The sequence below is a fragment of the Magallana gigas genome, chromosome 2 (assembly GCF_963853765.1).
Source record: "Magallana gigas chromosome 2, xbMagGiga1.1, whole genome shotgun sequence".
In the NCBI taxonomy this organism is placed as follows: Eukaryota; Metazoa; Mollusca; class Bivalvia; order Ostreida; family Ostreidae; genus Magallana; species Magallana gigas.
In genome coordinates, this window is record NC_088854.1 from 59475213 (window position 1) to 59547301 (window position 72089).

The window sequence follows — 72089 nt, forward strand, 5'->3', positions numbered from 1 at the left end:
AATGGCATTTAGATTGATCGATTGGAATATATCATGATGATCAAAATGTAACTAGGAGGGTCGATTTAAAAAAAATGCGGAAATAAAAAGTTTTCTTTTATTGCCGTTTTTGTTCAACAATAATCTGAGATAAATTCTAGACATGAAAGAATACTAGTATCATTCAAAAGCCCACTGTGCACGTGAATGTCTGCATTCGTCCCTCCAAAAGTAAAACAAACTTTAACACTAAGTGAGGGGTGGCAGTTCACTAGCCTTCGATGCTTAAATTCTCACTCAACCCGGTCTATTTTTTCATAACTCGGTCAAGTACTCACTGTAAGTGTCTCTTTTTTGTAATGGCGTTCTTTGTTGTTTTTCTTGTATCATTGTTGCAGCTAACATATGTCAGGAATCAGTCCACAGACCAGGGTAAGTCAAATTCAACACGGATGCACGTGGATATCACCCTATCGATCAGTCTTACTCTGTACTGGTCATTAGTAGAAGCAGGGAAGCTGGGGTGCGGGGGGGGGGGCGGATGCACCGTCGCACTGTCAAATAAAGAACCATTTTAACAAGAGCTTGGACTTTGGGTAGTTGGTGTCAAACACAAATGTGACATAGGCATGTTTATTTCATTGTATGCCACTTAGCCATTGATCTAGATTTGTCTGGCTTTTGAGCTAAGACTATGCAATCTATGTATATTTCGCTAGAAACCTGTGCCATTTTTAACTTGTTTTGACGCAAGAAATAGAGAGTTAGGTCCTGCAGAAAGTCCATAGCCTTGTTAAAATGGCTCTATATCATTGCCATCATGAGCTTTATTATTTTAACATCACTATCACGCAGTCTAATTTAAACTTGTGATTAGATTAATTTGTCCATGCATTTTAAGTACAATGCAATGCAATACAATATTGATTTATTTGATTTTTCTATGTCCACAGAGACGCTGGCGTGCCCCACCCCCGGGCCTGTCCGTCATGGGTCAGTACTGACCTGGGGCGGGAACCTGCTGGTGGAGTTTGTGTGTGACGAGGGGTTCTTCCCGATGGGTGACATTTTTGGAGCGTGTATCGAGGAGGAGGGGACGTGGACCATCGATACACCAATCTGTGTAGGTCAGTGTAATCGATACACCAATCTGTGTAGGTCAGTGTAATCGATACACCAATCTGTGTAGGTCAGTGTCATCAACACACCAATCTGTGTAGGTCAGCGTCATAGTCACTATATAGACACGCCCATTGGTGTAAGTCATAGTTACCGTAACTATATGACACGCCCATCTGTGTCAACCAGTGTCATCGTCATTATATAGACACGCCCATTGGTGTAGACAAGTGTCACCGTAACTATATGACACGCCCATCTGTGTATGTCAGTGTCATCGTTACTATATGACACACCCATCTGTGTAGGTCAGTGTCATTATTACTATATAGACACACCCATCTGTGTATGTCAGTGTCACCGTGACAATATGACACGCTAACCTGCCAGTTTATGTCAGTGTCATTGTCACTATATACATGTAGACACGCCCATCTGTGTAGGTCAGTATATACTATAAATTACACGCGTTCCTGAGGGGTTTCCCTACAGATGAGATCGACCAATGAAACACTTATATTTACAGTTTTTTGTCGTTCTTATTTTGCGAAATGGAACGTAATTTGAGCTGCATCTGTTTAGATTATACGAAGAATTTAAACATTTTGTCAACAGATGAAAAATATGGGTAAAATCTATAGAGTTGAAAAAAAATCTGACATTTATACAGCCACCTATACTTCCCTCACGTCTTCATCCCCTTCAAAATGAATGATCGGGAATTATAGATTATCTAGGTAATTAGAGTACATGTACATACAGGACAAATTGGACAAAGTATATGCAAAAGTGAACAAAAATATGGTTCAACATATTAAGCATTTTATGATAATAATGTGTAAAGTGTTAATTCCCTCGCTTGCGCGGGGTATCATCTAGTAACATATATTTTTTACATTTTGTACAGCAAGAGGGTGCCCTCTACCCCCCGCCCCGGCCTACGGCTACGTCAGCATGGATGACGAGGGACAGGTAGCAGAGTTCATGTGTGGGCGGAGCCACTACCTGGTGGGGGCCTCCACAGTCTTCTGTGAGGGAGAGGGACGGTGGAATAACTCATCCCCGAAATGTATAGGTAAATGTGTCTGTCTCCCTCTCTCTGTTTGAATCTAATATCACAAATGTATTAATTACAGTGTATTATATAATACGTCTACATACAATTGTTCATGTATATGGAATACAAATATATATTTGGGGCTGTATATAATGTGTCTGTATCAATACTCACGTATTGCTTTGAGGGATTGTGTATTAATAGCTGTTTATTTCTGCAATTGCAAATAAATGTTTACCCTTAAATAATTAAAATTATGTGTATGACAACTTGGTATATCAGATGTACCTCCTATTGTAACCTACTATGCTTACTTGATAGTACAATATTTATGTATTTCATACCTTATTTGTTATAATTATGTTGTTCTATTGTTTTAATGTATATGCCCCCCGAGGGCCCTTGATTGGTAAATAAACATAATTATCACATTCCTATTTTCTACAACCATCAGGACCTGGTAGTGAAAATACGAGCATAGAAAAGTTGAGGGTAAGAAACGATACAAAAGAGGTGGCTGTAGCGCAGACCTCGACCTTGAACTTTACCCTGGAAATTCGGGAGGCAGATGGCACGTGCATCCACCAGCGTTACCGCACTCCTCCCATCATCGCTCACGCCACGGTGGACACCCCGTACCACTACAACCTGTACAAGAGAGCCTGGGTCATCTACGCCAATTACACGTGCGAGGAAGGGTACCACCTCCAGAACAACCAGTCCCGTTACATGTTTTGTCAGAGCTACAAGTGGACATCTCCAGACAGCCCTGTGTGTGTCAAAGGTATATTTCCTAATTCACAAGTTGTATACAAGACATGTATAATAAACATTATACAACCTAATGATTGTTGTCGGTATGATTTGTATATATTCTGATTTTCATATTTTTCAATCATGTAGATATATATTTTCACCATATACATCGAATTTTTTTTCGATGCACTATTTCAATCTCGGTCGGTGTGTGTCTGTCGCGGGCCATTTTGTTGTTTCATAAGCAGTGACCAAACACGGGCTTGAAGTGTGTTACGATAAAGACAATAAGGGGATCGAAAGTGACGAGAAGCTTGCGTTTGTTGCGTTATGTGTGATCCACATATATTATAATCAGTGAAATAAAGCAAAGAATAACTCTAACCTACACTACAACAATGTTTTAAATTCAATTTACTACAATAAACATCTTCCCAAGTCAAGGGTTTCTGATCCACACTCTCCTTTGTGGGGAACAGAGTTGACCGAAAACGCTTGGCTAGCAAAGATGACAATAAAGGGTTTACAGATTTGTTATACCCCCAGTAAAGGCACCTTAGAAGGCCCACGCGCATCGTTTTCGGGAATTTACTCAAAGGTGGTTTACTTCAAAATAAATTATGTTTGAAGCTATAATAAGGTTTTCTTTTTAATTGCCAGTATGTCCAACAAGTTTTTAAAAAATTCAAATTTTATGTACAATTGTTCTACTATGTACTATATAACGTTAAAATGCTTAACCTCTCTATTACAGAATTTGACAAATCTCTGACTCGATACTAACAGCTAAATTCTTATAGAATGGAAAATTAAATACATGTATATAAGGAGTTTTTGATAATCGAGATTCTGTGGTTTTTATAGATGTTATTCACCCGTGCGTCCTGGACAACGGTAACTGTAGTCAGCTGTGTGTCCCGGGGGAGGGGCTGAACTACTTCTGTGACTGTTACCGGGGGTACGGGCTGGTGAACGATGGGAAAACGTGCGCAGGTAAGTTCCGGTCATTGAAAGAATAATGATGTGAAACTTTGGAAACAATTCGTTATTTGGTACCGTATTAAAAAGATGAAAGTACAATGTATACATGTACTTTATTTTCCATGCACCAACTGCAGACCAATACCAAGAAAAACCGGGGGGTGTAGATTTTTTTCTTACAAATATATTTTTAAAATTCAGCTTATTGCGACCCCTCCCTAGTTTTTGAGGCGGTATGAAATAAATGTAACTAAACAATACAACATAGGATGTATCACAGAAATATTTTTTTTGGAATAATCATTATGTGAAATAAGCTTAAAATTCAATCTGAGTGGTCGAGGATTGTCGTACAATCTTTGTTTAGCACAAGATCTCAATATCTGACGTTTAATGAGGGAAGAGGATAGGGGGTGACAAAATAAAGGATTGACCGAGATAGAGCTTTAAAAGTGAAAAAAAAAATTAAAAGGAGAAAGGTTTATGAAAAGAAAAAAGGAACGGAATTCCTCCTTTTTGAGTTCAGATGCCAAAATGTATACGTGTTTTTTTTAAATTTTTTTTTCCGTCTTAATATCGTTACTGTGATCTGCTAATTGTAAAGTTTATTTTCCAATCATGATCCTATCCCAGTCGTACAAAACAAAAATGCAAGCATGATGTGTAAACAATTACATAACAATATTTCAATGCATGTATGCATATGTTTTTTTCAGACAGGAACGAGTGCGTGATAGACAACGGAGGGTGTGAGCAGACTTGTCAGAACACCGTGGGTTCGCGCTACTGTCTCTGTACCCAGGACTACGTCGCCGTCGGCAACGTCTGTTTTGGTAAGTGCATGATCCGCCCCCTCTTCTCTTTCTGTTCCTGTATAATTATTCCCAAATATCGAATGAACTGGGAAGCTGTGTATCAGGATAATTAATTTATATAGCCTACATGTATCAGTTGTATATACAGACATATTTCCGATGTCATCAGTATCATTAAACGTTATGAATCGATTTTTAAATTATTTTTTATCAGTGATTGGTGTGGTACGTATAGCAATTCAAACGCTATATAAAAAAAAAGATGATATTTTGCTTTTAAATCACTTACCCATGAACAACATTTTGAGCATGGGAGTACAAACGTATAATTGTGACCTACTAGAGCTAAGTACGATAATAGTACCCTTGCTTAATAAACGTTCGAATATAAATTAGGCCCAATTATGCCAATTGAATTTTAGATAATAACATTCAATGACACTTTTCTGTTAGCCATTTACAAGCAAATGATCGAGACATAATTAATCTTGAAAAACATTTATGAAACTTTCCGTGAATTTTGAGACCAGTTATGAATCACATTTAAATTCTCTTATCATAGCATAGTGATTGTAATATAACGTTATACAACAATATTAATGACAGTGTATTTTATATAGATGCCATACAGTATATATTATAGCATTGAATCATGATTTTTTGAAGTATACACTCTCATAACTGCCGCGGTGTGTGCATACAAATTGAGTAACGCGCGTTAGCGCGTTATGAAAATTTGTATGCACACACCGCGGCAGTTATGAGAGTGTATACTTCAAAAAATCATGATTTAATGCTTATATTTACATTTTTTTAACTTCTTGCCTTGTTTGCAAATGTGATTCATACCTTAAAATTCCTATCTTATTCTAAGGGTAAGTTAATATTAATGGAAGAGCCACAGTAACAGCCACAAGCGTGAACTTTGATTTTCGCTTGTGACGTTGCAGTTTGCAGCGTTCAACGTTTGTGACGTCATAATAAAACTCGTCAATTTGACCTTTGACTACTTGTTGCATTTAGAGGCATTTGAAGATCACAGAATTTAATGGAAAATCACAGCAGAATGTAAATATATGTAAATATTACTTGTTTTGAAATGACAGCGGGAAGGTAGAGGAAGTGACGATGTAGTATCGGTTGTACCTATGGTTATATAATGTTTTAAACTTCTGTAATATATCCCGTGATAGCTCAGTTGGTAGAGCGGAGGACTGTAGAGTGAAAATTACTAGCTATCCTTAGGTCGGTGGTTCAAATCCGCCTCGCGGGATGATTATTTTTTCCATGGAAATCCCTTTAGTTTTGAATGATTGAAACCCAGAGAAAAAATAGAATTGGTCGAATTATATGAGGAACATGCCTGCATGACAATGGACTGTCCAGTCAAATATCCTGTACTATTTATTTGATGGACCCTTGTATCTAAAAATGATGAAGTCGGATAGCTTCATTACTAGACATGATTAATTACAAGTAGCTTACATTTATGTACTTAATTTGCCTGCAGAGAATTTCCTGGTCGTGATTAATAAGCAGCAATTCGGGAACATGAGCGGGCGGTTGGGCAAGCACATGTTCTCCTGTTGCACGGATAAATTAGATTATATTTCGTGCTCTCTCGGCACTCTCCGCTTCCAAATGGCTTTATCCAGAAGAAAGGAAATACCACGCTGTCAGTCATCCAAGGTTACTCGGGAATCGCCGTGTTCAACAGCGTGGCAGTCGCGCTTTAAAAGTTTCCAAAGTTTCCCACGAACGTTCACGCGGATCCTATAAGTGTTGGAACGGGAGGAATAAAGGACACGTATTGATATTAATCGCTTCGGAAGGTAAGTGCCGAGACATTTTACACTTTGTGGTGTATAAATAGGTACATATGTGTTGTAGCATTCCAGTCGGATCAGATAACCTCGGCAAACGAGCTTATCCGACGTGGGGCCCGGCGAAGGGGCACCTGCGGGAACTGGTCTGCCGTGAAGCCAACTCCTGAGCGATTTACAACTACACGGATAAACCGTAATCCTGATCTAAATCCGGGGAACTTCACGAGCAGAGCTCAGTTCTCGCTGCAGTAAAAATCTGTGGTGAATTTGGAGGGAAATTTATCAGCTGTGTCGCTCGGTCAGGACGGGGGAAGTGTGACGAGCTCTCCCGTGGGACAACCCGCATGTGGTTTTTGTCCCAATTATACAGACAGCACGTCAAGTCAGATTTATAATAGAGCGCCGGATATCAAGGTGCAACATTCGCTGGTCCTGTTACCGGAGTGTAGATTTTTCAGCCTATGAGAAAACTCCAGGAAAACTTTGTGAACATTCAGGAGAGAGGGTAAATGTTTTATCTGATTGGCGGATCTGGTCCAACAGTTGTCTAATTCAGCAGACGGCCTGTTTCACTCGCTGTGAAGACATTCCAGTAGGAATACATTACCTTTGTTGAAGGTCTCGGAGAGAGGTAGAAATTTCTGGGAGTGGATCTTTGGGAGTGGGGTTGTGTGTAGTAAACAAAAGGCATTTTAAAAAGATTGTTACCTGGAAATTAATGTGTAGGTAATACTGTGTAAAATTAGTCACTGGAAACAAATCTCAGACTGTACAGTGTTTTAATATTAAGAATGACTCCTTTGGTTTTTTTTAACTGTTGGGAGGGTGGGAGTGTTTAGGTGTGGTCAGACCCATCCATTTCAGTAGGTGTTATTAATGAAATCAAATTACTAAAAAAAAATCTTTGATTTAGATATTAGAATTATTGTTCATCTTGGATTTCTTTTATAAGAGTAAATAATGATTTTAAATATTGATATTATGAATATGCAAATAAACTTAACAAAATTAAGTTAAGACTTGTGATAAACTTTTGATTTATAGATTTAAAAATCAAATTAAAAATTAACACTTAACAAATTCTTTTTTCACATCAGTAACACAAGTGTTTAAATGTAACGTATAATTATGAACGTCGGCGGTGTCGATTATCTGGAACGTCACTTCTCTAGGTGTAGATTACATTGTAGGAAGTACGGAGGCCGAGACATGGAAAATCCAGACTTTATCCGCAATTGTCAGACTTGATAATATCCTGTTGTCGTGGGGTCATCAAAGGGACATGCTGGTAAAGATATGAAATCTCCCACAAATAGATTTTTAAAAGTCTTAGGTCACTGCAATTATGTGCAATAAATTAAATTATTACCCAATGCATCAAATCCACCCATTGGCAACAGAATGGGGGGAAATTACTCAAAAGTTTGCTGTGTAAAATTAATTTACAGGGAAATTTTGCCAGAATTCCCAGTGTGACAAAAAAAAAAAAGGCTAAATTTAAAGAACCCTTTTTTCTGCACTAAGCATGTATAGGAAACCCAAACACTTGAGCAGTGATGAGACATGCACATATATATCCATGTTCAATCTTTAAGAACTGATATTAAATTTCTCCTATTAGGGAGACTAAATTGAGGTTAAGAGAGAAATAAAAATTGAAAAAAATTGTGACACAATTTTACAGTCCAAGAAAGTAAACAAGTTATACATAAGCATCCCTCTGATGCTTGGTGTAGGGGTAATTAAAATTGATTGAGGACGAAGTTCATGGATTTAATGGAATTACAGAGGATGAATACTTGAGAATGAAGGAAGTTTGTTTTGGAATTCACACACGATTGTCGATGGGAAGAAGTCGATTCAATGAGTCTGAAAGCGCAGGGTTGGAAATGGCACTTTGACACAGGAAATTTTTAATCAGCTCCTGTACTTGACAAAAAAGCAGAGACCAAGTCAGGTTTCTTTCCAAATGAGGTTCTTGTTCGATTGCATTGCTTCCTTTAGAAAGAAAAAGCCCAGTTGTTAATTGTTGAGTCAGAGTTTGTCCAGTGAGGGTCGGTCCCAAGGAGTGGGATCTGTGACACATCAGAACTAGAACTGTCAACTGGTAGGAGTTTTACCTAGATATTTAGACAAAGTTGTTGTTTTTTTTATCCCTAAACCTTGTGATATTTGTTTTTGTGAGGTAACTGCTTCTAGAAAAGTGTATGGACTAGCTAGGGAGATGTTGGCCATTAACTGGTAATATTGTGTGCCTTGGTTTTACTTCAGAAATTGACAGACTAAAAATAGTTGTTTCTGTGATGTAAAATGGGAAATGTTATCTAAATGACGATGTATTTTTAAAACTTGAGTGAAATTAGATTTTATAATTTTAACTTGACTATTTTTAATATTTGAGAAATTCTAGTGACAAGGCTGATTTAAAAAAAAATGTTTAATGTAGTACTATGACTAATCTTTCATCCCCAATCTGGTCATTTTATTTTTCAGTAATTTAAATTTTTTTTTAATTGCAAGAATTAAGATTGTCAGCTGTGAAATTTTAAACTTCAAAAAATTAAATTGTTTTTATTGCGGTAAATACTTATTTTAAACTCTCTCTGACAGTAAAAAAAACCCCCAAATAATGATTACACGTATTTTAGTACAAATTTCATGATGATTTTGTGTAAGATAAGATTATATAAGATCTTGAAAAACATTGGTCAGAGACCATTAGAATCATTTTAACAAAAGCTTGGACTTTGTGCAGTAGGTGTCAGACAAACTCCGATTTGATGAACGCTGATGAAGGCGGTGTCTACTCATTGTTAACTGTCCAGTCATTGGCTGATAGTTATGAATACCCGGTACATTGATTGATTGAAAGACACTCGTCCACCTACATCCACGGATGTGTAGGGGTATAAAAGACGTAGAAGATTTCAATGATGTCCTGGGAGAGAATTTCAATATAGCTCTAAGTAAATTCAGGATGTATATTTCATTGCAAATGTGTCAATTTCACATAACAGCAGAGCTTGGCTAACAACTTTCTGGCTTTGACTTTGGTCTATGAATACTAATGAGCTTTTCTTAGCAAATTAGAAAAGAGAAGGTCAATATTAGAAAGCTTGTTTTGATGAGCAAACTAGACAGTAATATCCTACTGAAAGGCCAACATTAGGATGTCCAAGCTCTTGTTAAACAGTTCTAAACAAAAAATTTTCTATGCTGTCCCAACTGTACTTTTATTTTAGATGAAAGTACTGTAGTTGACACCTTGAAAGAATAAGATAGATTGCTTTTGATGAAAATAAGAAAGACTCTTTACATTAAATATTGTACTAGTTTTCTGTTTTACTCTCAGAAGTCAACACCTTTAAAGATTAATAGTAATACAATACCTTTGATAGAAATAAGAAAAAAGCCCATTTACTGTATAATACTGAATATTGTAACATTACTTGGTTTACTTTTAGCATTGGTGGACTGTGGAGGATGTGAGGATGCCTTCTGTGGAGCAGTCCCTCGTAGAACGGCTGCTGAAGCAGTCCATACTAACCGTCTGTAAGGAGGCGGTGGCCTACAGCCAGCGACTGGAGATCGATGGAATCATCTGTATCTCCCCCGAAAACCAGGACAAACAAATCGTGGTCAAAGTTCACGAACTCTTCAAGAAGACTTTTGATGGGTTGGAAAGGAGTCGACTAGATGAACATGACGGTGATCAGAGTAGTGAAAACTTTGTGTCGTCACTGCATGGCAAGCCTCTCAATGGAGACAGGGGTAGGAAAGACTTTGTAGAGGATTCCAATGATGTCCTGGGAGAGAATTCCAATAAAGCTCTCAGTAAATTCAGTGACTTGAATAGTGATAGGAACAGTGTGTACGATGGCAACGAAGACTCGGACAGCTCGCACAACGAGATGGAGATCGGGACAGAGATTGATGAAGACTCCTCCACCTCCAACCGAGTCATCAAAAAGCAGATGATGAGTAAAATAATGGCTCCCAAATTATCAAATCATAAAAAATCGCCACGCCTTAAGCAACAAGCAAATTCCAAATCAAGCGGCTCAGTAAAGGGTGATGATCAAGACGTCCCTGGATACATTTATAACAGTGAAGCCCCGAAAGCCGACATCAAACCAGTCAAAGATGTTGAATGTAAACGCTGCTTCCAGGTCCTTCCCGACGGCCCTTCTTTCGAGACCCACAACCTGAACCAGCACAACGTCTACACCTGCTTGGTGTGTTACAACACCTTTACCTGTCGCAACAACATGAAGCGCCACATGAGGCTGCACACGGGTTACAAACCGTACCAATGTACGCTGTGCTCGGAGAGCTTCACTCGCAAAGACGACATCAAGCGGCATCTCATCAAACACAACTACAACAAGCCATTCCGATGCAACCTGTGTAACAAAGGCTACATGGATCGAAAAACAATCAAAAACCACATGAAGAAAGAACACGGCACCAAACTGCTGCACTGCTGCCCAACCTGTGGCGAAAGCTTCAATGATGTCTTGAAATTCCAGAAACACAAGAAAAGCCACCCAGAGCTGATGGTGTACCAGTGTTCCATTTGTAACTTCTCGGGATCCAACCCTCTGATGTACAACAAACACATGCTGGTACATAGCCAAGAAAAAACCTTCACCTGTGTTCCCTGTGGGTCAGAGTTCACTGACCCTTTCAAATACACCGGCCACCTTAAGAAACATCGATCCGATGGAAACTTTGATTCTTACCAGTGTTGCTTCTGCTCCCATGTTCTTCCAACCTACGACCAATTCATCAAGCATGAGCATACTCATGTCCAGAGTAAGCGCCATACCTGTACTGTGTGCATGAAACAGTTCCGATATCCCTCTAATCTCCGCGAGCATATGCTGATCCATTCAGACATGAGCCACAAAATTAAAGTACACATAAAGAAGGAGATTATCCCCTCCAACATCAAGAATGAGGTTGATGGAGATGAAGATATGTTGACTTCAGACAACAAAGCAGAGCCGGTCACCATAAAAACGGAACCAGAAATGACCGAAACCGAGAAGGAACAGATTTGTAGCCAGTACTGGTGCACCGAGTGCCAGACGGGCTTCGAGTCGGAGAATGATCTCACAGACCATATCTCGTTTGCACATGATGAGTCTGTCATGAAACCAGATGCCTGCAGTGGACTTGATAACTCGAATGATGATGGAACGTTGAAGTATGAAGATTCCCTTAATGATGTCGAAGAGGATGATGATGATTCCAGCAGTGACAACGAGGACGAAAACTTTAAGGTTCCAAAGAAGGTCAACAACAAGGGCCTGAATAAAGACCCTGACAATGCCTACAGTCTGCTGCCATCTCATTTAAATCACCTAGCAGAGACATCAAACAGCAGAATGAACTCGGAGGATGAAGAAGTAGGGTCGGAATGCTCCAACCAGTCAGAACACAATAGTATGGGGAACCCTAAGAGTGTTTCTCCCAGTTTCTCAGACACTACGAGCCCTGCTCCTAATATGCCAGTCTTCCCGATGAACGAACAAGATAACCACACCAGAATGTCTTCTTCCTCTCCGTCACCGGTCACCAACTCCACCTCTCCCAATAACTTCAGCACCGTTACACGATCTCCAGGATTTGAGCGGGTCATCACACCAGAAGTGCTCTTCAGAACAAAGGAGCCTTTTAAGTGCGATATCTGTCGTGGAACATTTGATGATTTTGAGTCTTTTGATAAACATTGCAATTCCATACATCGAAGGTATATTTGTGATTTTTGTGGAAAGCAATTCACTTCGAAACCAAATCGAGATCGTCATGTCCGCTATCACACTGGAGAAAAGCCATACAAATGTGAACTTTGCGGCCAGTCATTTTTCCGTGGTGATGATCTTAAATATCACAGAACCACTCGACACTCCGATTTTTTCACTTTTAACTGCAACAAATGTAGAATGACATTTGCATGGGCAAAAGATTTAGAAAAACACTTGTTGAAATGCCATCGTTAGACCTTATCATAATTGTGTATTCTGCTATTTTCATTTATACCAGACATTATGAGTTTTAAGCGACCCATGGTTATTAAGGAATGAAAGTCTTGTGTATCTGCGGTGGATATATCAGAAACTAAACTTCTCTAAAGCAAATATTGAACTCTCTTTTAGATGACTGAAGTTTTATCTCAATCTAGAGACTCTATCAAAACTATAGTTTTAAACAAGAAAAGCTTTTGGTAGAAGAAAAACTTCCATAGAGGCCATTTTTGATTTGTAGAGCTGTATTTGTACTGGCTGGGGGGTGTTCACTAGTATGTATACTATAAACCACTTGTATTATATTTACTTTGTATACATTGGAAGTTTAATGCACTCTGTTATAAATGTATCTTCTTTTTTGTGTATATATGTAGATAAGGAAGTTCAGGTACATGCCTCGTGTGTCTATTTTCATATTTGTGCGTGCATGTTGCTGAGAGTATACCCTGGACATTTTTTAAACAGACTCAGCTGTAGCACTTACCACAATTCGTGGAATTTATGCAAAATAAAAAAAGTATGCATGAATGTCAGCCTGTTCAGATGTATGGTGGTTATGTAAGGAGTTTTTAAAATGTCGAATCGTTAGTTAACAGTATCATACAGAACTGTCGGTGATTACAATGTCAAGGTTGTTATTTTTTTTTTTTAATATTTGTACAGCATATGTCTATGAGCAAGCCGAATTTTTGATGTAAATCTTGTGGAAAAGGGAAATAGATTTATTGTTTGGAGTTTTTTTTACCAAAATTTGAGACTGTGGTGGAAATGCAGGGAATTACTCCTTGGGAAATACAGTGTTAGTTTCAGATCCTATGTCCTGACCTGGTATTATTTTTAATGTTTCTTTTGTGTTGAAAAGTCACACCAGAATAATCTGCAGTGTTGCATGGGATTTAAATCTTTTTTCCTTCCACTTTGGGGCATACCCACTCTTCAGCGATATCTGGGATTTCCCAGCTTTTTTATTTTGTGGACAAGATAATGAACCACCACCTTCCTTGATATTTAGGACGAATGATGACTATGCATAACATACTGGACTTGAATGAAATACAATGTACACGTCAGTATCAGAACAGGTGTAAAAGGGTCTTACACTGTGTTTGCATTAACTTTATATACTGTGCCTTATTGACATATTTTCAGAAGCACCATTACAACTGGTTTTATACAACGAGTCGCGATCCAATAGGATTTTAGTTATGTGCTACCCTTTCCCTGTGTGCCTTCATAAAGATGGATGTTATGCCTTCTGTACAGAAATAAATTTATTATACCTTTTTGCTTGTCTCTTCATTCACACTTTAGATTTCAATGCCTTAAATTTGTTTGCATTTAAAAGGACCTGTTATGAAATTTGCACAGTAAACCAGTTTGCATAATATTTTTCTTGAATTTATATTATAGAAAACACTTGTTCAAAGCTTGCCTATATTATACTCGGTAAAAATTTATTTTGAATTTTATTCTGCAAAAAGATCACCACAAATTATTTTTCTACAAGAAACTGGTTAAATGTGATCTTAAAAAGGTCTTGAACCACTTAAAAGACTGGAAATGGATTCAATCCAGAAATACTTTTTACAATCGTTGCACAGAAAAGTTTTCTCCTTCAGTGTAGAGAGTTTGGAAATTAAGAGTACAAGGGAGACGACATAAGGGTTCTTGCCAATGGCTGTACAGTAACCTGGCAGTACAGAGACGATGGTTATAATAATCTCTAGTACTACTTTGTATATTTAATACTAGAGTCACCAAGACCATGGACTCTGGGTATAGTTTGTGTCCAACAACTATTTGATGTACTAGGCTGATCAATATATGTTGTTTTTGGCCATTAAATCATTGCCTCTTGGAAATCAACAAAACTTGTGAAGTTCTTAGCAATGCTTCCATAATCAGTGCATTTTCATTTGATCCCATTTAAATTTCTTTAGGTGTCACTGTGTGAACTAAAATGTAACATTATATAAATATTGAAGTCCAAGGTCTTGTTAAACTGGCTCTGAAATATATAAAATTAGTCGATCCTGCAAGAATTTATATTAATTAGTGTTTTAAAGTCATGCTGTTTAAATGTTAGGTAAATGTATCTTTTACACTGTATTGTCCAACCAATATCTTACATTTTTAAATCAAACTTCATGAATTGGATGATCACACTGCAGTGGCTGACCCTTGATATTTTGGTTAAAGTGCCCAGAAGTCTTTTCCCAGCCAAGCTTCAGTGCTTTGACCATCTTAGATATTATCATCCAACAGATGCCTGCCTGACTGGGAAAATTACTAAATAAAACTGAATAATTTGATAACATTTTTGTGCAAAAAAAACTTCCTCTGCAATGCAGTCATAAAAGAAGTTTAATTTAATGTAAGTTTAATTTCATTGTCAAATCGCAGCTTTTGAGTTTGGGCGTCAACTTGGGGAACAATAAGAAGTAGAGGTCATTTTAGTGGGTGGTGCCCCGAGTAAGTCTCAAGGACACTGTCTAGCATAATGTAAAAAAAATCTCAATAGATGACTGGTAGGATTTTTATTTAATGTGTTATGGGTAAAATTGTTTGAATGTAATATCAGAGATATATGTCACAATGCTTCTTTGATAAAAATTAACATACAAATGCATATAAAGGAGGGACTCTGGTAATTTAAAGTATTGCCACATACATGTGAACAGTTGTTTTTATTATTGCATGGTTTACATTTGTTACAGATATTGATGAATGTCAAGATTATAGGAAAAATTTATGTCCGAATGAATGCATCAACACACCTGGTTCCTTTACCTGCAACTGTAGCATACCTGGCTACCTGGATAGTTCATCAGACAAGTTCTGTCAAGGTAAACAAATTATCTGTACTGTGGGTTTCAAGGCCACCTGAATATGGCATTAATAGTAGTTCATCAAAAAAGTTTTGTCAAGGAGGACACCTACATGTCCTGTAGTATCCCAGGCTACCTGTGTAGTTTATGGACACATTCTGTCAAGGTGAGATAACAGTCTGATCAGTATAATCCCAGGTACCTGTACTAGTGCTATAGACAAGTTCGTCAGGGTAAGATACTAGTCTGAAGGTAACTGTAATATATAACCAGCTACCTAACAAGTCTACAGGCTAAGATAATCACTCATGCTGGAGAATTCTAAGCTGTTTTTGACACTTCAACAGATAAATTCATTAAAGGTAAGAGAGATATGTGTACAAGAAGCCAGCATATACAATTATCAAACATGCTGTTTTACTGTGAAGCAATGACTTTCTTTTACAGATAAAAATGAATGTCTGGAGAACAAAGGGAATTGTCAAGAGATCTGTGTCAACACTGTGGGATCCTATCATTGCGAGTGTAGCAAGGGGATGAAGTTACTGAATGACAGCCACAACTGCACAGGTAAGTCTACCTAGCTTAAAAATAGTCTCACCTTTACAGGTAACAATAAAATTGAAGGTACATGTAGTTACAACTGTACATGTATTAGCACTGTATATACTGGTATATATCTAACTTAATGGTAGTCATACCTATGAAGGTTACAATACCTAACTTAATGGTAGTTACACCTTTTTAGGTAACTTTATACCTAATTTCTCAAGAACAAGATGTCATACCTGTACAGATAACAATACCTAACTTAATGGTAGTCACGCCTTTTTAGGTAACATTACCCAACTCAATGACAGTAACACATGTACATTTTCAGGTAACACTACCTTACCCAATGGTAACTACAGGTAAAACTATCTAACTAAAAAAGTATCACCTGTACAGGTAATGCTACTTAGCTCAATAATAGTTGCACCTCTAAAGGTAACACTACCCAAGGTAACACTACCCAAGGTAACACTACCCAACTCATTCTCTACAGTAACACTAACTCAATAATTGTTACTTCTGTAGATGTAAATCTTCCTAACTCCTGTACAGGTAAAACTACCTAACCTAAAGGTAACTACCTCTCTACAGGTTACCTATAACTAACTGGTAGTTCCATTCTAGAGGTGTTACCTTAACCTAACAAACTTATTCAATGATACCATTACCTCTTCAGGCATCTTTTAATTAAACCAAATAGTAGGGAGAATTATTTTTATGTTTTTTCACTAAGACTAAAACAACCATACACCCTTGAACTACTAGAATGCATTTCATTGTTTAATTATAAAATTTCAATTTAAACTCTCCAATTTTTCAAAATTGTATAAATCAAGGAATTCTATATAATACATGTAATTCATAATTTATATAGGGATTATACTATAAATCTGTGTACATTTATATAGTTTGTTATTTTCTGTAACATTAAGTAAGACTGGGAAAGTTTTGTTAATTGTTTTGATACTGGTACATCATAATTAATGAGGCAAATTAGAAAAACAAATATCCTTATGCAAAAGGAACAAAGAACATAATTGTAGGAAAGGTAGTTTCCTTTGTTTGTCTTCGCATCACATACTTCATCACCATGAGGAAACATCAGTTTGCTTAGCTCTGGGAAGACTAAAAATTACAATGGTCCCTGTGAACTGTTCACAGTGAATGGTGGTGGATTTACGCTTAGTCTGGGGGTCACTTCCCTAACAATGGCAGAGCTATGTTGCAAGTTTCCCAAACCAATTTTCCTGGTCTGGAGACCAAACACCAGGAAAATGGAAAATTCTTTGTGGAATCCAGACTTTGTTTCCTGGAAATGATTGCTGATTAGGGTTACTATTAAATCTTCCTGGAGGTGTGTTAGATATAACTGAACTAATTAACCGAGAACTAGTTTTTAGCTTATATTATGTTCTGTTCAGATATTTTGAACTGTACTGAATTATTAAACTATATTAATATATTATTTGTTATTTTTATTATTTTAATAGTATATTTCTTATTAGCTGGTTTCTCCATATATTATATTAACATGAAATGAATTGATTTGTTTTGCCATGCTGATTATTCATCCTCCTCATGCATTTAGAATTATGTTTCCATAAAAAGGAGACTTAATACTGTAGATTCTTATGCAAATAATGAATTCCGCTATATTCAGCTGTGTGCATCAAATTCCGAGAATATAAATTTGCAAATCCAAATTTTTTGTCATATTTTTAATTAGTTGACATCTGTCCGACAAAATAAAAGTGAGATTTTAAAATCTGTATGATACATGTATGCTTCCCCCAATTCTATGCTGATATTGGTTCCAATTCTACAGAGGTCATTTATGTACACATGAACTACATTAAAAAAGCAGTTCTTGTCTTTGTCCGGTAGATGTGGATGAGTGTGTGGAAGTTGGCCCCAGGATTTGTAAAAACGGTGACTGCATCAACACAATTGGGGGGTACCAATGTCTTTGTCACCATGGTTACCAACAGCACAAGGACGGAATCCACTGTACAGGTCAGGGCAAGGTTATGGAAGAAGAGAAAAGAGGAGATTACTAGCATTTGTCTATACTGAATTATAAACTGGATTAATTAATATTAAAAGGGCAGAGTGGTCATTTTTAGGCTATATAAATTTCCTGAAAATGAGGAGCATTGCATGACTGTATAAAAAGAAAAATATTCATATTTCAGAGCTAATATATTCTTCACAAAATGACCGTTTATGACTTAAAAATATCATTTACAAAATTCTGAGGATCTGATGTATATTTTGTTGACCACCCACCCTCCTTAAAAGCGACTTGATTTGCATATTTAATGACAGGCAACAGGGTATCCACCTTAAATATAAATACTGTATAATATCCATTTTTTTCGTGTATCACAAAATTTGCAAAAATGGTGAAAATGTGTGGCATGTTTTATTTGCATGTCATTTTTTGTATAGAAATTAATACAGGATACTATTTCTGCGATTCAAAATTGTGCAATTTAAAAGAGATCGCGAAAAAAGCAAAAAAAAGACCATCGCAAAAATTACAGGATACTAGTATACGGTATGGGCTCCTGTGAGTTTTAATGATATAATACCTGCACGCAACTGTTTGTAGCCGTCTTTTAACTTTTTACATTCTTTAAAACATCTTTTTTAGAACTTTTGCTTCAATTTTAACAAAACTTTCAAAAATATGTAGGTAAAGGAGAATCATGAATAATTCAACTGAAGGGCCACCCTAATACTGTAAATCAACATTTATTTGTGATGACTTTATTTTGTGATTAACAAGTGTAAACTGGTTGATGGCAAGGAATTTTTACGATGAAGATGAAAATAATTGACATGTGTAAAATCCGAGACATCGGAGGACTTACGGGTTCATGGTGAGAAATGTTCATGTCAAAGAATATCTCGCAAACCTCGGAAAAATTTCTTGCACCTGATTAAAAGTTGGTTTACAGTAGATAAAACCTTTTCATTTTCGATGTAACTGCATGCATAATTATGTTCCATGCAATATCTAGATCTGAACGAGTGTAAGGATGGGAACAATGGCGGCTGTCAGGACCTCTGTGTGAACACTGTTGGTTCCTTTCATTGTGCGTGTTCTTGGTCCGGGTACCAGCTACATCCCAACATGGTGGACTGTGTTGGTAAGTCATTGACCTACTTTTTAAACATGTATATGCATATGTTGTTCCAGACAGAAATAAACCGTACCGTTTGCCAGTCCATCCAATATCGCATGTCCATACCATATTTTATTTTACCTTTATCTGGCTCATGATTCACTAAAGAGTATCATTTGGAAAAAAAGTGAGCAGTGATTTTGAACCATATTTCTCAGATTTTGGTCAAGGTCATATCAAATCCTTTTGTAATATCCTTATTATTTACCTTTGTCCCAATCTGTTTTATTCTTTTTCAACAGAAAACCTTTAATTGAGTGAAAGTGTGCAGTGACCTTGAACCATAGGTTTTAGGTGAAAGATAAAGGTCATAGCAAACCTTTGTATAAAATCCTTGTTCAAAACACATTTCTCTCCCTTTGGCACAATCTGGCTCATAATTTACTCAAAGAAAGCTTCCAAGGGTGTGCAGTGACCTTAAACCAAGTTTCTAGGTCAAAGGTGAAGGTCATAGCAGATATCTGTGAAATTTAGATAATTTCTTTCCTCTTGGCACAATCTAGCTAAGACTTTATCAAAAGAGTGCCTGTAGGTGTGTTGGCCTCACAGGTTTTGATCACATGACCAACCAAATTCATATCCCAGTAAACTTTTTAAATTGCTGTTTATTTCTTAAGAAAACATTACACTGGGACATTGTAACCTTTACACTGATTCTACGTAAACTATACGCTGTATGTCATTGTAAACTTATACACTTTTAGTAATTGTAAACTTTGGCTCTATGTAGACAATACACTGTGTGTCATTGTAACCTTACCACTGGAGTCTATGTAAATATTACACTATGGGTCTGTGCAAAACAGCGCATTTGAGGGCTTTGTCAACATTACACTATACAGTGTTTTTCTATATTTACAGCACACTATAGGTTTATGTTTACAGCACTCCATAGGTCTATGTTTACAGCACACTATAGGTCGAAATTTACATCACACTCTAGGTCTATGTTTATAGCTTACTATAGGTCTATGTTTTTACCTTACTATAGGTCTATGTTTTAGCTTACTATAGGCCTATGTTTACAGCACAGTATATAGGTATATGTTTATAGCTTGCTATAGGTCTATGTTTATAGCTTACTATAGGTCTATGTTTTTAGCTTACTATATAGGTCTACAACACACAATTGTTTTTAAAAAAACCTTTAGAATAGGTTTGTGAAATGTAGCACACTTGTTGAACACTTTACTACAGGTTTGTGTAACACAGCATACTATGGGTCTGTATTTAACAGCAATCTGACTTAAAGTTCACCTTGGTGTGTCAAGCAGAAATAACATTGGCCAGGAAAGTTGTCATAATCAGTCACTAGCCTGTCATAATTAATGGGGGACCAACGACCCATTGTGTTAATGAGTATGTGTCACATGTTATTAACCTTTCACCTCAGACGTGGATGAGTGTGCTGACAATAACGGTGGATGTGAGGATGTGTGTATAAACACGTTTGGAGCGTTCTATTGCTACTGTGAAAATGAGGGCTACGTGGTTCATGACAACAGGAAAAACTGTACTGGTAAGAAATATTGATACAAATCAGCAATGCATAGACAATAATTTTATATAAAAAATGAATAAATTCTTGGTTTAATCTTAATTTCTTCATGTCCTAGTCTGCACTAGTATGTTAATTTACAATGGCTGATGCCAGTACACAACTTTACACTTTGTGTTAATTGACAATATTTTTGTTAGATATGAATATTATCTAATCTTGGAATAAATTTATCAGCATTTTTAGGGTAACAGAACATTGCCTAACATTAGTATTAAAGTAAAGTCATTTTTAAAAATGCATCTGATCGAGTTATTTTGCAAAGTAAGTAAATGCCAATGATTGCTTTTTCAGTTTGTAGAGAACATCAGTACATTGATGAGGGGAGAAAACTATGCATCAACTGTCCTGAGAATTCCATAGCAACACAGAACTATACAGCAACCTCTGTAAGGGACTGTTACTGTGACAACGGTTACCAAGGAGATCCAGGGAATGGCTCAATATGTCAGGGTAATGTAGAAGATTCAGTTAAATCTGAATTTGCATGATTACAAGAATTCATAGGAAATTTTAGGAGTGTTGATTATGGAGATCTTTTTTATTCGTGTAGATATTAATGAGTGTAATAACAACACCTTACACTGTTCCGAAGGCTGCCGGAATTTGCCAGGAAGTGCTGTTTGCACATGCCCCAAAGGGTTCTTCTTGGAAAACGACAATAAAAGCTGCTCTGGTTTGTGTTGAAATTTTTTTTCACTGCAGCGATTTTAATTTTTTTTATCGAAAGTGACCGTTGTTTTAAGACTCCATTGACTAGAGATTTTTTAATAGAATGAACCATTCATTCATAATTATAACAAGTCAGAAGGAATGAATTAAAAATTTACAAAAATTCTGTACTAATTAATATTTGATTATGATATACTTCTGTTAGAGGAAGCAAGAGCTATTCTTAATTGAAATGCCAGTAGCCTATATTGTGTAGGTCACATCATAAGGTCAATTTTACCTGAGTAAACTCTATGTGTTGAAATAAATGGTCTGTCTGACATTTAGACATAGATGAATGTTGGGAACAGAATGGGGGCTGTGAGGGGAGCTGTGAGAACACTGTGGGGTCATACCACTGTCTGTGCCCCCTGGGGTACCAGCTGAACTATGACAACCACACCTGTCTGGATGTTGACGAGTGCTGGCCCGACAAGTTCAACTGTTCTCATGAATGTGTCAACATGGAGGGCAGTGCTAGGTGCTCCTGCCTCCATGGTTACAACCTGCAGGATGATGGGAAATCCTGTCAAGGTGAGGAAGGAGCAGCCAGTGACTATCTTGAGTGTCACACAGAAACACCATTATATCACAATCCATATGATGTTATCCAAAATAGTATAACCTGGCTCGAGGCTTTAATCAGATGACTGATTTTTGTGGGTATTTTGACAGACGTGGATGAGTGTACAGAGTACGGCGTACAGCTGTGTGAAGATCGCTGCATCAATACCGAGGGATCCTACCAGTGTCTCTGTACTGACCTTGGCTATAAACTCTCCTGGGATGACTCCTCATGCTCAGGTGCATAGATCTCTACCTCTGTCTCTCTAAATTATTATTTAGCCTCTACCTATATACCCCCCTCTCTCTTTCAGATATACCAGTGATAAATATCCTTCCCTTCCCTCTCCATCTGTCTCCCCCTCATTTGATAAAGACTATATATATTTTGTTTTGTGGAATTTGTTAAACAATTCAAATTATGTTCAAAGTGATGTATAAAGGCAGGTTCAGCTGTGTATGTATAAAGGGGAATAACTCTTATTATTTTAATTGTTGAATTTTACTTCACAGACATAAATGAGTGTATGGAAGGGGAGAATGCATGTGAGGACCAGTGTATTAACGTCCTTGGCTCTTACCGCTGTGAGTGTACGAAGGAAGGCTACACGGTCGGCTCGGACGGACGTACCTGTGACGGTAAATTAAATTGATGAGGAGTACTGAACACATAGTTATATCACACCGATTTTGTCTCACTTGCTTACACATTGCATAAAGTTTACAGAGAGAACATTAGATCTTGTATTGTACTAGACTTATTTACTTTAGGTCATTCATATTAAATTTGCAAAAAAGGCGAACGGTTTAAAGAGAAGTATGTAATACATTGGGCTATAAAGACCCATGTATAAATTCCATTCCAGTCACAAAGATTTGTTCCTATTGAAATTAATAATAATAAATAAACTTATTTTGCAGACATTGATGAATGTCAGATGCCAAATGTAAACAAGTGTAAACACCGCTGTCAAAATTTACCAGGCAGCTTTATTTGTCGCTGTCACCCTGGATACACGAGTACCGGTTACTATGACTGCCTGCGTAAGTACTAGTCTTGCCGGTTTTTGTTTGTTTTTGTTTTCCGGAGTCATAAAACTTACATGTACATAAGCTTACTAGTGATCTCACGCTCACTTTTACAAAAATTGATATAGAGTGGGAATCTGAAACTGAGATAAAAATTTAGCTTTTATGAGTTTTACAGCCCTATGGCCAGGTGCAATTCAAATAATGTCCACTGACTTAATCTAGATGAGATTCGGCATTACAAGGAATATATATTTCACTGAAGACTTAAGTCCAATAATCTTGATAAATCTCACTGAAATGGTCTCTGAATTTCTAAATAAAATCTTGACAAGATGTAAAACAACATATTACAGTGGAGCCTCAGTTATCCGGACGCTTTCGTTCCCAAGTCCAATCGTCCGGATAGGTGAAGTGTACGGATATTTGAAATGTGTCTATTGTTGTCATGAATGATATTGTATTTGTATACAATGGCTCCCAGTGTTGATACTCCGTTTTTTTGTCTTTCATACCAAATAGCAACACATAATAATAGAATTGTCCGTTGATATGAACATTTTTAAATTTAAATAAAAACCCGCTTAATTCTATCATTTTGTCATGAAATATTAACCGGACTATAATGATAACTGAATCTACCTAAATTCTTTGTGTAAGTGTGATAGGTGCCCTGGCATTTACCATGTTTACATGTAAACTATCTATTTCTAGAAATGCCAATTTCCACAATAATTAATTTATTATAATTTAAAATTCATTTTCTACTTTTAAAATAAAGTCAATTTTATTGATAAAATTAACGTTTACTAGTTAGATCCACCAATGCACTTCCGATGAGTTAAAATGCTTTCATTTTGTTTTCTTCCTGTACTTCTGGTTTTGACTTAATCTAACAGGCGTTCATGGGACAATTCGTTTTAAAAAGAATGTTTTAATAGGTAGATAAAACACATCGCTTTGTAAAAAGTTCCAGTTTTTTTTATTAAAAAGCATATTTTTTATTTGAAATACAGGGATGTTTAAAAAAGCGATGTCACTTGACAGGTGCACAAGTTAAGATATCTAACCCACGTGCTGTGAGGCGTGACTAATCCTGTCTGGCCAGCACTGTCGGGTTTTTTAAAAGTGATTTGGGACGCCAGTGTTTATACAAGCCACTCATGAGGGTCTAGCACGTGAAAAGGTGTGAAACTTAATTGACAGGGGTAATCTTTTGTACATACTGGGGTATCATCAAATTTTACCGTCCGGTTAAATGAATCAAGATTAGTTAAAAATCAGTGTTTTGTGGTAAAAACAGACCGTCCGGATCCGCAACGCGGAATTCCGGATAAATGAGACAAAATAACGTATAAAAAATCTGTTCCCAAATAAAATCGTCCGTAAACTGAAGCGTCCGGTTATCTGGCGTCCGGATATCTGAGGCCCCACTGTATATACAAAAAATCAAATCTATGAATATTATGATGGTCCCTACCTACAGTCGTTTGATTTTTTCGTAATATAAACTAATCGTTGGAGATGATATTGTTATGAATTTAAAACATCTATTTCAGCATGTTCCATTGGTTACTATAGCAACATCAGTGACTTTGACTGTGTGCCATGTCCCCCTCTCTCCACCACAAAACAGATTGGCAGTGTCTCCATTGACGACTGTGTGTGTATAAAGGGTTACCATGGAAACTTAACTTTGGGAGAGAATTGCACAGGTCCACAGCATTTGTGTTTTAAATTTATTTACACAGTATTGCAAAGGCAAATGTAAAGGAATAATATTATCATGATAACTTAGCAAACTATATTGTATTAAACAAATATTGACTGGGGTTGAGGGCAACATTAATTATAATAGCTGCTAAGGGACAAAATATATTGCCAGACCTGAAGTGGAGGGCAATATATTTGTCCCAAACACAGGCAACATTTGTTTTGTTACATGAAGAAACAAACTAAAAATCAAAAGAGGATTTGAAAACAGATTGTCGTAATTTTTTTATAGCTTAACATGGAATTCACAAGTTCACTTTTGCGTGAGTCAATTTCCAAAATGTTCTCAGCGTCAAACGGCCACTGCTAATATTCTGCCACCTGTAGGAATTATACTTCATATGTTCTTAATGTTTTTACTTCTCAAAAATTGGAAAATCTTTGTTTCCATTATGAAAGCAAACCACCCCACTGTGCGTCGATCCTTCACTTGCCTTGACTGATTGCCCACTATGATGTCACCTTGTTTTGGAGTCCCAAAGTAACCATCTACAAATTAATTTAGCGTTGAATCATGATTTTTTGAAGTATACATATCTCATAACTGCAGCAGTGTGCGTACAAATTGAGTAACGCGTGTTAGCGCGTTATGAAAATTCATATTAATGAAAGAGCCACATTAAAAGCCACAAGTGTGAACTAAATTTTATTTTCGCTTGTTAAGTTGCAATTTACAGCGTTCAACATTTGTAACATCATAATAAAACTCGTCAATTTAACCTTTGAGTACCCTGTGTGCATTACAATGTTATAACTGCCGTAGCTTTCAACACACTTTACAAGCAAAAAATATTGTGGAATGTAAATAAAAGCAATTGATTGAAATGGTGGGAATGCTCTCTAAATATTATTCCCAGCCAGTCAGGACACATAATAAAAAAATATTGACCAGTCAATATTTTTCAGACGAGATAATATTTTAATCACGGTATTGACCATTCGTCTACATAGAGTTATATAAGTAGATCCAGTGTTCTGTGATGTCATACTTTATTGTAAAACTTTGAATTCTTTAAAATTTGTGCAAGATATTCTTATTTATTTTATGTGAATATAATCACATGGATGTAATTAGAATTACTGTTAAGTTCAAGATATTTTTGCAGCTTAGTCTTATCCTTAATTTCCAATTTTTTTATGCATTTTATCTTTGCTAAGGGGAAATAACTCCTTTTCTGACTTTTCTCTCAGTTGTATGTCTAAATGCTATAATTTTTCTAATCCCAACAACCAATTTTACAATGTTTTACTTTTTTAACACAGTTGGCAATAAAATTAAAAAAGAAAAACAAGTTTCTGCCTACAAAGATTTTACTTATAACAAAAAAAGTACTGTTTTCTGACGCTAAAATATGCTCGAGTTCATGTTTATCTGACATCTCAAAAAGTGTGATGACATGTATATTTTTTCAAATAATTGATGAAATTTAAGTCTATTAAGTTGAATGCAGTTCTGTTTTTCAACTTTCATCAGAGAATTTTTACGAGTATGGAGTTACCTTACGTGAGAAAATACTTCTGTACATAACAAAATATTATATTGTTATAATCTTACTTGGATTTTAATTTTAGATCTTAACGAGTGTGAAGTGGACAACTTTGGGTGTGAGCACAAATGTTTCAACACTTGGGGCTCAGCCATGTGTGGCTGTCATGAGGGGTACCAGCTAAGTGAAGATGGCAAGAATTGTACAGGTAAGTCTGGCTAACAGGAGGGGTACCAGCTTAATGAGAGAGAAATATATGATATTTGGACAGGTGAGTCTGGTAGAAGTGAGAGGTAGCAGCTAAGTAAATAGGTTGTGGATTTTATTATAATTTTACACAGGATGAGTAGATATTTTACAGAATCAAGGAGGAACCTGATATTAACAATGATATCATACCACTTAAATAGGCACTGGGAAGTTCGAACAGTTCTGATGTATAGACTTGTATTGCATGGTCCTTTCTAATGTGTACTTCCATGTTTTCCAGACATAGATGAGTGCACCTTTTACAGCCACTACTGTATTGACAAATGCATCAATGTTCCTGGCACCTTCAAGTGTGGATGTAGAGAAGGGTTCGTGATTGGGTACGACGGCCGTTACTGCAATGGTAAATAATGCTTATATAATGCTGATAGACAAAGAAGGCAGTACTGGTAAATGTAAAGCAAAATCATCTTCGTATAACTTGTTGGTTATCATGCAATGCAAAGAATTGAGTCAATGAGAGCCCAAAAGTGAAGTAATGCAGCAGCTAGTATGTGTAACAATGAAGTAATACCTGTGTAACACCTGTGTATTGTTGTTGTCATACCTGTGTAACACCTGTGTATTGTTGTTGTAATACCTGAGTAACACCTGTGTATTGTTGTTGTAATACCTGAGTAACACCTGTGTATTGTTCTTACAGATGTAGACGAGTGTGTGGAGGGCCACCAGTGTGAGGACTGGTGCGAGAACACCTGGGGCTCGTACGTCTGTCTGTGCAGGAAACTTGGCACAGTTCTGGCCCCGGATGGAGTCTCCTGCATGCGTAAGCGTTTATCATGTTCCTGAACTTCTTACTTATGTAACCAGATATAAAATTAAGGAAACTGGGATTTGCAAACTATTAGTAATTCATTCAAGTTAACTTTGAATCAAACAGTCCATTCTATTGATAAATCTCTAGTCAATGGAATCTTTTCATTCTCAACAACTTTCATTCTCAAAGCATTGCAGATCGATCTTAGTTCAAATTGTCCTCAATTTATTTTTCTGGATGATCTGACTCAAGACATGTTTTACAGTAATACAATGTATAACAGAGGAAGAGTAATAAAGCAGACTGACTTTTCTCTCATAGTCTCCCTTGATGAAAAGCTACCCTGTCCCGAGGACATATTTGTGGAGATCCATCAGTCCCAGAGCGAGGCTGAGGTGACCCTGCCTGACCTAGTGACTTATGATGATGTGGAGGTAACCCCTGAGTGGGCGAGGAGTAAGGAGGGATTCCCCGTGGGGTCTACCACTGTGACCATCCAGACCCGGCCGGGATCCCTCTACAATGACTCGTGCAGCTTCTCAGTGCACGTACTTGGTAAGTGACGGTCACCTGCAGAGCTAATGGTATATAGAATTGTAGCTCTGTTCTAGATTTTAGGTTGCCAGAACATAGGACAACAATTCTGTACATACAAAAAAAAATCTTTTATAATCAGTCTTGACCTGTTGTGACTTTTTCTTGCATTATACTTTTACTGTGTTTAGAATATGGATAATGTTGATTTTTTTTAAATCAACTTTCAAGGCCATCATGAAGGCCAGGTCATTGTGAGGGAGTGAGTGTTTGTACAATTGATCTAATATTTCATCCCCTTGTAGAAATATGTGGACTTGGACGATACAAAGCCCAAAACAGCACAAAGTATGTCACCGCCTGCCTGGATTGTGAACTAGGGACTTACCAGAATGACCGTGGAAAATCCTCCTGTAAATCCTGCTTCCAGGGAATGTACCAGGATGAAACCGGCCAGTCGGACTGCAAGTACTGTGCCCCAGGAACATACCAAAACAGAACCGGCCAATCAAAATGCTTGCCTTGTCCCCCGGGGACCTATCAGGATGAGTACGGACAGTACAAGTGTAAGGTGTGTCATACCGGAACGTTCCAGTGGCAGGGGGGACAGGACATCTGCTTCTACTGCCCCCCAGGCATGTACCAGAACTCCACCAGTCAGGCCGACTGTAAGCGGTGCCCCAAGGGCTATTACCAGGATGAGATTGGGGCCGTTAAGTGTAAAATGTGTCCCCCCGATAAACGTCTGTATCCAGATAATGCAGGCATACAGCAACAGTGCCCAGACCTAGAATAAAAGAATCAAAATTGGCAGAGGAAGAATGAATCAAACTTAGTAGAATGGTGTTTGAAATAGAATTATATGTTTTTAATGAGAGTCATGCAACAGAAGATGCATTTTCAAATGTATTAAATTTTACAAACAGACCATCAATGTCTTAATCAATTAGTCTTCATTCAAAATGCAGGTTTATAAATATTCTGCTGACAGTAACCAGAAATCACCCACAATAAATTATGTAAAAAACATGAATAACCATTTGCATTCAGTATATGATTATTATAATATTACAGAATTGTAAATCTTCTTCAAAGTAGTGTAACCGGAATGAGTAAGACAAGGGCAATAACTCTTGTAATCAAAGTAATACCCTAATGTCATATACTGGCTCAGTAAAAGTCAACCCAGGTAGGTGGATTCCTGAAGTATGCATGGTCAACACTTGAAATGAAAACACCAATAAGACTGAACCCTATTTATTAATGTTTATTAAGTTGATTAAGCAGAGACATATATAACAAGTCAAAGACAGCAATAAGAATCTTATAGAAAACAAGTACTAATATATACCCTACTGGACCACCAAAGAATCTAAAAAAGATCCAAATAAAAAAAGAAAAGGAATGAGCTACCTCTATGCAAACAAAATAGGTCTATATAATAATAAAGGAACCTTCCTTATAATACTGATATTGACCTTGAACCAGTACTCGGTAAGGGAAAAAATTCACTTACATTTGGAAACCTAAAGAAAATACAGCTAATCTTAACATTTGAAATAAGCCCTAACTTCTTAACTTAAACAAAAACCATGCTTTACCCATGCTAATAATAATAAAAATGTTTAATTAAAAGCTTTAAAACCAGGAGATTGTACTAAGAATAGAAAGGGAAACTTGCCTTTACCAAGAGAAAGAAAACTAACTAAACACTCTTACATATATATATGCCTGGATTCTATTCAATAATTTTAACCAATGAAATCCAAAGAAAGAAGACCGACTTAGCCAACCAGAAACTACCCGGTGGAAATTTATATATTTAATAAGGCAAGAGTGACAACATGGATACTTTTTCCTGTTTCTCAAAACGTGTGTACTATAAATTATGAAAAGTACTGAAAAATGAACTACCTAAAGTAAGTTTTTGATTTGTATACTCTTGAAGCTGTCAGGTATATAAATATAAGAAAACTGTGTTATTAACAAAAATTAAAACTACTACTTTACTATGACCAGTTTGCATAATGATATTTTGGAAAGATATAGATAACTTTACATACATGAACGTTCAGAGATATGGCCTACAAGTAACGGCCCTAGATCGTAATTTAGTCAAACTTTAAAAAAATACAAGATTATTCTGTATATTATATAAAATTGCCGGATTAAATTCTGGTAGGGCTAAATAATTATGTTTTACGTTTCACACCCCCTTTTTCTTAACTCCAGCTTTTTATGTCTCTGATTCTAGGCTGACTTTTAGTGTCATACTTGCATTTCCGGTTATTAGGTGGCGCTATTTTGACGTCGACAAATATAGAAACTTTTTACACGTTACTGTCGTATGGTGTTTCCAAAAGAGAGGGTGCACTGGAACTAACAATATCGGGTTTTAATAATAATGGGGACGTAAAACTTTGGAAACAGCAAAGACACCCGTGAAATAATGGCAGTGGGTGGCGCGAGCTCAGGCGCTGGGTCGAAGAGCCCCATCAAAATATTTGCCAACATCTTTATTTCTTTTATCGGTGCTGGGGTTTTAGGTCTCCCATTTGCTTTTAAAGAGGTAAAGTTTTAGTAATATTTGCTTTATGATTAAATAATCTCGAACGATGGCTTTGATTCACAGTGCCGCAACCCTTGGAGGGAGAGAGAGAGAGAGATTTTGTTCTATTGCTTTCAATGACATTATATCTGTACCTTGGAGGTATATCTGGATTTAAAATTTATGTTCGATGGAGTAACTGGTGAGAATTTGCAGTCCCTAATTAATTCTTATCTGCCTGTACTAGCTTGCCCTGTAGTTTAATAGAATAGAATGTTGTTAAATTTTGAAAATGAAGATTTGAATTAGATAAATTTCTCACCAATTTTTATACATTTCTTTTAAGGCAGGGATATTGGAGGGCATTGTTGTCATGACACTCGTGGGAATAATAAGGTAATTTAGTCACAATGAAAAATAGAATTATCCATTTTTCTGAATATTAAAGATTAATCATAATAGAGTTCATTATGTATCGATCTTCTTGATCACATATCAGTGATTTAAATTTATTTTTTATCAACAGTGTTAAGGCAATGTTACTCATTGTTGATTGTAAGTATCAGCTGATTAAGGATAACCGAGTCCCTACCAAGCCTTATGACAGGGATGATACAGAGGCCAGAGAAGATGGCCTTGTAACCAAGGTCAAGGGCAGAGAGGAGGTCATGAACTTGTTAGATGATGATGAACCAGAGGCAGACAAAGGACACAAGGTACTTGCAATTTCTATTTTTAAGATACTGGTAGTTTGATTGAATATGTAAAACTACTCAGAGGTGCATTTAATTTCTATGTGGGAAGATGGGTCACATCTAAGATGGCTTGGAAGACCCAGGCATATGTAGTTGTTGTTGCTTTTTGTCTTTATGTCATAGACTGTTCTAGTTGTGTAAAATATAAACCCAAATCACCTGTTTTGAAAGAGTAAAATAGAAACTGTAGGGAATTATAATGTAATTACCGTATTTTCCCGACGACTCGTCGATGCGGACGACTCGTCGAATTGCCCATTTTTAGCCAAAATTTTAACAAAATCCTATGATACGTCGATCTCAGACCATACGTCGATCTTATCACTTCAAAATGGCCTATAAAACTGCAGTAACATTATCAGTGTATGATGCCACGATGTCACCGATATTGCTACCAATTATTATTAATGATTAACATTTAAACAATTACGCTTTATACTTATGCATCAAATTTTCAAATACCGGCAACTTCTACAAAGTCGCTTGCATTTTAAACAATTCCCGATATCGCGTGTTATGCAAAACTAAACTTACTTTGTCAGAAATATTTTATTCCCAAGCATTAAAATAAGTATCCACTCTGACTATCGCCAGTGTATTCGCCATTACGTAACCAGCCACCTGTTGACTCGGCGCGTGGTCAATGTTTGTTTAACAATTTCCGGTGTCATAGGCATGCACCTGTCTCGTGTCGGACTTCAAAGGGGGATCTCAAGTGCAGAAAGCTTAGCAATTACTATGATTTGATGAAACTTGTTTACTTTGTATCCAGTAATACAGTTACACGCTATTGTTTTACACAGACACTGTTAGAAATAGATCGATCATTTGTACGACTTGATAATGACGATATACGACATACATACGTTTCCTAAAAAAATTATCAAACAATAATCAAAGAATTGGACAATAATTAATCAATGAACTATAATCACTCTTATAACGGTACTCTTTATATACATAGGGAGTGAAATTGCCGTAAAGATCTCAGCCTTAGGGCAAGATTATTAACACAACCGGTGTCAGCCTATTGTATAAACAGTAGTATTGATAATTGCCGATTACGTATTTTAAGATTGAATTTGACCATTAAATATTTCTGATTTATACTTTCCACTAACAACTCTTTACAAATAAAATAATTAAATTTAAAAAAACATCCCCCGGACCTACTGCAATATTTTCTTCCATTCAAACTTGGTTTCAATTTTACTGCGCAATGTTATCTTCCTACTAGTGATACATAGAACCATGTGACGATGTATTTATAAAAACGGAACGGTAAAACTTTTAATTGATAAACGACAATGTAACATTTTTTAATAACTGTTGTTATTATTATGTATTTAAGTGTTGACAGATGAGTGAAAATGATAATTATTAAAGATGAACAGTGAATTCAACAACGTAATTTTCAATCACACAGCCAACTCAAGATGATTAAAACCAAGATTTTTAATGCTATTTTTAAAAAATTTCTGACTACGAGCCTACGACAAGTCGAACAAGACGATAAGTCGGGTGCTCTGCTTCAGATGAAAAAAATACCGACTAATCGTCGGAAAAATACGGTAGATGTTTCATCTAGATATAATAATATTTTTACAGAATGCTAGACTTTCTGTGGACCTTTCATATGGAGATATTGGTGAGGTTTTTTCCGATACGTTACAGTATTTTGCATCAATTAAATAGTGGCAGTGAAGTTTAATTTTGAAAGATTTAAGCATGTAAAGAGTATTAAGAAATGCAAACTAAGTGGGAAGTTTCACATTATGATTTCATGATTTTTCCTTGAATGACTTGCATGCACATGATGTAATGAATGTAAGAGAATTCTATTTTGTTTGTAGGTCACCATGCCCTAGGACACATTGGGCGAGTCTTTGTTGACCTGGCCATCCTCATCTCGCAGGCGGGTAGGTGCAGAGGGAATCTACATGCATCACACTCAAACATAAACATCACACAGTGCATTGTCTTTATACACCACTGCTGTAATTTATGTATGAATATTGTTTTGTGCTCATTGAAATCCAGTGTTTCTTTTGCCAGGTTTTTGTTGTGCATATCTCATCTTTATATCAGAAAACTTGTCCAGTTACATTCCCAAACTTAAATTGTAAGTTTTCTGATTTCAAAAGTTTGTTTAAGTTTTAAAAAATATTATATGCATGGTTTTGTATATGAATTGATAACGCATCAGTAATTTATGTAAATACTTTGATAATATAATGGAACTGAATGGGCATAGGGTTGTACAAAATTGAATTTTAAATTTAGTATGAGATTTTCACTGAAAATGTTACTCCATTCATGACTTTAATCATTCTGTAATTTCCTGTACTGGTACATTTCCATTGTATTTTGTTTTTATTACAGAATTCATTGGTTGGTTTTACTTTTACCACCCTTGTGTTTACTTACGTTACTACGGCAACTGAAGAGCCTGGCCCTGACCAGGTACATCACAGTATTAATTAGTTACTGATACCTGTGGCTAGGGTCTGTTTATTATGTACATGTAATAGTGAATAAGTTAAAGTGGTGTTATGATGTACCCTTGCTGCATGTATTGGCCACTCATGAAATCATATATATACATGTTAATATATAAGATGCAATGAAAAATACTTGTGCAGAAAAAACCCCCAATAAACCGGTAGGCCTAATTATGTTATTCTTCTAATTAATTATGATAATGTAGAAAATCATATTCCTTGTATTCTATGTGTCTGTTGTGCAAACTGGTAAATTAATCATTAATCATTAATTACTCAATGGAGCCAACAAAGAATTCAAACAACTTGGCTGAGCTGTAGATAAAAGAGTGTGTTGTCTGTTTCAGTTTGCTGGCCCAGTGCTCCAACCTTTTGGCCTTTGGGGTGGTGTTCTGGTTTGATTTTGAGCATTTCCATCACATCAAGTAAGTTCTATGTCTTGTAAATATGTGAATGATAAAAAGAGTTAGAGAAACCTCAATAGATTGATCCACTTCATGCAATAACCAACAATTAATCATCTACTCATCTAAGTATGTCATTTGATAACAAGATTAACAGAATAGATTAAACATACACCATGTTCACAGAAGAGTAGTCAGTACTTGTATAAAGAGTGTTTCATCATTTATTGCTTTAATTTCAGAAGGTAAATATTCAAGACAAACTCAGAAGGTCTTTAACAGGTTTTATTTCTAAACAATAACACAATTTTATTCTCATTTTACTATTTAACATCTATATTAATGGAAGCAGTGAATTCTTTTCTCCCATTAGAAAAAAAATCATTTTCTGTTTTCTTTACATACTTTCTTTTTTGATATTAATCATAGTCATACTTACAATGCTAAGAATCTGGGTCACTAACACAATGTAGATGTGGTTACTAATTTTAGCACCAGCAGGTATTGGTTTTTGGTCATTCTCCTCCCCCCAGGCTTTGGTCCCTCCTAGTCACACTTCACTGTTAGCCTCCCCTGCAGTCTACCATGGATTGTTATATTTAGTGGGGGACCAACATTCATGGATTTCTAGAATACCATATTGCCCACAAGTTTAGCCCACAGAAAACATTGAAAACTTTTTTAAGAATTAGAATTTATCCAAGAAATCTTTCTAGCCACAAAGTTATGACTGCATAAAATCTTGTGAATTTTGAAAATCCATGAAAATTGGGAATCCCCACAGGTAAAAATAATTTCATAGTAGTTGTTTATTTCACAAGAATCTTTTCAACAAAACTTAGCTTAAGTGAACATAGTCAAAAATGTTAATTTAAACATTTTTATAAATTTATAAGCATAAAAGCCTTAAAGCTGCTTGGTCCAATTTTTTGCCTATAATTGTATCAAATAATATTCCATACAAACTAATTATCATAGAAAGTTGCAGACTTTCACCTGTTTACACAAGCAGAGTTGGTCCCCTTTCTAAGATATAAATATTCAGAGTAAATTAAGATAATTTCTGTATTGGACACAAAAAATGCATCGTGGGAATATTTAGAAATTAAAGAGAACTGTTGGTTTCTTCCTCTGATTGGTTGGGTTTAAGCTACCCACAGTTATCTCTGATTGGTTGGGTTTAAGCTACCCACAGTTATCTCTGATTGGTTGGGTTTAAGCTACCCACAGTTATCTCTGATTGGTTGGGTTTAAGCTACCCACAGTTATCTTCCTCTGATTGGTTGGGTTATAAAATCGGACCAAGCAGCTTTAATGATGTAGGAAAAAGTACAGCACAGAAAACCATGTTTAATATGGCAAGGAATGAGCAGCTACATGCACTGTTTGTATAAAGTATAGAAGTCAGAATGTTTAGGCTAGAATATTGGGGGAGAGGTATCTTTTTGATAATTGTAGGTTGTATGATGTAAAACGGATTTATTCCATCACATTGATATTGGTGATGCCGTTCAGTGGTGTAGTTTTCTCTGAAATGTCTGTCTATAATCGTTATATTGTCATAAGTAACTCACTAGACTGCAGAGTTTCTGTCTTTTTCTAGCTGTTTAATCATGAAAATTTTGTTATAATCATAAAAGACATGCAGATAGAGACATAGCCAATTTGAGGGACTGCAGCAAAAACTGCACTTTTGTGTAATTGATAGCATAAACATGATACAATAGTATGGACATCTTTGTATCATATTCTTTTTTTTCACTCTTTGTATCAATAGTAGCACTCTTTACACTATAATAAATGTAATATGTTTATTCACCAATCAAGGGCCCTCGGGGGGCATATGCATTAAAACAATAAAACAACATTATTATAACAAAGAATGGATAAAATACATAAATATTGTACTGTAAAGTAAGCATAGTAACTATATGGTTCCTGACTTTGTATTCATTGTAGCATTGAACACTAATCCTGGTAACAAAATGCTTCCAGACTTTATACATGTACATGTTTCTTTGTTCTATACATGCATAACATTCAGAGAAATGAGGATTGGACATCAAATCAGAACATCATAGAAATATAACTGCATGCTTTTTCAACAAAATCCTATCATATAAAGTTAACCTACAACTTATATTTTATTTAGAATTCATCCCAAGAACATGTCCATTAAGGGCCTGCCTTTTTTCCTAGCCATATCTATATACTGTTACGAGGTGAGTCATTCTGTATTACACACCGTGTTACCTGTTGCCAGTCAGAAATGATACATTTTTATGTACCCTGAAGAGGTTGTTCGATTCTATTGATTAACCATTAAAAGCAATACATTTTCAAAACTCTATTATACTGTTTAATACAAGGTAAAAGATATCTTTAACTGTTATGACGTAATTTCTAGTCGATAGCAAAACTCAAGATTGCTCCAAATTGATTTCTCACAATATGCTGCCTCCCCGTCTGTTCAGTGCTATATGTATTATCTGTCATTGAGTTTTCCTGTGGGCTGCCAACATCAGGGTCACAGAGGTCATCTGTGTTTGTTTGTTTTTAATGTATCAAAACATTTCCAAGAAGAGGTAAACTTCTTCATCTTTATGACGAGTTCTGATGATATGTTTTGGTCTAGAAGATGTTATCTGAATGTTTTAGGGTGCTGGAATGATTTTATCCCTAGAAGGGTCGTTAGCAGCTGATATACGCTACAAGTTCAGAAGGTCAGTGTGAGATATGTTTAATATTTTAAATTAAATCAGATGAGTTTTTTTTTGGGGGGGGGGGGGGGAGTTGCCTTCAATAATCAAAGAAAATAATATTGCTACTAAAATACAGATTTCTTTTAAACATGTTAAAGGAAAATTTTTTTAATTTAAAATTTATACTGTAAAATATAAGAATCTTTTTATATTAAAAACAAAATTATTGTTTACAAGCAAGTCTTTTTGAATTGAACATGATAACAAATATTTCTTAACGAATCATCTCCCTAAATTCTATCCTAAAAATCAAATCTGCTCTATTTTGTTAACAGGTTTTTTATTTTTACCATGGTGATTGTCACTAGTTTGTATATATCGTTCGGAGCTGCTGGATATCTGGTAAGTGCCACATACATGTTTATTTGAGGGAATGTAGCGTTTAATTTAATCTGTTAAATACAAATACAAAACTGAAAAATTTAATACTTTTGTTTTAGTCCTTTGGTCCAGAAACAAATGCCATTATTACCCTTAATTTGCCAAAAGGTGAGATTTTTGTTTGGATAGAATATATCTTTCATTTATTATCTTATATTTTGAATATAATTCATGAAAATGATGCACTCTACTAAGGGTTATGATTGATATGTTACACATGTATTACAGACAATGTTAATTCTGGGGATTTATTCTTCAGGAGAATCTGAAGTAGATTTCGCCATGGTTGTTAAGTCCTTCCTCTGTCTGGCATTATTTTTTACCTACCCAGGTATGGATTAAATCTCATTCTTGCTATATGTACTTTTCCTGACATTTAGTTTTTCTCTGTTTGTAAAATGTACTGAAATTTCTTTTTAATATTTAAAGACTGTTTTTTGTGTTTTTGGTATTCACTTATTTGAAAATCTGGTTGAATTTTTTGTTTTTGGCTAGCATGCTTGTTTTTATTAGACTGAGTTGGGTTCTTGCATTATTTTAGTGATGATGTTTCCTGTTATGAAATTGTTGGAGAATTATCTCATTAAAGATGCCCATAAGAATATATTGAAAGGAGTAAGTATAGTTCATGGCTTAATGAGAGAGAGAGAGAGAGAGAGAGGAGAGAGAGAGAGAGAAGAACGTCTCAAAAAGGAGACATAATATAAGAATGAAGAGTGTGATTGTACCCTTTGATGATTTTTAGCAGCCTGTAAGCTGCTAGGAGATAATCTAGAATGTATGAAACCTCCCATAAATTCAAATTCTTATTTCCATTATCAAAAAGTGAAAAACCTTTTTTGAGCCAATAAGCCACTCATACTGACCCCTCACTTATTTGATAATTTTCTTCTCTTCAGAACCTCCTGCGAGTGTTCACAGTTTTTATGACAGGATGTATCGTGCTGGTCATCCCTAACTTTGCCAATCTGATGGCCCTGGTTGGAGCCACATGCTGCACCATGTTAGCCTTCACTCTTCCCGGACTGTTCCATATGTGTATATTCAAAGGGTAGGTCAGGATAGGCTGAATTGGGTTACAATATTTTAACAGCATCCATTGAACTTTTGTTGATGAAATTTATTTAATGTGTATTATTTATTGATTTTTTCCCAGGAACCTTACCATTTATCAAGTGATAGTTGATTGGACTCTGATATTTTTGGGAATTGTGGGGTGAGATTTTTATATGTACATATATATTATCTATTTCTATCTTGTGTGTGTTGAAGAATGCATGATTCAACTCATTGATTAATTGATTGATTTTTTTGTAGTGCTGTGATAGGAACTATCGATGCCTTACAAAGACTTCACAGTTCAGCTGAAGAACCTAACCTCCCTGATATATTCACTAAGCAAAGTCTGAACACTACCTTAGCTTCAGCACTCAGCTCTACTCCCTTACCCTGAAGTGACCTCCAGGTCAAGGTCATTAGATATGTATGCTGTGCATACATTTTTTTGTGGCTGTATAGCTACTTTGTATATGATTTACATGTATGTGGGTATTTATTACTAGTTCAGGTTTACCAATATTGGTTACTTGGTTCTCAAACAATTTTGTCAAAAATAGATGTTGTAGGACGGTGCATTTTTTTTCTTTTTGTCACATAAAAACAAATGCGGGATTCATCGTTTGAATTAGAATTTTCTCACCTTTAATCATAATGCCAAAAAGTAAATGTTTAAACATTGTTAAGGTATTACTCACACTATCAAATGTGGTAGTCTATGATTTATTCATTTACAATGAATCATATTGACAATTCTTTTCAATATTCTTCTGTAATAGACTTTAAGAATATAGTTTTGAACAATTTGCAGAACCCCCCCCCCCCCCCCCCCCCCCCCCCCTCAGATAATGTGCCTTGGGTACTTTTAATGCAAATGCTCCATTGGATTTACACAAAGATAACTGCCATGAATACAGTGCCTCAAACCTTTAAATCAGCGGCCATTTGCATTCTTTTACCTAATCTGAATCATTGCATTGTTTATGTCAATCTTGCATGATCAATGTCAAACATTTTACTGTGGCTTTTAATTCCAGATATTCTTTCTGCACTGCATAGAGTTAAAATAACATTTATATATTTTATTCATTCTAAACATTGTTAAACGAGACATGGGTGGGCTTGAGGTCTGATGAGAACCAATATATTAAATTTTCTATGACCTTTGAATTTTTTCTTATATTCTAACAATAAGTTCTCTGAATTTGTTATGTTTTTAACTGAGTTATATTTCTTATTAACTAGGACAATCATAGAATAAAGAACTTGTTTTGGTCTGTGAAGGGGTCAGTTGTTGAGTATCTTACCTCAATATTCTCTTTGTTTTCTCATTCTCTTTCTCATTTTCGTTGCTAAATTTTCACAATTACAGTGTACCAGAACCTAACATTAGTTTCATTTTTCATGTCTAAAATTTAGTAATAAAATTAATGATGCTAGTCAAAAATAACATTGTATTAAAGTTAATCATGCATGTAAAATGATGCCATTTTACATGTATGTATGTAATTAATATAATTGGGACCAGAAGATTGCTCTTTTCTTAGAGGTAAAGTTCAATTATTTTGTTACATTTTATATTTTAATGCACAATTTTATAGATACATAAAATTTTGATCTGAAAATTATTTTTTGATGTGTACGTTTTTTTTTTAATTGTGTAGATTTGTATTGTAATTTATTAGGAATCATTGGAGGGAGCAATGTGCTATTAATATTTTGTTAGTGGTGATAGGTTTTTGTGTAGATTTCAAGTCAAAGAGGTAGTATCTGAGAAAAATTCCATCTAGATTTGTTTGTACATGCATATATATATTTCTATTGTTTGATTAATGATATTAAGCACTTTACATAATACAGGATAACCTGCTTTTAAGGAAGTCTAATGGTTATTGATTAACTAAGATTCCTTATAGCTGTTCAAGAAGGTTTTAAGAATGATATTGAAAAGATATGACATATATATTTTATAGCCAAATTTTTATTTGTGTCTGAATTCTGGATTGACCAATTCCATTGTATCAGTATTTTTTCATTTTTGTGTATTTAAAATATTATAAATGATCCATGTTCTTCCAAGTACACAGTACCGCTGTAAGCATCCTCCCTGGCTATATACTTAGGCTACCGTGTATAACCTTTTAGCAAGCTCATTTAAAGTTTTATTTATTATTAAAAAAACACACTCAATGTTTAAATAAGAAAGTAAAAATTTCTCAAGTGTATTAACTGTATCAAAGTAAGAAAACTAAGATTTATTATTTTTTTTTTACAAAGAATACTATGAATTCCCCAAAACCCCCCATTTGAGATATCTTGAGTACTAAGTAGGAAGAAGAGTATAAAAAAAGTAAAACTGATATCGGTAAGGTATAACACAGTTATGTTATTTTTTATTAAACATAAATTCTTTTCATGACATTTTTAAAATCAATAACCATAAAATATACATACATATGTTATATATTATATTTTATATATGTATCTTAATTGCAAAAGAAAAGGGATTGGAAGATGTAACTGAAAAAAAGTTATTTTTTAGCGAGGTCGATGAATTTGCAAATTGTGTTTTCTGTGGAAATAGACGCAAAGCATTATATTTGTAAAATAAAAAATGATTATGAAGATATGTGTCATTGACAATGTAGGATAACGGATAACGTTCTTGTTTGGAACAGTTAGTTAAAAAACCAAAGAGTTATAGTTCTCAAAGAAAGATCCACAGAATATACGTTTAAAGGGACTTTGACACGATTTGAGCTCAAATTTAAAAAAAATTATAATTACATTTTTAATGTCTAGAATGTTTAATATGAATTTGAAAGTCAAACATCGATTTATATGCGATTTATAGAGGTTAGAATTCTTTGTTTTGTAAACAAAGCTCGAAACCTGTTATTGTTTACATATAAATTTTATTGGTAGAAGTTTCAATCTTATTTCAAATTTTCATCTGAAATCGTGTCTTGGTCCCTTTGATTTGTTGACCAAGTCTTGAGCCTAGGTACAGGGACACGTGTTACAGTGTATAGCGACCAACTGACATACAGAGTTATTGTCCCTTGTTGACCTCTGACTCTGCAATGATGTGTTACTGAGCCATTGTGGTAGTGATTTTACAATGGAGTCCGGCATTAGAAATAAAAACCTCTTCTTAAAAATTTTCATTGAAGAAAGGATTACATTTTGCATTTGATCATGTTAACTAGACTTTGGTTGACTGGTCTACTGTACTTTGGACTAATGCATCAAGATTTACTCTTTTGCAAAATGATGGCCATGTATTTGTAAGGACAAGAGCTCATGAGGCTAACAGAAACAGTTGTATATACAGTAAAAATTAGCGGTGGCGGATGACTGTCTTTGTTGTAATGTCGTACGGGGGTACTGGATTTTTAACTTTACTTCAGGATAACCCTAACAAAGGTGTACATGTATTCCTACCGCCAGAATTAGTCCAGGGTATCTCCAGCGTCTACTTAATTGCTGTTTGGAAAGTAAACAATGGAGGTCTACCGGAGATCTTCAAACTGCAAACGAGCAAATTAGGATTACTCTTGCAGCACTCCAACCAACTGAACGAATGCACCTGATATTTAGACATCACCGGTAACTCTGTGATACAATAAGCACGTGGACAACTTTGTTTCTCAAAAATATGACGCCCCATACCACAAGGCAAATGTAGTTAAACAATGAATATGCGTTGTCTTGAATGGCCACATCTCGGTCCCATAAAAATATGGAGGGATCTTGTGGTTGCAGTAAAAAATGTAAGATGCCATAATCTTATGGATCGGGAGCAACCTTTGGTAATTCAATGGAGTCAAATACCAGTCAGATACTAGTGGAATTGACAGTTGAATATAAAATTGCCCCTTTTTAATACATACATTGTATGTAAATATGAACTTATTAAGAAAGTCGAATATTATTATGGGTTTTTTTTCATCAATTTTTTTATAGTTGATGTCGAGATATTTGAAAGTTGTTTCATTTGTGCATGGTTTAAAAAAGTAAATTGAAAAAAAAAAAAACCGTTTCAAGGCAGGATACTTATTTATGAGGGAGGGTAGTGGGTATGAATTTCGTTGTTGAGAATAAAAAAAAATGTTTATTTTGGGTAAAAAATCAAAGGAACTGCATTTCACTCGTAAAATCCTTTCAATCTCAGAGCTTTAATCCCTATGCAGGACAATTAACTCAAAGAAAATGATTAAGTTCAAAATCTTAATAAAATTGGTATAAATGAATGTCTCCCTTTTCTGTTATGAAAAAAACCAAAACAAAACAGGATAAAGCTTTCAAATTGATGAATACAATAAACTAGTATCTTATCTTTTTCTTGAAAACACTTGTCTGTTATTAGTTGCTTTAAACTTTTCATGAATGATTTTATTTAACTTCTTTTTTGAATACCTGTAATGATAACAAACGTGGTTGTTTATATTTGAACACAATTCCAGGAATTTGTATGACTTGTTGATTTAAATATTCTCAGATGTAATAATATGTACATTAAACTCCATGGAGGACAGGTAATCTTCCTAGATCTGTCCTACAGGGATCATTAGTAGCTCTACTAAAAACGCTTTGATTTCTTCCTTGATGAATAGTATCGGGCTCGGTCTTAAAGTTCTGTTCCATTGTCAACTTTTGGTTTCGTTTCGTCGAAATTTGAAATTGCACGCACTCTCAAAAAATTATAAGATCCCGTAAGATTCTTGAGCTAACGGGTCAAGGATTGTACAGAGACAATGGCAACATGTGATTCTCAGCAGGATACAATAGATTTAACATCGTGTTCAATTTGTTTTGAAAAATTCAAGTCCCCGCGAATACTGCCGTGTTCACATTCTTTCTGTCATCGTTGTCTGTGTACATACATTGTGTCATCTTGCGATCACAAAGATTTTCCATTGGGATTCCCGTGTCCACTCTGCCGAGAGTTTGTGCCTTCACCCGGGCAACCCGATGAAATAAAGCGATGGGCAGATAAATTCCCAATCAACGACACCTTGATTCAGTTGATGGAAGGACAGGACTTCAACGTCTGCTGGGCCTGTAAAAGAGAAAATGAAGATGAAGAGGCTACCGATTTCTGTCTGACTTGCAAGGAACCTTTATGCAAAATGTGCTCGAAGTTTCATAGAAAGAACCTTGCAAGCATGTATCATGAAATGTGCTTGGTCTCAGAAATAGGATCACGAATAAATCGCTCCAAAAATGTCCATGTTTGTTGTGAAAAACATAACAATAAACAAATTGTATTGTTTTGTAATGATCATGAGCAACCATGTTGTGCCGATTGCTTCACAGAGGAACACAAGTCATGCGCTGATATACTGACTGTCCAAAAAGCTGCAGAAAACTTAAAAAACTTTGGCTTCAGAAAAGCATTAGAGCAAAAGATAAAGAAAATGATAGGAGCACTAAAGTTAGCGAAGAGGTCTCGGGAAGAACATCTTAAAGAACTGAACGACGCTTCCGAACGAATAACAAACGAAGTGGAGCAACTTCATCAGGAAATTTTGTCACATGTCAACAAATTGTTTGATAAACACCTATCAAATATAACAAAAAATACAAAAGAAGCAAAACGAAATTTAGAGAAGAACACTCTCTCTATTTCTGACCGCATAGATTTTCTGGAACATTTGTTTAATCTTCTTATGTCTGCAAATGAGACGTTAGACTCCGATGAATCACGGTTAAACTATATCTCAACTTTTCACAAAGTGAAAGAAAATATTGCTAAAATGTTAGAGTATCCGTTGAGTGAAATCGTTTTCACTTTGAAATCAGAAATTTTGAACAGTTTTCAACAATTGTTGAAAATTTCTACGATTGGCAACATAACTGTGTCAGAAATTCCCTCTCCCATTTCACTGTCTGAAAAAATAGACATTAAAAAGGCAGAATTTTCACTTCTATGGAAATACCCAGATGTGCAGGTCTCTATAAGAGGTGGTACAGTTCTACCAAATGGAAATTTTTTGTGTACGGATAATAAAAGTACACATTGCGTTCTCTTTACGGAGGAGAACCAAACCATCGTACAGCACGGTACAGCGTTTGATGTTGAGCCGAATCCGTGGGAAATCCTGCTGGATGATGGGGTCCTTTATATTACCCATCGTAATGAAGAAATCTCACACATTCAACGATTTTCAGCAGATGATTTCCACCCTATGGACCCGGTATACGTAGATACTTGTTGCTCTGGACTCGCTGTTCTTGGGGATTTACTATTTGTTGTGTCTAACTACTGCTGCATCTTAAAATTGAATAAACACGGGAAAGGTTTCACGGAGAGCATTTACCAAATACAGTCAAGAGGTTTGAGATATCTAACTGATATCAAAGATGGCATGCTGATTTGTAGCAATTTTACCGATCATTCAGTTATAGCTCTTGGTGCATCTGGCAATGAAATCTGGACTTTCAAACACAGTGAATTAAAAGGACCATATGGTTTGGATAAGGATCCTCAGAACAACATCTATGTTGCGGGGAGAAAGAGCAACAATATCCACATTTTGTCAAGGGAAGGGTCTCTACTTAGAATTATAAAAAATATTACGAATCTAGTGGGTATACACTTCAAAGCATTTTCTTTCACGTGTTTTGTTGTGTGTCAGTCAAATTCTTCGTCCCAGTTAATGTTATATCGATTCAAATAGGGTGCTTAGTTTACACTTCATATTATTTGTACGTTAGTTTAGAGAAAATCTTTGTGCAATCTGTGGACTTATTAATGAATTGTGTACAATTACAAAACACAGAAGAAAATATATGAATCAGATTTAGAAAAAAAATGATTATATTCATCATATAAAATGTACTAATTTTGTTGAATAAATATGAAATGGTTTCGTATCTTAATGTTTTATTCTATTAATATGTATACACCATAAATCCATATGCAATTTGAATTGGATGTAGACCTGTCTATTTCATCGACGGTCATTCAGTCACTGGATCAAAGCAATTAAAAACATTCAATGTGTACATTAATTCCTCGGTACATGTTAAGTTCTCTTACTCTCTGTCGATCATAAAATATATCCGAACACAAACGTATTCTCCACAGATATTGAAAGAAGCAATAACGTGAAGCATAGTTATGTCATTCTCATAAACATTCCTACAAACTAATAAATTATTTCTTAGTCGGCCTGGATCAAAAGATGTCACATACTCCGAGAAAATTAATTGGGAAAGAGTGATAATAGGGTTGAGGTCTTAAAAATCTTTTTCAGAACCACTGGGCAAATTTTAGTTATACATTCAAAGCATTTTTATGAGTTTGTGCAAATGAAGGATCATTTTCCCTTCAAAGGGGTAATAATCAGGAATGAGTACCTTGCAAACTTATTTTGAATTTTTTTTTCTAGATAGTACTGCCAAAGAAACAAGCTATTGGTGTACGTTCTTCTAATAGCATTGCACTTACACATAGCTCTGAAGAAATCTGTAAGTCAAGACCACTCGAGCATGTTCAAATGTGTCATGAACTTGGCCATTATAAAGGAACCAACATGCCACCGTAATCTTAAGGTTTTCTATGGTAGAAGACATCCTGTTTTAGAATTCAAATCAGTGTATTCCTTTACAAAACTGTACCTTTAAATCAAACTCGGTACTTTGTTAAAGCATTTAGTTTCGGTTTAATTTCGACTAAATCACAAGTCACAAAAACGGATCTTGAATATAGAGACCCAGTAAACCCAATGGCGGTATGTGATGCCCTGATGGACGCTGTAGATTCGACTTCGTGTTCCTTATGTCTGGAGAAGTTGAAGTCCCCACGACTGTTGCCGTGTTCTCATTCTTTTTGTGAGCACTGTCTGTGTGCACATATTGTGTCAACATGTGAACAAAAAGATGTTCCTTTGGGATTCCATTGTCCTCTCTGTCGGGAATTTGTTCCGTCGCCAGGAATCCCGAATGAAACAACACAATGGGCAGAAAAGTTCCCCATCAATGACGTCCTGGTTCTATTGATGAATGAGTCTCGGGACATTAAACTTTGTTGGCCCTGTAAAAGAGAAAACGAAGAAGAAGAAGCTACCGAGTTTTGTCTAACTTGTAGGGAGCCCTTATGCAAAATCTGTTCGAAGTGTCATAGAAAAAGCTTCATTAGTATGAAACACAAAATGTGCTTGCTCTCTGAAATAGGATCTTACAGTTTTGACTCGGGGCATACTAGTAACACTGATTGTTGTGAAAAACACAAAGGAAAACGAATTGAATTGTATTGTTATAACCACAAGACCCCGTGTTGTACTCATTGTTTTACAGAGGATCACAAATCTTGTTCGAATATATTAGCAGTCGAAAGAGTTGCCAAGAATATGCAGAGGTTAGGTCAAATGAAATCATTAGAGCAAGAGATTGAGAAAATGAAAGTAGATTTGGAGATTGCAAAACAGTCGCAGGAAGACAATCTCGGAGCGCTAGAGGATGATTCTGATATGTTTACCATAGAGGCAGAACAGCTTCATCAAAAGGTTTTATCACTCATCAACAAATTATTTGATGAACACTTTACAGAAATAGCAAAGAACACAAAGGAAGCAAAACGAAAGTTAGAGAAAAACACAATCGCAATCTCTGACCGCCTTGATTTCCTACAATACTGTCTAAGGCTATTAAAGTCTGCAAATGGGACATTAGACTCCGAGGAGAAGAAACTAAAATATATCTCGACTTTGCACAAAGTAAAAGAGAATCTGGCAAAACTATCGAAATATCCTTTGAGTAAGTTTAAAGTCACTATAAAATCAGAAATTCACAGCAGTTTTAAAAAGACATTGGAATTCACTAAAATTGCAAACATATCTGTGACTGAACATTCTATACCTCTGTCTGAAAAAGTAGATATTGTAAAGGCAGAATTCTCATTTTTGTGGAAACAGCAAAATGTTAAGGCTAGATTGAGGGGGTGTACAGTGTTGCCATCAGGAAATTTGTTGTGTGTTGATAACATGAGTTCGAATTGCATGCTTTTCACTGTGGAGAACCCGGTTATAGGTCAGCCTACTTCAGCATTTCAAGTGGACCCGAATCCTTGGGATATCCTGTTGTATGATGGGGTACTATATATCTCACATGACAACACGGACACTTCGCGTATTCTACGGTTTTCGGCAGATAACTTCAAAGCTTTGGACCCTCTTCCAGTGGATACAGGTAAAAGTTGCGCTGGCCTGGCTATCATTGGAGATGTACTGTTTGTTGTGTCTGACGACCGTTTCATTCTGAAAATGAATAAAAATGAACAAGGAAGCTGTGAATTGATTTACGAAACAGAGTCGAGAGATTTGCGATTTCTAACTGCCCTGAAAGATGGAATGCTGGTGTGTAGTAATTTTACTGATCACTCAGTAATAGCTCTAGATGATTTTGGCAATGAAATTTGGACTTACAAGCACGGTGAACTAAAGGGATCTTATGGATTAGATAAGGACCCCCAGAATAACATATATGTCGCTGGAATGAACAGCAATAACATCCACATTTTGTCTCGAGACGGGTCTTTGCTAAGGATCCTAGGAGGTTTTAATGGCCCGACTTGCATAAAATTCAAGAAGGATTCCTTTACTTGTTTTGTTATAAGCCAGTCCCAAACAATGTCTCGAGTGATGTTATATAGATTTGCATCGCCTTAAAATATATTTTGACTAAAGATGTACTGTGCACTTCCCTTTTTAGTTAATTTCACGTTATACTCAAAATCATTATTTTTATATGCAAACTTTAGTATAATTATGGTCTCGTATAGTGATCAGTCTTCTCCGTCCAATAACACTTGTCTTAGCATAGTTCATCTCCTCTTGACCCAATTTGTCTCACACTTAAACCACAGAGTGCCTTTTGGTAATTGTAGTAAAGTGAATTTGAACCATTTTCCAGGTCGAATGTTTTAGTTATAGCAGATATTTGTAAACTCTTTGTTAATTGAATGGGTTAATAAAGTTAATCAAAATAAATTCTGCCTTTTAAAAGCTTATGCACATTTTGTTTAAGGTGATATGGGATATTTTATTATTGATGCACTTCTCATCGAGATAATAAATTAAGTGTAACTTTATACCCCCCCCCCCCACACACACACACACAAATTTATACCCTACAGCACAATGGGTTACAGTGTTAAATAAGAACATGTAAGTCATAATATCGAACCCCGTTGAGGTTTTTATAGTTTTTACCTTTCTAGAAAATTTAAAAAACAGTTTTGTTGGCAAAAACGAATATTGTAAAAGTTGTAAAATTATAAAATATTGAAAGTATTTTGTTAAAATGCGGTATTGTTAAAATGTGTTTATATTTTAACATTAATATTGAGAGATGTTTCATACAACCTTATTTATGTCTGAGAAAAATCACTTGAGCTATCGTATATATCCTATTCATGTAATATACCTTTATAGTTTGTATATCATATGAAGAAATAAACAATTTATTATTCAGATATTTGCGTAAGGTTTTTTTTTTACATTTTCATTTCCAGAATAAGCGTCAACAGAAAGTCATCACAAAACTTTTTAAGAATATCTAGTTAAACAGTTATTCTAATTGTTACTCTCCTAAAACACAAAAACAAATCCAATATATGCATAGAAAAAAAATTATTTTTATTATTTTGAATTGAAAGAAAATTACTTGAACTTGCACTCGGGTAACTAAGATGCACGTTCTCCAAGGTTCGACTTCTTTAGGGTACAACTATTTAGCATTGACACATTTATTTATATTGTGCAAATTATTTTGTAGATTATATATTTTATTTCAACTTGGATGAGGTCTGTCTCATTGTAATATTTTAGTTTGTAAAGCCGATGTTAGGAAGAATTTTAAAACTGGTTGAATTTGGACCTGGGGGTGATTTTTCAACGATGATTATTGAGACCAAAGGTGTTGAATAAAAATCATGGTCCGTTAAAAATTGACCCGCATGTGGAATTTTGATCTTAAAACCGGTTGGAATTTCAATGGCAAATAGGCACAGACAAATGAATTGGTATTTACGCAAATATTTTGGAGGTTTTTCTCACTTATTTAGATTTACATGTTTTCATGTCTTAACAGTCGGACGAAAAAAGGAAACATTTTAATGCTTATTTTTGTTATTATTACACCTTTCCCTTCATATATGTGTTCAGTCTTCAGTTTTCAACCGTGTCGTTAAAGACTCAAGAAAACCAACAATCCATCAGAATAAAATACCTTTTAGGCATTAAACTTTACATAGATATGGTATAAATGTTTAAATTTCAACTTAACACTTTATCCTTGCTACTTTTTTTATGTTTCAGTATATCAAGAGTTTGTTCGTTTATGAAGACCATCAGTGATTCTTCAAAGTTTTTTTTAAAATATGGTTACAAGTGTACACTTGATACAATGTTTAACTATCAAAATATTTTACTGTTGTAAGGTAACACTAAAGCACAAGCATCGTTTTTGAAAGTAGGATGGCAGACCTATCCAAAATATATTGACAAGCAAAAAAAATGATTATAACAACTTTTCCAAAAACGTAAAAATCCTATGCGACGGGGGAGGGGGCGATCTGTACCTGCAGATATAACTTCAATTAAAAAAACTTACTGTTAATTTCCCTCGTTTTCACACGTCAATTTCAGAAAAAAATGTTTGCTGCGAGGAAAAGCCCCCCTCTCTCCTCCAATGTTTCGTGCCTGTAAAACTGTTATTCATTAGACCGATATATTTATTCTATTTGGAGCTAAACATGATTCATAAATATGCCTTTATATCAAATAATTGTAATCGGTTTAACGGGAATATTAAACCATTGTTTTCGTTTTACATGGCTGCACAACTGGAAATGCTGGCCGACGTGTAATTTTCCTTACGTTGTTTTTGCTTCTTTGCGCTTTTTTCTTGTTTATATGCATTTTCTGTTTGTTTATAAGTTAATGGGTCTGCGTCATCTGTTTCATATTTGGATATTTTACTGGAAACGGAAATTGAAGGTAACCTAACCACAAAACTTTATGATAAACGCGATGACTTCAATTTTTCTATAGTCAAGTTTCCTTACTTATGCAGAAATATACCTTCATAACCTGCATATGGTGTTTTGGTCTCTCAGTGAATTCGATACGCAAGGGCATGCCCTTCGTATGAACAGTTTCTAAGCCGAAGCAAGCTACTGACAAACAAGTTGATTAAGAGGAGTATCAGCAGTCTCGTTTGAACTCATCTTTCCATTAGTTCTATGGTCAACCTTGTCAGCAAACACAATCTTCCACTGGGTCGCATGCTGACTGACGTTTTTCATACTAATTGTCCGTCTCTAGATTTTGTAGAACATCTGTTAAAACAACTTAAGCAAGGAAATGAGCCAGCAGACATAGATGAGAGGAATGTTAAATATATTTTAACTTTTCATACACTGAAGGAAAAGATGGCAGAAATATCGAAAAATGCCTTTAATGAAATCAAAGTTGTTGTGACATTAGATATTTACGACAGCATCAAGCAAATTCTTGATTTTACCAGTATTGGAACCATGCTTCTGACAGAAATTCATATTTTTGAAATAATAGACGCCAGAAAAGCGGAATTTTCCAAGGTAATCAAATATCAAGATTTGCGGGCAAGGGTAAGAGGATGTACAGTGTTACCTAATGGAAATTTATTGTGTACGGATCATGAGAATTCATGTTGTGTTCTAATTAAGAAAAAGAACCAAGAAACCATTCAACATTCTACTGCATTTCAGTTAGAGTACTTACCATAGGATATCCTGCTTAATGAAGGTGTGTTGTATGTTTCATATCGTAGCCATGTTCATCGATTTTCTGCAGACGATTTCCATTCTTTGGACCCTATACACACAGGAACGTATTGCTCTGGACTCGCTATTATCGGAGATTTATTGTTTGTGGTGTCTGAAAGCTGTTGCATATTAAAATTGAATAAAAACGGACAAGGACAGGTAGAACGCATTTACCAAACACAAACAAAACATCTAAGATATCTAATTGACCTAGCAGACGGTATGCTTGTTTTAAGCACTTTTTATGATGATTTAGTCAAAGCTCTAGATGAAATGGGCATGGAGAAATGTACTTACCAGCACACTGAGCTAAAAGGACCTTATGGTCTGGATAAGGATTCCCAAAGCAATATTTATGTGGCTGGAAGAAACAGCAACAACATCCACATTTTATCAAGACAAGGATTTTTACTAAGGATCTTGGGAGACATCATTAGCCCAGTGTGCCTTAAATTAAGAAAGGGGACCTGTACTGCTTTTGTCGTGTGTCATGAGGAATCAAAAGTATTGTCCCAGGTGATGTTATATCAATTTAAATGAAGTTCAGTGCTTCATCGTATTTCTATGAATGCTGACGTTAAGGAGAAAAATCATTTTTCCCAAAGATTCTCTTCCCCTGTGATAGAAACGTTTCCATAATATATGATATGTAAATTTTATATATATATTTAATATATATTATCTAAATTTTGTTAAATGGAATGAAGTTTGCTATTTAGACACAACCAATCATAGTATAACGACAAATTGATTATTTTTCATTCTTAATTATTTTATTATCTGCTTTGGAAATAGTTGTTAGCATTGTACCAGTAATTCCAGAGACTTATTGCACTGTACTATGTATAAAATTAATTCTTAGTTTAAGATATTGTATGAATTTGGAGATACATTTAATTATAATATACTAATGATGTTTTATTCATTTACAACAGTTACTTTCGCTCAATGTTAACTATATATCTCATTGAGCTTGAAATAAAACTAACAAGAGGTTCTGAGACATCTGTTTCATATATGGATACACTACTAAAAAAAGACATTAATAGTAACGTAACAAAAAAAACTATATGATAAACGTGATGATTTTGATTTTTAACAAACCATCAACTGTCTTAAGAGTCCAAACAGCAAAATACAAATTTAAAGCAGGGCAACACGGACCTCTAACAGATAGAGATGGGATCAGGTCACTTGGAGGAGTAAGCATCCCTTGCCGACCGGTCACACCCGCCGTGTGCTCATTGTCAAGATCATGAAAATCGGAAGGAACCGTTATCAGTCCGGGAACAATTCCGGTTTACTTAAATTTTGCTCAGAGCTTTTTGATTGTTTTAACTTGCCGATGGAAATGACGTTACAATTATAAAAGAGGAAAATAATATCAAAATAACGTATCGTTTGGATTGCTTAATATTTAAAACAATGTTGAGTACAAAATAAACAGCAAAAAGTGAGTCAACTGAGTGTGACGAAGAAAGAATGCAGACACCAATATTCAAACTGCTCTGGCTGATTTTTCATTGATCATCTTGGAGATATTAATTATCACCAAAGACTGATATCAATTTTTAAAAAAATGGTAATCATGTTAAGCATGAGTAGAAAAATACAGATTTTATAGTGTAAAGTTTCGTCACGGATAATTGATTCATATCTTTTTCAGAACGTCTTATTGATATTACTGGACATGATTTATTAGATATTTATATTATGGATTTATTCACATTAAATTTTAAACTCTACAGTGCGTTACTTGCAACCAAATAAAGATTTTGTACTTTTTCGTTAAAAAATACAAAAATAAAATCGTATAAAAGAATTAAGGGCAGGTATCCTTCTTTGAACAACGCAATCTTGCTACAGAGATGATACTCTAACGATCCATAAAATAAAATTTTGGTGTAGAATTTCACCTTAACAATGCTAACATAATACGGTGCTTATTTTCTAGGATTTTTTAAAAGATGGAATGCTACACCAAAATTTTATTTTATGGATCGTTAATGTATCATTTCTGAAACATGATTTCGTTGTTTATATAAGGATACATGCTCTCAACTGTTTCATACGAATTTGTTTGGTTTATATTTATGAGAAAGTGAAGAATCTGTTTGCTTGCAAGTAACACAATGTACAGTTTAAAGAATTAATAAATGCATGATACACCGAATAATCTTTATCTAATCATTCATGACCAGTAAGGCAAATGGAACATTTTAATTTTTAAATGACAAATTATTGATGGAAATAAACATCTTTTGTTCATATTTTTCAAACCTATTGATAATTGTTTTTTAAAAAGACGTGTCTTTTAGAGAACATAAGCAAGAAAATTATTCTTTAAAAAGAAAAATGAATTATATTTGCGAAATTAAGAAATATTGCTAATTTTTAAAGTTGATCCACGCCTAATTTATACAAGACGAATAACTTTCATTTGTGATATGATTAAATTAAGCATGATCATGTAATAAGCACCTTATTTATTTATTATATCCTTTATTATACATTCGGAAAGTTTCGGTGTTATTCATGATTATTTTGGAAAAACGATAGATAGATATAAGGGAAAATACTCAAATTGAAAAGGTAAAATATCTTAATGTTTTGTTTTTTTAAATAATAAATTTACAGCGAAACAAACCAAATCTTAAAATTTTAGGTAAAATCTGATGGTTAATTTGTTGCCTCATGAAGATTATATTGTGCTAAGTTTAACACAATGAGCATGTAAGATGTTAAGTCCGAACTGAGTGGGTTTGCATTGGCCATGGGTTACTTGGACTTGTATAAGCATTAAGGCAGGCTTACATTTACGTTTTAACATTGTAAGAATCGTAATATAGGGAAGATTTTATATGTATGTATATATCATTATGCTCATTAATAAATCAATGGATCATTAACAAGTTTTTCTAATTGCCAAGAACTTGAAATAAAATTGATGTGATGTTGAGATACTCGTAAATATTTCGTAAAGCGTGATAAGAGTTAAATATTGAGACATTTAAAAGTTAATTACTTGGGCTTAGACCGAGGATAGTCACTGTCTAAAATAGACAGACATTATAATAGTATATTGTTGTTGAGGTTTGTAAGAAAGCCATTTTACGATTACGCATTCTTTCGATCCAATGTTTGAATCAGACTCTTGAGGGTCAGGACTTACTCCTGAAGCCCGAAGTTATTTTGAACAATTTTGCAATTTGTTTTACATACAGTGTATAAGAAATTCCAGATTCATTCATTTTGATTGACATTATAGTAATGGTGAGCATTATATACCGTACTAATTAGAGTGTTTTATAACATATTACACAGTTTAAGTGGTTGGTGCTGGAACAATCGTGAGCAGATCAGCGGTAAAGATCCAGAGTAGAATTGATTTCCATTCCAGTTATATATTGGACTATTTTTGCCACTATCTCCTTTCTTACAACAAAACAATTACATGTATGATAACAAAACCAAACGGTCACTAACCGTTCATTAAAGTTAACAAACATATGTCGAAAAAGTTGAGATAAAATGAACAAGGCAGATATAGTATGAGCTTTACACGCGATATTCCATGTGTGATGCAACTAGTCTTTGAACAAAATTGATTATTCTCTCATATAACATGTATGGACAAAATAAATGTCGTGACAAAGTATTACCATGCATATAATTTAATCTATTGTAAGTAATGCTTTATAGCCAGTGTTTTTATAAATATACAAAAAGCAGTGTGTGTCATACAGATGTTGCATCAAATCTCCCCGAACTCGGGGCTTTAAGAGAAGCCGGCCTTTTTATGTAAACACAACGATATGCATAGAAGATAATTATATCATGCAATTAATGCTGGAAATAAAATAAGGTAACGTTTTAATGTTGATGGATATATAAATAAGATAGGTGAAGTTATCTGCCAGTAATTGGCTACTAGTAACTGGCCACTCGAAGTAAGTAAAGAAAAATCATGCACAAGCTTACTTCAAACATTTACAAATATGTTTTACAAATACTTTTCAAACTTATTTGAAAGGTTTATTTTGACAAGGATACTGCTGTTAAAACAAACCATTGATAAAGGTTTCTTCCAGCTATCTCAGAAGTTGAAAGGTATTTCTATTTATTTTAATTTACTATTGTTGTAGGCGGTGCTTGGCGCTTGTAAAGTTCTCATTTTAGAGAAGAAAAAATTTGTTGTAAGACACACGAATGTGTAACCATACCATCTCTTAATACAATTGATCATGAACGTAATCAAAATAATCTACTGCTGTGTACATCGTGCTTTAAATTTCTTACCTTTAAAATCGGACTCGAAGTGATGTTTTGTTTACACGTTTATTTTCGGTTTGATCAGTCAAAATTACAGGACATAAAAACAGATCTCGGACATAGAGACGCAACTGAACCCAATGGCGACTTGTGAAGCTTTGATAGACGCTGTGGATTTGACTTTGTGTTCCATATGTCTGGAGAAGTTGAAGTCCCCACGACTGTTGCCGTGTTCTCATTCTTTTTGTCAGCACTGTCTGTGTGCATATATTGTGTCAACATGTGAAGAAAAAGATGTTCCATTGGGATTCCCTTGTCCTGTCTGTCGAGAGTTCATTCCGTCACCAGGAAACCCAGAAGAAACCATTAAATGGGCAGACAAATTCCCCATCAACGACGTCCTGGTTCTATTGATGAATGAGTCTCGGGACATAAAACTTTGTTGGCCCTGTAAAAGAGGAAACGAGGAAGAAGAAGCTATCGAATTTTGTTTAACTTGTAAGGAGCCCTTATGCAAAATGTGCTCGAAGTGTCATAGAAAAAGCTTAATTAGTATGAATCACAAAATGTGCTTGCTCTCTGAAATAGGATCTTGCAGTTTTGACTCGGGGCATACTAGAATTACTGTAAGTTGTGAAAAACACAACGGAAAACAAATTGAATTGTATTGTTATAACCACAAGACCCCGTGTTGTACTCTTTGTTTTACAGAGGATCACAAATCTTGTTTGAATATATTAGCAGTGGAAAAAGTTGTCAAGAATATGCAGAGGTTGGGTCAAATGAAATCCTTAGAGAAAGAAATTGAGAAAATGAAAGTAGATTTGGAGATTGCAAAACAGTCGCAGAAAGACAATCTGGGAGCGTTAGAGGATGACTCTGATATGTTTACCAAAGAAGCAGAAGAGCTTCATCAAAAGGTTGTGTCACACGTCAACAAATTATTTGACGAACACTTTACAGAAATAGCAAAGAACACAAAGGAAGCAAAACGAAAGTTGGAGAAAAACACAATCGCGATCTCTGACCGCCTTGATTTCCTACAATACTTGCTAAGGCTGTTAAAGTCAGCAAATGGGACGTCAGACTCCGAAGAGACTAGACTAAATTATATATTGACTTTACATAAAGTGAAAGAGAATCTGGAAAAACTATCAGAATATCCATTGAGTGAGTTCAAGGTCAACTTAAAATCAGATATTCATAACAGTTTCAAAAAGACATTGGAATTCACTAGAATTGCAAATATATCTGTGACTGAAAATTCTGCCCTTTTGCCTACAAAAGTAGATATTATAAAGGCAGAATTCTCACATCTGCAAATATACCAAAATGTGATGGCTAGGTTGAGGGGATGTACAGTGTTGCCATCAGGAAATTTGTTGTGTGTGGATAACATAAGTTCAAATTGCATGCTCTTTACTGTGAAGAACCAGGTTATAGGTCAGCCTACTTCAGCATTTGAAGTGGACCCGAATCCTTGGGATATCCTGTTGGATGATGGAATTCTATATATCTCACATGACAACAAGGATACTTTTCGTATTCTGCGGTTTTCGGCAGATAACTTCAAAGCTTTGGATCCTCTTCCTATGGATACAGGTAAAAGTTGCACTGGCCTGGCTATCATTGGAGATGTACTGTTTGTTGTGTCTGACGACCGTTTCATTCTGAAAATGAATAAAAACGGACAAGGAAGCTCTGAAATGATTTACGAAACAGAGACGAGAGATTTACGATTTCTAACTGGCGTGGCTTATGGAATGCTGGTGTGTAGTAATTTTACTGATCACTCCGTAATAGCTCTGGATGATCTCGGCGATGAAATCTGGACTTACAAGCATAATGAACTAAAGGGATCTTATGGATTAGATAAGGATCCCCAAAATTACATCTATGTCGCTGGGATGAAAAGCAACAACATCCATATATTATCTGTGGAAGGGTCTTTGTTAAGGATCCTTGGAGGTTTAACTAATCCGACGTGCATAAAATTCAAGAAGGATTCCTTTACTTGTTTTGTTGTAAGCCAGTCCCAAACAATGACTAATTTGGGTTCAGGTTGCTTTTCTCAAGTAGCACTATATGAGTTTCGATAGGCTCAAAGAATCCATTATTTTTAACTGCATATGTATATACATTAAACGATTTGTTTGTTAAGTAGTGCAATAGATGCATTATATAAGCAAATTCAAATATCATTTTTACTAGATAAGAATATTTTAACTATTATGACAAATTAACAACTTTAAGGACCTGCCATTTTATTGTACATGATGTTTGTCCGTATGGCTTTTCATCTTGGTTGATGTCTCACAACGCCATTCCTAATAGTTAACAAGTTTTGAACTTTCTTCCAACCTCTTCCAACAACAATTTTGATTGGATGAGATAGTGACATGGAACTTTAACTCTGGCACTATATTATAACTACGGCACGTAAAATTCATAAACATGAGCTTAACATAGGTTCACTGTTAATACACTAAGTAGATTGACTGCAAACTATAGTTTACGAACCGTACACTATAGTTAACGATTCGTTAGCTATAGTTTTCATCTGCAAAACCTTATAAAGTGGTTGTTAACTATAGTTTACAAAGAATGCTAATCTAAGTGTATCTGTCTCTTAATAAATGTTAACAATATAGTTTTCTGATTGATATTGATTCACATCTGTTAACTATAATTTTCATTCGTTAACTATAATTAAGAGTTTTTATTTATAGTTTCACAAATCGAGAAACTATACTTATCTGATAAACTATGCTTTGTTATCGCAGATGATTTTGTTCAGTCTGAATTAGATTTAACACTTCAGAATCATAAATGATTGCGTTAACTATGATTTATAGGTGTAAAACATAGAATAACGTCATTAACGTTTTCTGTTCATAAACTACAAATTATCGTGAATTTTGCTTACTAAAGATATCACATGAGCTATTTAACATTAGCTGCAATAATGTAGCTCTCTCTGATTTTTTTTTTTTTTTTATATCTGATGTTCACTGGAGAGGGCTTTCTTTAGATGAAAAGATTTTTTAATTCAGGTTGAACAAATTACCGTATATTAATCAAAACCAGATAAAACACATCAGCATGTTTACCAGTCGTTTTTTTTTAGCAGCCATGACAGTTCTCGCGTGATTTTATGGGATTTACGCATGGAGTTTTGATGGGCTTAATAACGTGAATGTCAGTGTAAATAATCGATCTTATCTCATTATATTACTAAAACATCATTTAAGGAAATAGCATATAATGGAAAATTCATATTTACTGTGTTAATTATGTTTAAAATAGGGGATATCCATTATTTAGTTCAAAATCCGCTCCTAAATTCTCATTGGCTGTCCCAAAATAAAACCAGTCAAGGTCAGTAAACATGGCGGAAAAATTTAACTTGCGTTTTTTAGACATACACGAAAAATAACCGATATATGGACTATACCTAATATTTTTGGATTAATTTATGCCGCAGACATCTACAATGCTTGAGTTCAGGTAAGAAATGCAGATTTTATTGTCATTTATGTACGATTTGAGACGAAATCGTTGCGGGAATGAATCACTCCCGCACTTGCAACATTACGGAGATAATATTGAGTTGTAGCCCTCTCCCCCCCTCCTCCTCAAAAAAAAAATCAGGAGAGGGCTACACCGAAAAAAAAATCGGAAGAGGGGTACATTATTGCAGCTAATTTAACATTTGTACTGATAACTGTATTTAATCAATTATGTTATCATTTTACAACTAAAATAAATCTTAACATTTCTACGTGTAAATCAATGAAGAATTTTATCTCAAATACACTTAAATACGAAGTATTGGAAATATTGAAAATAAGCTTTTATTGAGATCATCTGTCGAATGAGGCCAGTCAAGCTGCAAAGGTTCATTCGCTGTCTTGAACTGTTTTTTAAGTTTTTCATAAAAAAACAAATTGAATTAAACGCAATTGTTTCTATTAATAACTAAAATGTTTCTCAATGTACCGCTTTAAACACTTCATATGTATCCAGCCTTATTATATAATAAAAAGGTAGAAATAAAGTAAATTTGCTATCAATATAAGCTCTGTGCTTTATTTTCTGCCATTCAACACTTGTTGCAAAATCTACTATACGTTAATTTCGTTGAAAATATTTTGATTAATGATATATATAGGTAAAATAACCAAAGTGGTGCAACTTTATAAGGTATTTTTTTTTAAATTATTGTTTTTAAGCATATTTTGGAGGTTGCTAATTATTCAGTGTTAATTGTTACAGCTTTTAATTAATGATTGTTTTCTTACTACATGTATTTAACTTGAAAGTTTGATAATCCAATCGGGGATATGAGTACATAGAAAACTCATACCCAACATCGATTAACTATTAATCTATGAAAGCCATTCTATTTTATGCGTTTGATTTGGTCAGTTATAAATATTATGTTGATGGTTTTATATATTTTTTTTAATTTAAGTGCACCTGTTTCCTATTATGATTAGAGCTGTGACTTTTTAAATTTTTATTTATTTTAAATAACGTTTATGTTTTAAAAACAATTCAAATAACTATGTCTTTGTTCTGCTATTTAGTAAAATATAAACATGAAAATATTTACCTCATTTGAACCATTGTAAAATCGAATAAACCAAATAGAGAGTTGCTTTAACTGATTTATTCAGTTTTCAACACATTGACACACGTTATTTGTTTATTTCAGATTTGCCACTTGCAGATCACAAAGGTAGACTCGCATCTATTGCTGCAGTCCTTTTTTTTTTCGAGAAAAGTGAGATTTCTCGCATTGCATCTTCGTTGGCAGATTTTGCGAGAATAGTCACATCCTTCAGAGGTGACTGCACTAACTGTGGATACCATTAGAACCACCATCACAAGTGTTGCAAGCAGTTTTGTCTGTGGAAGAAATCCCATTTTAATGAATTAGATTTTTTTCTGTTAAAACTTGCACAAAACAGGTATAAAATTGGGAAAATGACATGGGAATGAAAGGTTAATAGTTATATAATCACGTCCATGGCTATCTAGAACTGAAATCTGTAAGAAATTTAAAGCATAAGTTAATAAAATTTAAAGAGATGTTTTTCCCATATCAAAGATATTAGTGAAAACTGTCACATATAAATTTAGAGATTATTAAAAATCGCCGAAATTTTTCTACAAAATTATATTGTACAAACATTATTCAGTTTTAAGTCGTTAAAAGAAAGTTTTCTACTTACTTACTACACCTGATGCCAAAGCAAAAGTGAATAACGTTCACTCGATAACAGCAATATTTATTGAACTTAGCTATAATTTGATAATTGAATTTTGATAAATGAGTCATTACTGTATTTTATCAGACGGACAACATCTGTCTCGCGTTGACCCGACTAGCATTGGTCCCGGATGGTTTGAACGTTTGCATTTTTTTTACTATCAAATTTTTGCTTATCAAGAATTCTGATAAGGTCTAGCCCCCCCCCCCTTTTCAGTTTGCTGAACAAGAATGGGTCCCGGGTGGTTTGAACGTTTCAACTCAAATTATCATCATATCATTTACACTGCAAGCTCTGTCTCTCAACAATAGCCTGACCGGAAATACCTTTTTTTTGTATTTATGCCTTTCAATATTTTTTTGTTTTCAAATTCTGGGTCCATTTTTGAATTAACAAAGGATTATATATAAGTTCCTTCTAAAAAAGAAATGCCCGCTTCCTAAAAATGTGTTCTAAAAGTATTCTTATAATATTTGTATAATGAATTTTAGAATACAGTATTTCGAAGAAAACAAATCTGATTAAAATTATTTTTCTGAAAAATTATGATTTTAAAATAACTTTAAAATGTGTCGTGTATGAAGGCAAATCAAACTTGTTTTAAAAAAAAAAGGCACAAGTCATCGCGTTAATTCGCCTCATATTTTAATTTGCCCTTGGCAATGATTGTACAACGACTTTTACATCGCAATAAATAAAGATCATAATAATTTAGCAAATAAAAAAATAAGCATACAAAATTAAGTGTACAAGTTGTTCACTAATAGTTATGAAATTTGCTTTGTTTACAATCGATGCATAACATGCAAGTTGAATAAACCTAATCATTCCGAGGAAAAAAGCGAATTGTTCCTTTTCTAAACATTCCCATGATGCATGTTCGGGTTTTTTTTTACCCAAAATGAAATTATTTTATATATTTTGAATATATCTCACTTTGAAAGGAGACAGATCCTTGATAGTGTAAATAGGCAAAAGGCTATAACTTTCTAAGATAATTGGTTTGTATGGAAAATATTCGATACTGTAATTTTGAAAAATCGACTATGCAACTTTTATAAACAGTTCCCTTATGCATGAAATAAAATCAAAGATCGGACCAGTTCAAGATTGTAGCGTTCGAATTAAACTAGTGCGAAATTTGAGCTCAGCGTTATTAATTAAACATCATAATAAAAATACTTTCATCAATTTATAATATTCAAATTTTACCTTTCAACTAGAGTACCTCTATAAAATGTTTACATCATCAAGTTGACAAGCCTTTTGGAATAGATGGTAGAAAAAAAATTTGCAAATCATTTCACATAATTCAAAGCCGCCATTAGATTCATTTTTGTATAATTAACTTCAAAAGTGATTCTTTATCGATCCATCAAAAATTGAATTAAGTCAATAATCATTGGAGACCGTTGAATAAGTTAATCTGAATAACAAAACAAATGTGGAATATTTGACAGAAATTTTATTAAAAAATGCCCTGTGTCCTTAGCATTTCATAGTCTAGTTATTATAAGGAGTGGGCTTGTTTCTGTCGCAACCTTTCTCGCAGATGACGAAAGTTGCTCGCAGTTGTGGCTGCATTCCCGTCTCTCTACAAAATTAAGGGGCCTGGTCTTACATTCGGCCTGGTAGATTCTGCGCGAGTTTTGACATCCGATATTACAGGTGACTGCACTCACAGTAGACACCATAAGACCCACCATCAGAGGTGTTGCGAACAGTTTGGTCTAGAAACAGTAATCAGTATCATCAGGATTATTGACAAATCTTCAAAAAACTTGATGATTATGGTCATTTTCATATTGTATCTCTCTTTCAAAAATATAAGAACATATTTAAATTTTAGAACAAAAAGTATATGATTTTTTAAATTGAGAAGAGTATTCGGCTAAAGCAAACTTTTAAGGTAGATATACGGCAAAATTGTTGACCATTTATTTTTTTAAATAGGTATATAAAAGTTTTTTTAAAAATCATATTTTTGAAAAAAAAAAATAAGGTTCTCACGTTCATGGTTGTCTTTAGTCAATGACCTGTAAAAACAGATGTAAAAAATGTCATGATTGATATTGAATTGTAAAAAAAACCGGGGCAGTTGGCATCAATGATACGTATAGATGTATGTAATGATGTGTAGAGATTAGAAACAAAATCACGTCCTGACCAACTAGTTGCTTAATCAAACATACACAACAAAAAACGGATTTTTTACTCTTAGGTCAAGGTTTTTCTACACTATATATAGATTGCCTCATATATAACTTTGTCAATGTTTAAATTCATAAAATAAATAGTGAATTTCACGGATTTGTTATTTTTTCCTTTTGAAGAAAGAGCCATAGTTTATACATTTTCACAATAAAGAAGATATTATTTAAAAGTGTCCCATCATTAATTCTCTGCACAGAGTATTCCATAATGTTATTTTTGTTCAGGTACTTATGTGAACGCTTTTTCTTGAACAATGTACTGATAACCAAATATCTGGGTATTTATACAGTTTTGGTGAAATTCGAACAACACGTGTGATTGTCACTATCATTTACTTTATTTGTAACATTCCTTTTACATAAATCAAATTCAGGAGTAATGATTCCCCGACGTGCTGAACTTTTTACTAACTTTGACTAACATATCTTAACCTTTCAAAATTAAAAAATCAGCATTATAAGTAGAAAGTTTTGATTAATGTTGGTGTGAGAGACAATATCACCAAAATACAATATATTGCATGTGAAAAAAGTGTAGAAGAAGAAGAAGTCGAACACAATTGAATTTTAAGAAAAATTCTTTTTTTATCCTGCTATAATTATTTTTATTTTAAAGCAATGACGAGACACCAAATATAAAGTATTGAAATATCTTTCCGTATACAACAGTATTCAACAACTATATTTTTACATGTACATGTACTGTTTTTCAAAAATTATGATGAGATTAAAAAAATCATTTTCTATCAATTCCATTCGATTTCTGGCTTATCTAAAGGAAAAGTTAAGTAAAGAAGTTAATTAAAAATTGGAAGACTAGTGTTTAAGCATCAATTTTTAAAGACATTCCAGGCGTCACTTTTTCACTTTTCTCTTTTTTTTTATTCTTTTTTAATCTAATTTTTAAACAGACTAACGAGAACTCAAAAACATTTATAGTTTTTTGAAGAAAAAAAACTATTTGCATTTCCCTTATTTTTCCGGTTTTAAATCATAAGAGGTCAACGATAAATTATATTAGATATTCAGACTATTAATTGCTTGGAGCATATTTTTTTTAAGTATGTCATATACAACAATCTAAAGAATTAAGATTGATAAAACAAAAATCTTCGAAATTATTATTCACAGATAAGAACAAATATTTTTAGAGAAAAAAACAGTAAGGTAAATTAATCTACGTTTCTTCTAAATATTGCTTTGTTGTCATAATGTTGTGCTATTGAAAAAAACATTCAACTTTTTCAATAATACTTCAACATCATATTGTTTGACCAACACTTTACAGAAATTGTTTGACGAACACTTTACAGAAATTGTTTGACGAACACTTTACAGAAATAGAAAAGAACACAATGGAAGCAAAACGAAAGTTGGAGAAAAACACAATCGCTATCTCTGACCGCCTTGATTTCCTACAACACTTGCTAAGGCTGTTAAAGTCAGCAAATGGGACGTTAAACTCCAAAAAGACTAGACTAAATTATATATCGACTTTACATAAAGTAAAAAAGAATCTAGGAAAATATCAGAATATCAATTGAGTGAGTTCATGGTCAACTTAAAATCAGATATTCATAACAGTTTCAAAAAGACATTGGAATTCACCAGAATTGCAAATATATCTGTGACTGAAAATTCTACCCTTCTGCCCACAAAAGTAGATATTATAAAGGCAGAAATCTCACATCTGGGGAAATACCAAAATGTGATGGCTAGATTGAGAGGATGTACAGTGTTGTCATCAGGAAATTTGTTGTGTATGGATAAAATAAGCTCGAATTGCATGCTCTTTTCTGTGATGAACCAGGTTATTGGTCAGACTACTTCAGCATTTCAAGTGGACCCGAATCCTTGGGAAATCCTATTTGATAATGGGGTACTTATATCTCACATGACAACAAGGATACTTTTCGTATTCTGCGGTTTTCGGCAGATAACTTCAAAGCTTTGGACCCTCTTCCTATGGATACAGGTAAAAGTTGCACTGGCCTGGCTATCATTGGAGATATTTTGTTTGTTGTGTCTGACGACCGTTTTATTCTGAAAATATATAAAAACGGACAAGGAAGCTCTGAAATGATTTACGAAACACAGTCAAGAGATTTACGATTTCTAACTAGCGTGGCTGATGGAATGCTGGTGTGTAGTAATTTTACTGATCACTCCGTAATAGCTCTGGATGATCTCGGCGATGAAATCTAGACCTACAGGCAAAATGAACTAAAGGGATCTTATGGATTAGATAAGGATCCCCAAAATAACATCTATGTCGCTGGGATGAAAAGCAACAACATCCATTTATTGTCCGTTGAAGGGTCTTTGTTAAGGATCCTTGGAGGTTTAACTAATCCGACGTGCATAAAATTCAAGATGGATCATTGCGCTTCTGTGTGGACTACAGGCGATTAAATGCCACCACTGGTAAAGATGCCTATCCACTGCCTAGAATTGATGACTCTTTAGACAGTCTTTCAGGTTCAAAGTGGTTTTCAACCCTTGATTTGTGTTCAGGTTACTGGCAGGTTAATATGGATGACTCTGACAAACTGAAAACTGCCTTTGCAACAAAGAGGGGTTTATTTCACTTTAACGTAATGCCATTTGGCCTTTGCAACGCCCCGGTGACCTTTGAAAGGCTGATGGAGACAGTCTTGAGCGGTTTGCAATGGCAGATATGTTTAGTTTACCTTGATGACATTATTGTTATTGGGAAAACATTTGAAAACATGTTAGACAATCGCAAACAAGTATTTGATAGGTTATTGTCATTAAATCTAAAACTTAAGGCGAAGAAATGTCATCTGCTTCACAAAACTGCACAGTTCCTTGGTCATGTAGTTTCTGAAAATGGGATCAGTACAGACCCATCTAAGATTTCAGCGGTAGAAGATTGGTCAATCCCCGTAAACCTTACTGAGGTAAAGAGTTTTTTAGGGCTCTGTAGCTATTACAGACGTTTCATACCAAACTATGCTACAATAGCAAAACCCTTGAATAGACTGACGGAAAAGGGAACAAAATTTGTGTGTACCAAACCCTGTCAAGATTCGTTTGATTCAATACGACGAGCACTAATCTCAGCACCAGTTCTTGCGCATCTTGATTTTTCAAAACCATTTATATGGACACAGATGCGAGTGATGTGGCAATTGGAGCAGTTCTTTCCCAGGTACACAATGGTATGGAGAGGGTAATTGCATACGCTAGTCGAACATTGTCAAAAGCAGAACGCAAGTACTGCGTCACAAGGAAGGAACTTTTAGCTGTCGTCTACTTTACCAAATATTACAAACACTATCTGTATGGTAAAGAATTTCTAGTGAGAACAGATCACAGCTCTCTAAAATGGTTATTGAACTGCAAAAATCCGGAGGGTCAACTTGCCAGATGGTTTGAAAGTCTGGGTAATTTTCAAATTATCATTGAACATAGAGCAGGTAACAAGCATAAAAATGCAGACGCACTTAGCAGAATACCCTGTAGAAAAACGTGTTGCGCTGAAGAAAAGAGTATGGTGAATTCTATATCATGCCCACCATCTAAAGATGATGATTCGTTGAAGGACAAACAAGCAGTTGACACTGATATAGCTCAGGTGTCAAAGTGGGTTGCTTCGGGCATAAAACCAAACTCTGAAGAGCTATCTAGCTGTAGTCAATTTGTTAAAGGCATTTGTGCACATTGGGATGCTCTTGAGATTAGAGATGATGTTTTGTTTAGAACGAAAACTTGCAAAAATGGGAAAGTTTTGTATCAGGCTGTGTTGCCATACGGTGAGCGCCGAACTGTGCTTAGTCAATTTCATGACGAACGAACTTCTGCTCATTTAGGTTTTAGAAAATCTTTAGAAAAGGTGAAATTAAAATTTCACTGGCCTGGATTGCAGAAAAACGTGAAACAGTACATTGCTGGTTGTGAGAAATGCCAACGGCGCAAAGCACCAACAGCGAATAAGAAGGCGCCAATGCAAGTTGTCACTTGCGGTACCCCCTTAGAACGTATCGCTACAGATATATTGGGTGAACTTCCAATGTCAAACAAAGGTAACCGATATATACTAGTTGTGTCGGATTACTTTACAAAATGGACGGAAAGTTTTCCAATGGCGAATATGGAGGCAGCAACTGTTGCTAAAATAATTGTGGAAGAAGTCATTACAAGATATGGGTCACCCAGTGTGATCCATTCTGATCAGGGCTTTCAATTCGAAAGCCAATTGTTTTCAGAAATGTGCAGATTATTTAACATCAAGAAAACTCATACAACCCCTTACCACCCTCAATCTGATGGTATGGTTGAGAGATTTAATAAAACTCTTGCCAATATGTTATCTGCATATGTTGATGAACATCACAATGACTGGGACGAGCACCTTCCATACGTAATGATGGCCTACAGATCAGCTGTCCACGAAACTACATGCACGACACCAAACATGATGATGTTAGGTCGAGAAGTTGCTACACCTCTTGATATTGTTTATGAGATGCCATCATCCATGAAAAGAATCCCTCAAAACAGATGGGTTTGGGAACTGCAGGAAAAACTAGAAGAGGCCCATACCATCGTAAGAAAATTGATGAACGACAATATACATGTACAAAGGCAGAAATGGTACCACGACAGGAAACTCAATTGGCAATCATTTAATAAAGGCGATAAAGTTTGTGTGTATTTTCCAAGGCGAAAGTTCTTTTCTTACTGGCAGGGTCCCTTTGAGGTGATTGAAAAATGTTCAAACGTAACATACAAAGTCAATTGTGGCGCCAGAGGAACACATCAGGTCATACATACTGATCGAATCCGACCAGTTGTGAAACAAGTTTTGAGAGGTGAGCAAGACAAAGAAGTTACCTCTAATAAGCAAGAAGCAGCCGCTTCCAATCAGATTGACGATGAGAAACGTCACAGTGACATGACAACAAGTAAAAGACGCACAAAACGACCAGCCTATCTTGATGACTACAGTTCATTTTAGTTCTATTTTCGTAGATCATGCATAAAGTTAATCTAACTCTCAGGAAAGATTATACAATGAAATGTCCATTGTACTTGTTCAGACAGATTTCCCCAGGCACACCAAAGTGACTAAAAAAAATGTTGAATATTTCAAGGACAATGCAACAGTGAAAGAAATCACTGAGGACAGTTTTTACTATTACTAAAGATTACGAATGTTTAGTAGGAGGCACCTTCAAACAATCACTGTTATCATAATATTATCAGTATTTCATAAATGTTTTCAATGACACTTATGTTTTATTTTGGAATGCGAGGACGCATATTTTTTTCGAAGGCGTGGGTAATGTAATGATTTTACTTCCGGATTGAAATGTATCATGTGTTTAACCAATCAGATGCCTCCATTTTTGACCAATCAGTTATAATCAGTATACCCAATAGAAGTGGTGCATGATTAGACCAATCAGTGAGAACTTGCAGGGTATATATACAGCCACTCTATCATTCTGAGAGTTCTTCAATCTGCGAACGACTCAACCGGTCTTCTGACGAAACTCTTCGGTTAGAGTTCTACAGAACAGGGATTTGAGCTGTGTCGGAAAGCAACAGCATTGTTAGCTAGACCACTCAGTTCTTAACCCTGTTTCTGTAGCTTGTGTCTTGGTGACTTCATAGTGTCTTTGTGACTTAATATGTGTCTTGGTGACTTTCAGCTGACCGGGTATTATAGTTCTATAGTGATTTGATAGGTGGCTGTCGTTGACTGTGGAAGCAAACAGAATTGTTTGTTTAAATCCATAGTCTACAGCTAGTTGGTTATAGGGTGATTTTGTATCTTGATTCTTTGATTGTATTTCTAATTATATAGCCCAGATAGGCCGAGGAAAATATTATACAAGTATACAATCCGGATTGATTTTAGGTAACCGGATTTGGTTTGGTTTTCTAGCATACATTGTTTATGTTCCGTAGCGTCGTCTGCTGACGAGAAATCGACAACGTAAGTGTTGCTTTTAATTCTTACTTGATTCTAACGAAGGAAACCTAAGCGAACTCACGAATTATAAACTAATTATTTTATTTGTAACTTGAAAAACCGTTACAATTACAAATGATGTCGCCCGATCATTCATTTATAATAATATCGGACCAATAACAATCAAAATAGTATGCATTCTTTAACAAACAAACACGGGATTATAAACGGATCAAAGGGAAAGTCCAATATTGGCTGCATAATTAAGTCTATCTCGTATTCTTTTAAAAATACGATAATGAAATTTTATTTTACATTTATTTTCATCATTTGTCAAAATGTTCAAGTTTATTCAGATTTCATAATGATTCGTTGTCAGTAAAACAATCAAAGCTATATGGAGTTAGAGCGTTAAATTGTTGACCATAGCGCTCGAAAGAAAGTTGCACTTTATTAGATAAGAAATTAAGACCAAGTTGAACATAATTACTTCCGAGATAATTACTTGATCACATAAAAAAAGGTTTAAATTGCTGAATTGTGTGATTGGAACAACAAAGGCATTTAATTTGAACATTAGTTTACTTTTTGATAGTCTCATGCATAATTCTTTAATCACTAATTGACGGACTATACACATGTATAATCTTACGAATGCTTGATTTCACACAGTCTAATATATTTTTTTTTTTGGTTTTATTTTTTTAACAATTGGGTTGCTAATTATACACAAATCAATTCACCAGTCTAGAGATGTGAAACCTCTCTTTGTTCACCAGACTCGTGTACCATGTGTATACATACCCCAAAATACATGTGTTTCTGAAGCAGTGGCTTCGTTAGTTTACCTGTTTACCTGTGTCATTGTCTCGGATCATTCGTGAGTGAAAGGATATTATGTGATCAAAAAATGAACATAACATAACATGAAATAAACATAGATCTGCCCATGCAAGTGTTTTAATATATCGTATTTGTTGGTAAAAAGGCGACGAGAATAGCAAATTTTAAAATCCTTTAAAAAGAAATCTGACTGTAATAAAATAATAACGGATACAAAATTCTATATTTACAATAATTAGAATAATTAGATACGTCAAAACATCAGACCTTAATCAATCATTTTGGCTAAAAATTCAAATTTATTTTGTATAGCTTTGTAAAGAAATTTCCCTCCTGTTAACCTCGTGACGTCACTTCCACTGAAGCCTCGTTATCGCCTAATTCTGTTTTCTCTTGATTAGATTTCCCAAAGCAGGTAAAAATAACCACTTTGAAGCGGCGTAACTCCGTTATTTTGCGTTAAATTCTGGTAAATAAACTCTTTGACATAAGTTCCACATCAGCTTGGCTGCAGGTACCCTTTAACGTAAAGTGCATAATTTGTTTGGAGGGTAATTGTGTTTAAAAATCCAGACCTGTAAACTTGTTAATCCGAATATGCAGTCGTGTTGGTGTGTTAGCCTGAGTATAGATGAGTGTGATTTTGATCGTATAACCTTTAAAACTCAGGCATAAACACTTAAGAGTTGACCCCGCCGGTGTAATGAAGAATAATGACCCCCGTAGAATAATGACCGGGGGTCATTTTTCGACGTAGAATAATGACCCCCCTAGCTGAAGAATAATTGGATTTTTCTGAAGAAAAAAGACCCAGGGGTTATTTTTCTTCATGTTAAACATGAAGAAGAATGACCCCCATAGAAAAATGACCCCCCCCCTCGTATTGGTTACCCCGTAAATAAATCGCTGTATATAGTTTTTCGTATCCGTAGCAAGCACACACAAAACACTCTTACATTGCAACAAATTGATTGTTAACAGTTACGTCATTTCTCTCGTCGACATACGGCGGGAAATGACGCAAATAAAGAAAGATTCATACACAATGAGGATATTGTGTGATAATTAACGAACAATAATCATGAAAGAATAATTGTTGTAATAATATAAGCAATATTCATTGGTGAATGAATTGTCAATCTTAGAATGATACATGTATATATCTTTATGGAAAAATACTAAGGGGGCAGCTAGGTATATGAATACTTCTTATTTACATTTCATGAGGAAAGTGATTTCTAAAAAAATCATTTTGCGTTTGTTTTGTTTTCTTCTACGCAATACATGAACATCATATTCTAATCATTTGTTGTAATGTTGTATTTGTGATCATGAATAGACTTTATTCTTTCATAGCAAATGTGTGAAGTGTACCTGACTATAGTAAATCTTAATAGATAATAAACACTGATCGATTATAGTAAGACAAGAGTGTTTCCAAAAGCGTTGATAAAAGGTTAGGGCCTATGTTAGGGGTTTATATCCCCTTGAATTTGATCACACGATCTTTATTGTATCCAAAGTAATAGTGGAAATCCTCAATGCGACGACGAAGCGCGAAGATGCGAAAACGAAAATGCTAAGTTGCGAAGGCGAAGAAGTGATACTACTATGATTTAACTATATTATAAATGAAACGCAGAGGTTGCTTCAGATGCAGAGCCTGATCTCCATTATCAAAGATGCTAAAGAATTCTCCTACCTCACTCAAACCTGCTTGATAGATATATGTGGTTGTTGTTAAATGATATAACATGAGCCCTATGATATAGTATTGTATGATATGAAACACTATTGTTTAACAGGAGACAATATAATACCATATGTTATATTGTAAAACGTTATATGATACGACATAATATTGTATCATTTTTTTTTTACATTTTATGATTTGATATTGTATCATGATATTGTTATGTATAGGATTGTATATTATGACACAATGACACAATATTGTATATTGTTTTCCCTTGGACTGAAATGTCACATTTTCATTGGTTTAAACATAGCACGTGATTGCCTCATATTTCTCTATATTTGTTCTGTGAGAAATAATATTAGGCAATATGGCCGTCATTGGTCGACGCTTCGCTTACTCATTTCGACATTTCATAGTATTTTATACATAAACTGCATGCTGTAAGTTCTTAAAGTATTTGGAGTTGTTGCCCTTTGAAATTCTTTAAAATTAGAGTAGTTGCCCTTAGAATATTGACGTCACATTGTTTTGTCTGGAGCAGAACAAAATGGCAGCGACGAAATTTGCTCAAATCTCTGCAGAGGAAAGGGAGAAAACATTTAAAATTAAATAGCAACAAAACATTGTAAGTAAACATGGGTAAAGCAAAGATTTTCAAAGAGTATTTGAAAGGTGAGATGAAAATTTTGAAGAGTTTAAATGAGTTAAATTGGACGAGATGTAAGGCATCTTGTACATGGCTTTGCGTAGATCATCGCTATTTGTGAATAAATATGTCGCTTGATAGTCCTCGAGAAAACAAAACACT

At 34.8% G+C, this 72089-nt stretch overlaps 3 protein-coding genes and 1 non-coding gene across 8 annotated transcripts; all 4 read left to right on the forward strand.

Annotated features, from left to right (window-relative positions):
• The first annotated feature begins 310 nt into the window (after positions 1-310).
• LOC105340930 (fibrillin-2) lies at positions 311-28744 on the forward strand. The gene is made up of 23 exons (XM_011447210.4): positions 311-411; positions 933-1106; positions 2006-2173; positions 2610-2939; positions 3776-3904; positions 4609-4725; positions 15283-15411; positions 15841-15963; positions 17830-17958; positions 18969-19097; positions 20527-20652; positions 20986-21144; positions 21245-21367; positions 21691-21936; positions 22078-22206; positions 22480-22605; positions 22888-23010; positions 24555-24710; positions 26341-26463; positions 26746-26868; positions 27169-27291; positions 27604-27837; positions 28122-28744. Exons 1-23 carry the CDS (start codon positions 339-341, stop codon positions 28610-28612), a joined length of 3783 nt encoding a protein of 1260 aa, XP_011445512.3. The 5' UTR covers positions 311-338; the 3' UTR covers positions 28613-28744.
• Trnay-gua (transfer RNA tyrosine (anticodon GUA)) lies at positions 5891-5980 on the forward strand. Its single transcript is given in 2 exon segments — positions 5891-5927; positions 5945-5980. It is a non-coding gene; the product is annotated as a tRNA-Tyr (tRNA).
• Positions 6398-13211, forward strand: LOC105340929 (gastrula zinc finger protein xFG20-1-like). 5 transcript variants are annotated; one of them, XM_011447205.4, is made up of 2 exons: positions 6398-6539; positions 9998-13211. In XM_011447205.4, exon 2 carries the CDS (start codon positions 10025-10027, stop codon positions 12536-12538), a length of 2514 nt encoding a protein of 837 aa, XP_011445507.2. In that variant the 5' UTR covers positions 6398-6539; positions 9998-10024; the 3' UTR covers positions 12539-13211. The 5 variants fall into 5 exon arrangements, with proteins under 5 accessions (XP_011445507.2, XP_011445508.2, XP_065933626.1 ...); XM_011447206.4 differs by lacking the exon at positions 6398-6539 and adding an exon at positions 6979-7164; XM_066077554.1 differs by lacking the exon at positions 6398-6539 and adding an exon at positions 7801-7821.
• A 1355-nt stretch (positions 28745-30099) lies between the features above and the next one.
• LOC105340931 (uncharacterized) lies at positions 30100-44722 on the forward strand. The gene is made up of 17 exons (XM_011447212.4): positions 30100-30385; positions 30711-30760; positions 30891-31080; positions 32728-32767; positions 32973-33038; positions 33175-33241; positions 33502-33582; positions 33968-34045; positions 36177-36246; positions 36683-36747; positions 37062-37128; positions 37227-37275; positions 37427-37498; positions 37709-37782; positions 38067-38218; positions 38324-38383; positions 38485-44722. Exons 1-17 carry the CDS (start codon positions 30266-30268, stop codon positions 38618-38620), a joined length of 1437 nt encoding a protein of 478 aa, XP_011445514.3. The 5' UTR covers positions 30100-30265; the 3' UTR covers positions 38621-44722.
• The last annotated feature ends 27367 nt before the right edge of the window (positions 44723-72089 follow it).

Excerpts from the sequence above, each read along its gene's own strand:
- LOC105340930 (XM_011447210.4), top strand. The coding sequence starts at position 339 with ATGGCGTTCTTTGTTGTTTTTCTTGTATCATTGTTGCAGCTAACATAT. Across the intron at positions 20,653-20,985 it reads CAACAGGAAAAACTGTACTG|TTTGTAGAGAACATCAGTAC; the intron begins GTAAGAAATATT and ends TTGCTTTTTCAG. Across the intron at positions 26,869-27,168 it reads CGACGGCCGTTACTGCAATG|ATGTAGACGAGTGTGTGGAG; the intron begins GTAAATAATGCT and ends TTGTTCTTACAG.
- LOC105340931 (XM_011447212.4), top strand. The coding sequence starts at position 30,266 with ATGGCAGTGGGTGGCGCGAGCTCAGGCGCTGGGTCGAAGAGCCCCATC. Across the intron at positions 31,081-32,727 it reads AGGCAGACAAAGGACACAAG|AATGCTAGACTTTCTGTGGA; the intron begins GTACTTGCAATT and ends ATATTTTTACAG. Across the intron at positions 36,247-36,682 it reads TATCTATATACTGTTACGAG|GGTGCTGGAATGATTTTATC; the intron begins GTGAGTCATTCT and ends TGAATGTTTTAG.